The sequence below is a fragment of the Anomaloglossus baeobatrachus genome, chromosome 2 (genome assembly GCF_048569485.1).
Source record: "Anomaloglossus baeobatrachus isolate aAnoBae1 chromosome 2, aAnoBae1.hap1, whole genome shotgun sequence".
Classification (NCBI taxonomy): Eukaryota; Metazoa; Chordata; class Amphibia; order Anura; family Aromobatidae; genus Anomaloglossus; species Anomaloglossus baeobatrachus.
Window position 1 is genome coordinate 576,592,144 of NC_134354.1, and position 72,089 is coordinate 576,664,232.

A 72,089-nucleotide genomic window follows, 5' to 3' on the forward strand; every position below is an offset into this window, starting at 1 on the left:
TTGAGCACTGCTTTTACTCACCCCACCTCCAGACATATCAAAAACAAAGAGGAAGTGAGCAATATTGTAAATTGTGAAGCTAAGTTTCTCAAGTTAAATCACATGTATATTTAAAAAATGCATCAAAAGAAATGCAAAATGTATGTAATGTAATGCTTTATGTATGTAATCATATTGGTTATCATCTGTGGGTGTTGCTACTTAATTTGTTCTAGAGTTAAATGCACGCCATCAGACAGAGGATGGCCGGAAGAAAGAGGAAACCTATATGCGCTTGCACATGCATTCTAACATGGATCACATGACAGGATGCACATTCCTGGGAAAACAGAGGAGAAGATGAGACAGACATGCGTGTGTGTGTGTGTGTGTGTGTGTGCGCGCGCCAGGCTGGAACACAGGACTAATCAGACTTGTTCCCCAACCCGGGACACATAGCTGGACACAACCACAACACAAAAAGATGTCAGATGGAGGGACAGAGGATCAAAAACAATGATAGTAACCAGTGGCCAAAATAAACGATGTGTGAAGGTGTGAATGTGCTCCAGTGTGGAATTCATTACACAGTGCACACAACCAAAACCATTGTATGCTGCAGATAGGCGAGACAGAAACAAAATAATACATACATGCATGCTGGGTGTGCATTCTAGGGGGCAATTCAGTATGAATTACACCTCTACTGCATCTGGGGACACACCTCTTAGCAAGTCTGCATCATACAATTTGACTAAAGGCCGCTTTACACGCTGTGATATCATGACTGATATCGCTAGTGTGCGTACCCGCCCCCATCGGTTGTGCGACATGGGCAAATCGCTGCCCGTGGCGCACAACATCGCGCGGACCCCTCACACTACTTACCTGCCTAGCAACGTCGCTGTGACCGGCGAACCACCTCCTTTCTAAAAGGGCAATTCGCTCAGCATCACAGCGACGTCACAGCAGCGTCACTGAACCGCCGCCCAATAGAAGCGGAGGGGCAAAGATGAGATCCCGCCCACTTTCTTCCTTCCTCATTGCGGGCGGACGCAGGTAAGGTGAGGTTCCTTGTTCCTGCGGTGTCACACATAGCGATGCGTGTTGCCGCAGCAACAAGGAACTACATTGCTAGCTGCAGCAGCAATGATAATCAAGAATAGGGGGGAATGTCACCAATTAGCAATTTTGAACATTTTTTGCGACGATTCAAAATCGCTCATAGGTGTCACACGCAACGACATCGCTAAAGCGACCGTATGTGCGTCACAAATTCCGTGACCCCAACGAGATCGCTTGAGCAATGTCGCAGCGTGTAAAGCGGCCTGAAGAGTATATCAAAAGTTATATTATTTCCAGAAATATTTGTGATTTGGGATCTGCATGCCACTATTTTTTATTTAAAATGAAGTAAGTGAGATGAAGTTAAAGTGTAGACTTTCAGGTTTAATTAAAGAGATTAAACAAAAGAATTCTGTGAAATATTTATGTAAATTTGCAACTATTTTTCTATAAAACCTCCTCACTTTATGGGATCAAAAGTAATTGAACAAATTTACTTTACCATAAATAAAATGTTAATTTTTCAATACTTTGTGTAGAATCCTTTGTAGGCAATGACTGCAAGGAGACTGGAAGCCATACCAAACACTGGGTTTTCTCCTTTGTGATGCTTTGCCAAGCCTTAAATGTTGGTAGTTTGTGCCTTAAATTTTGTCTTAAATATGTGAAATGCATGATCGATGGAGTTGAGATTTGGTGACTGATGTGAAAATTGTAGTATATCCAACTTCTTTGCTTAAAAAAATACTAGGTTGCTTTCACAGTATATAGGGCCATAATCCATTTTAACTGTGAAACGCCATCTAATCAACCATGCTGTATTTGATTGAATTTGAGAACATATCTGTAAACCTCAGAATTCATCTGGTTGCATCTTTCTTCAGTCACATCATCACTAAACACTTGTGATCCAGTGCCATTGGAAACCATGCATGCCCATGCCATCACCATTGACACCTTCACATTTAACAGAAGATGTGGTGTGCTTTGGATCATGAGCCATTCCAAGCCTTCTCCATATTTTCCTCTTCCCATTATTCTGGTACAGGTTGATCTTAATTTCATCTGTCCAAAGAATACTTTTCCAGAACTGGGCTCACTTCTTTATATTTTTTTTTTGTCAAGTCTATTATCGCCTTTTTGTTTTTAAGGCTGATTAATGTTTTGCACCCTGTGGTTAACCTTCAGTTTTTGTTTTCATGAAGGCTTTGCTCTATGGATTTGATTAGATTAGATTATACGTGAACAAAAGAAAAAGTCCAGCTCACCACAATATGGAGACAATCCTGGAATGGTGCACAGATGGAGGGAAAATCCACAGCAAGGTAAGGAGAAAAAATCCAGCATCCAAATCCAAATAATAAAAACTTCGCTTTTATTTAATTCATGTTAAAAACGCGGTAGTAAAAAGTCCATCAAACAAGCATGTATCACGCCCCAGGGGTGCCGATCCTGTTCAGGGATGCCACAGGGCTTGTTCAATATGGTGAAAAGGTAATGTCAGTTTTTATATGTCGTGACGCCACTCACGGCTTGCGGTCAGGGATGTGAATGACTGCCGCTGGAGATTTTAAAAGCCTCTGGGGCTGATGGGGTCTGCAGCCAGATGATGTAGCCTCCAGTGAGTGAGGCAGGCCCCAGGGGCTCGGGTGAGCAGGATAGCGGGTCCCGGAATAACACAGGCTGAGTCCAAAAGTCTTTTAACTGGTTTTTACTCACTTTGGATGTTGCGGTGAACTGACCCGGGCGCGTTGCTGTGATGAACCAGGTAGGACCAGGGCTCCTTTGAGCCAGTCTGAGGGTAGCCTGTTAGCTCACCTTCCTAGCACTCTGTGTTCGGATAACCCCCTGACGTGGAGTACCATGGGGGTCTATCCAGGGAGTCTCTGCTGCCTTTTTTCTCCCCTGTGTTTGGCCCATTTGCCGGCAGCTTGGACCAAGTGAGATAGCTCAAGGCTCTGTCCCCTTATGGGTCCCTGCAATGCTGCTGAGGCTCGGACTCTGTGAGGTTGGTGAGGTATGTGTAGTTCCCCTCACCGGCAGGTTTAGCAGGTAGTTAAACTGGAATCTGCTCTAGGGACCTGTACCCCATACGTGCCTAGTCACCAAGAACACCCCACTGTTTCTCCAGGTGACCGTTCTTCCCGATAACGGTTACTACCCCGTGCAGGGTCTGACTAGTGGCAGCACGCCTATCTGCCTCACGACCGCCACTCACCACCAGCAGACTGGCTCTCTTGCTCCTCAGAACTACACTCTCCTACCTTCCTGACAACCTCTACACTCTAGCTCCTAGCCCCTCCGCTACACCCCTTGACAAGATTTGAAGGCCAGCCCCCTCCGGAAGCTGCCCAAGGGTCCCATCTACTGGTGTGGGAGAACTAATTGCTATGTGTCTGTGCATACACACCTCGTTCTGGCCCTTAGGATTACCTGGAAGTACTGTCCCTGCATGGGTGCTGTACTCAGTGCTGCCTGACCGGGTCAGGGGCGCCACACATGATCATGAAAGGAAGACGCGTTTCAGACGCATAGCGTCCTTAGTCAAAGACTATGCATCTGAAACGCTTCTTCCTTTCATGATTATACTTGTTTGATGGACTTTTTTCTACTGTGTTTTTAACATGAATTAAATAAAAGCGAAGTTTTTATTATTTGGACCTGGATGCTGGATTTTGTCTCCTAGACTTAGATTATAGTATATTGTTATTTCCTGGAAAGTATTCTGCACTTGGGTGGATGTTTGAAGGATTTTTGTCATCCAGGCCTTTTTCAGTTCCCCAGCTCAACAGTGCCTTTTTTTTTTACAAAATGCATAAACTGTTGACTCGGCCCCTCCTAACATTTCTGCTCTCTCTGTTAGATTTCTTTTTTTTCAACCTAATGATGGTCTGTTTGTCTTCCATTGAGAGCTCCTTTTACCATATGCTATTGTTTAACAGCAACAACTGCTTAATTGTTGATGGATTAATGAGGAAATAGCCCATGCAGCCTATTAAACAGCTTTTGAGAATTGTCCAATTACTTTTGATTACTTGAAAAAGAGGCAGCTACATATTGAATATGTGCAATTCTTAAACCCTTACTCCAATTTGGATGTAAATACCCTAAAATTAAAGCTTACAGTCTGCACCTTAAGCTATATTGATTATATAACATCTTAATAATGTTTTGGCAAACAGCTAAAATGTCAAAACTTGTGTTACTGTGCAAATATTTTTGGATGCAATTGCATATACCTACTTAGCAATGTACCTTCTAAGGCCGGTTTCACACATCCGGCTTTTTGACGTTTTGCCGGATCCGGCGCTCTCCCGTACAGTTAATACAGTACAATGACAGCGCAACAAGCGCCGGTCACATGCTGTCATGTGACTAGCGCATGTGACCCGGAAGTTACAGCGCTGTCATTGCACTGTATTATCTGTACGGGAGCACGCCGGATCCAGCAAAACGGCAAAAAGCCGGATGTGTGAAACCGGCTTTAGTTTTACTTTTTTTTATCAAAGGAGATTTAAATTAAATATTATATACAAAATTTAAAGTTATTGTTTTGCATAACTGTTTTATTTGTGCAAATTTTCAGTGGTACTCCAACAACAATACAATGGACTGTCGCTTGATTAGGAAGCCAAGTACTTTTCTTTCAAGAATTTCATGCTACAACATCCTTTTTTTGGACCAGGGAAATTAATCAGTTTAATAAAATAATCTGAAAATAAATTATTGGGCTAATTTTCTAAGTTCCCATGATGAGTGTTTGGGGAGGTTTTGTTGTTCCAGTTTTTCTGCAGCATTTCTGCACTTAGTTAAATTAGATTAGTTGTGTTTCTCATAACATGTTTGAGTGTGTTTTCATGTGTATTTATCATGTTTTTGAAACTGCAGTGACTATGAAAGGGAATCTGTTAGCAGATTTTTGCTATTTAATCTGAGGGCAACATAGGGTAGGGGCTGAGACAGATTTTATTGATGTGTCACTTATTAGACTGTGTGCTGTTGTTTCCATGCAGTGAGTGTTTTATAAGCAGGAGATAATCATTGCCTGTACTTCAGTTTGAGCTATCATCTGACCACACTCACAGCGTGATGTGGGTGGAGTTAGATTTCTGAGCCCTGTTACATCTTAAAAATTTTGATTGTGTCACAATAATGTTGCATATATTGCAATTTTAATTCTGTCAATAACACTTGCATCTGTTCTGTCAGTAAGGGACTAAAGAAGACACTTCTTCAGAACAACTTGTTTGAGATGTTATATTAGAAAAGATGAACAGTCACCCCTTGCAGTCAGATGACATGAGTCCAGGGGAGATAGAAGAAACTTTCAAATTCCTGTGTCACAAGCCTTGTGAACCTTTGCTATTTGGGCATAGATAATTATAGTACCTCTCTGAAAGTGGGCAAGTCTCAAGGGGAGAACCAAGTACGGAGAGCAGGGATCACAATTATGATTCTGTTGCCATTATCCCTTTCACAACCTTTTATGTATTGGTACATCATAGCTTGTGTCCCCTGCTTTGAATTGGGCTCACATGCCAAGCCCACATCTTTTCCTGCACATGTCGGCTTATCTGATCAGCCGACATGTGCTTCTAATAGTGGCAGGTGGATCAGAGTTTTTGCCAATGCTGTTAAATAGGTAAATCCTGCTGTCAATCTTAGGGGTACTTTGCACACTACAACATTGCAGGTGCGATGTCGGTGGGGTTAAATTGAAAGTGACGCACATCCGGCATCGCAGGCGACATCGTAGTGTGTAAAGCCTAGATGATACGATTAACGAGCAAAAAAGCGCAATAATCGTATCATCGGTGTAGCGTCAGCGTAATCCATAGTTACGCTGACGCGATGGTCCGATGTTGTTCCTCGCTCCTGCGGCAGCACACATCGCTGTGTGTGAAGCCGCAGGAGCGAGGAACATCTCCTACCGGCGTCACCGCGGCTTCCGTAGGATATGCGGAAGGGAGAATGTGGGCGGGATGTTTACATCCCGCTCATCTCCGCCCCTCCTCTCCTATTGGCCGCCTGCTGTGTGACGTCGCAGTGACGCCGTACGACCCGCCCCCTTAATAAGGAGGCGGGTCGCCGGCCAGAGCAACGTCCCAGGACAGGTGAGTCCATGTGAAGCTGCCGTAGCGATAATGTTCGCTACGGCAGCTATCACAAGGATATTGCAGCTGCGATGGGGGCGGGGACTATTGCGCTCGGCATCGCAGCATCGGCTTGCGATGTCGCAGCGTGCAAAGTACCCCTTAGAGCACAGATTTTGGTAGAGTAGTTTGCGGATGACATTTGCAGAGCACTTGAGGTGCCAAAACTGCAGAAAAAAAATCAAAACTGATCCCATTGTAGAAATTGCACCTTTCAAAAAAATGTATCTACAGCTGCAGTGGTTATTTTATAGCATCCATGCCATTCCTATTTTTTGGAGCATTACAAATATACCAGGGTAGTGCCCATATATAAGGCCCCGAAATATTATAGTACCCCCATTCAATGTGCCCAGCTTGTGCATCTGGAGACATGCACCAAGAAAATTGTTAAGGTTACTCTCCCTACTACAAGGGGCCACTACTATGGGTTAGCACAACGTGAAAGGTTTTACTCACTGTGTGTGCTCAGCCTCAAAGAACCATTTCTTGACCTAACTTTACCTTTTATAATCCCTCTGATAGCCCACCTGTATTGATTGTACTAGACTATGCAATGTAATACCTAAAAGAGATTATTGGGAAGCCAGTGTGGTGTCATCTTCAATGGTGAAATGTCACAGGGCATCATTTTTCTATCTTTTGCACAAAGGCTCAAAAATTGTTCAAATTCATGGGTGCATGCGAATTTCATAAAATTTTGCTATATGTCAATTCACAGCAGATGAATCTGCTTATCTTTACTAGTCACTGTAAAGACAACTTTTTCCTTTTTTTGCAATACTTTGCCTGCATTTAACCCCTTCAGCCCCAGGACACTTTCCGTTTTTGCGTTTTTGTTTTTTGCTCCCCTTCTTCCGAGAGCCGTAACTTTTTTATTTTTCCGTCATTCTTGCCATATGAGGGCTTGTTTTTTGCGGGACAAGTTGTACTTTTAAATGAAATCATAATTTTACCATATGGTGTACTGGAAGCAGCAAAAAAATTCCAAGTGTGGAAAAATTGCAAAAAAAGTGTGATGGCACATAAGTTTTTGGGATGTTTTATTCACGGTGTTCACTATATGGTAAAACTGATGTGTGGGTATGATGCCTGAGGTTGGTGCGAGTTTGCAGACACCAAACATGTATAGGTCTACTTGTATCTAAGGGGTTAAAAAAATTCCCAATCTTGTCCAATAAAAGTGGCGTACGTTTTGCGCCATTTTCCGAAACCCGTAGAGTTCTCATTTTTTGGGATCTATGGCTCAGTGACAGCTTATTTTTTGCGTCTCGAGCTGATGTTTCTAATGGTAGCATTTTTGCGCAGATGCTATGTTTTGATCGCCTGTTATTCCATTTTGCGTAAAACTTGTGGCGACCAAAAAACGTAATTTTGGCGTTTGGAATTTTTTTGCCACTACGCCGTTTACCAATTAGATTAATTGATTTTATATTTTGATAAATCGGGCATTTCTGAACGTTGTGATACCAAATATGTGTATTTTTTTTTTTTTAACCCTTTAATTTTCAGTGGGGGGAAAGGGGGGTGATTTGAACTTTTAGGTTTTTTTTGTTTTTTTTTTAATTTTTTAAAACTTTTTTTTACTTTTTTTTATTTTATTTTACTAGTCCCCCTAGGGGGCTATAGCGATCAGCAATCTGATTGCTGATCGCTATCTGATGATCACAGCTATACCGCTGTAAACAGCAGAAATAGTCACTTTCTTTTTTCCTCTGCTCCGTGCCGAGGAAAAAGGAAAGTGAAACTTAGTAGCAGCAGGCGTCATCACATGACCCTGTGCTACGATGGCAACCACCGAACGTGACGTGACGTGACGTCCGGAGGGGGCGGCGGTATGTAAAAAACATGGCCGCGCGCATATAGATCTCGCTGCCAGACTTTGGCAGCGAGATCTAAGGGGTTAATGTTCCGGGTGGAATGCGATTCCACTCGGAAGGCCAGAATCACACTTGCTAGTGCCTCGCGTGTAACTCGCGCGAGTCTCTCATGGTAGAACCCGGCATGGCCGCACACTCTCCTGACAGGAGCGGGTCAGTTGCATGTATCTCTATGCAGCTCAGACGCTCCTGTATGCATAGTGTGCGGCCATGCCGGGTTCTACCATGAGAGACTCACGCGAGTTACACGCGATGCACTAGCAAGTGTGATTCTGGCCGAACATGTAGGCACACATGTCAGCTGTTGAAAACAGCTGATATGTGTGCCGATCCACGCCGCCTGCCCGCGGAAGGGGGCGGGGCTTACCGGGACACGATCCATGACGGAAAGATCCGTCCATGGTCGTGAAGGGGTTAAGATGAGAATAGGAAGTTCTCAGAGATAATCAGAAATAACATTTTATTTCTTTGCAAATCTAAAATGTTCAATTAAATATGCCTGAGAATCACAATACAAAATGATGCTGCTATTTTTTTATGCATGCCAAAATTGTTTGGCAGAATACATCTTCTGCAAGGCATAATAGGGAAAAGTAAATATGTAATATTGTCCAGTAATATGTGCCAATAATATTAACATAGTAGAAAAATATCAGAGACATTTTATTAGGAAACATTTAACAAGGAAGTACCTAATATTTTATTTAGCAATTACTGTAAATAAAATATCAGTCTAAATACAATTTGAGTCATCCACAATTTTTTAACTGCAGAAATAAGAAGAAAAATCTAGCGTTAATCAGTGTTACAAATTTAGTTGCAGTTTGAATATCATCAGCAAAATGTGTCCACCATTGACATCAGTAGCAGTGCAGAAGAACAGCGTGGCAGGCTGCAAAGGCAGCAGGACTGGCGACCTGTGATTTGAGGTTTTTTACTTTGTTTGTTCTATATGTTTGCGTGGCTTTCATTTTGCTAAATTTGCAAGAAGTAAATTAAAAAAAATCTTTATTCTAAAGTATATTGATTTTTTCTAAAACCAAGAATTCAATTCCACTTAAATAAATTTACTCATCCCTATAGATGAATTAAATAAAATTGTTTGTCTTTCTCAATGAGATTTTTTAAGCGGTAGATATGTTAAGAAGCTTAAAAAGTTTAAGGATCACAGCAACTTTTTTCAGGGCACAACTTACAGTGCCTTGAAAACATATTCATACCCCATGCACTTGTACACATTTTTTCTTGTTGCACTCAAAAATTAAAATTTATTTTAGTGGGCTTTTACGTGATATAATAACACTTAGTAGCAAGTATTCGGGAAGTGTAAATGAAATTATATCTATTTTCTAAATATTTCAAAAATATAAATCTGTAAATTGTAATATGCATTATTATTCAGGCCCCCTGAGTAAATATTTTGTAAGAACACCTTTGGCTGCAATTACTGCTCATAGTATTTTAGGGTCTGCCTTTAACAGCTTTGCACATCAGGATGGGGACATTTGTTCTCATTGTTCCTTGCAAAATAGCTCTAGTTTAGTGAGATTGAATGGAGAAGTTCTGTGAAAAGCTATTTTCACGTTAGTTGAGTAAGTATTGAAATATTCATATTCACGATACTCATAATGAGTACTCTGTAATACTCACGTATTCATTCTAAATAGCAAGTAAAATGCAAGTCAATGGGATATGTGAGTAATTTTCTGCTGGACTCAAGCAGAAAATTACTTGCATTTCCCAATCAGCAGAAAATTGCTTGCATATCCCATTAACTTCCGTTGTACTCGCTTTTCAGAACGAATACATGAGTATTACAAAGTACTTGTTACGCGTACAGAATACGAATATTTGGTATTTGCACCAAATCCGCATATTTTGGCAAAAAAATGTGGATTTTTGCCAGGATATGCAGGTCTGTTTGAACTCAGTTCATCTGAGGTGAGGTCACCAACTACAATCTGTTTACCTAAAGCCCACTTTACACGCTGCAATGTATCTTACAATATGTCGGCGGGGTCACGTTGTAAGTGACACACATACGACATTGTAAGTACATTGCAGTGTGTGACAGGTACATGCGATTGCGATTGAACGTTAAAACGTTCATCGCATACACATCGTACCTGTCTCTAGAATTGCACGTTAGATTGTTCATCGTACCCGGGGTAGCACACATTGCAGTGTGTGACACCCCGGGAACGATGAACAGATCTTACCTACGTCCTGCGGCTCCTGGCCCACAATGCAAGAAGGAGGTGGGCGGGATGTTTACATCCCGCTTAGCTCTGCCCCTCCATTTCTATTGGCCGGCTGCCATGGGACGTCGCTGTGACGCCGAACGTCCCTCCCACTCCAGGAAGTGGACGTTTGCCGCCCACAGCGAGGTTGTATGGACGGTTAAGTACGTGTGATGGGAGTTACTCGTATGTGCGGCACGTTCAACAAATTGAACGTGCCACACATATGGTGGGGGAGTTGCAAATTGCATACGAAATCGTATGCGAAATTGCAACGTGTAAAACAGGCTTAAGGTGAGTTTACTTGTGGTCAGGGTGGGGTAACATGGTAACCTCCAGCTGTGACTGCACATAAACTCAGTGACGTCACCACTTACAGCTGCAGCTTGGTCAGTCTCGCAGTGGGTGGACATGTTCTTTGTCTGGATACTGCAAATTCAGGAAGTAGCAGAGCAAGGATAGTTATGGGACATCACATGAGCTACGTTCGACCTGGGTGTGTTGTGGTTAATAAAGGGATAAAAGAGGTTGCTTTTGTATTTTATTTCAAATAAATTATTTTTTATTGTATTTGTGTTTTCTTTTCACTTACAGGATTCATAATTGGGAAGGTCTCATAGACCCATATCCATTATAATCTAGGGCTTAGTGGCAGCTAATAAATATATATTACCTCGATTGTCATCACACCAGTGCAATTGTAATGAGCTGGGTAAGCCTGGAATTGTTGCATTTAATGCTGCCAGCTTTATCTTGGCTTGGTATCAAAATTGGGGAGGACTGCAAGCCAGTTTTTAAATAATTTATTTAAATAACTTAAAAAACCTCATGGGGTCCCTTATATTGTGATACATAGCCAAGATAAGCTTTATCTTTACTTGGTATCCCAATGTGAAAGGACTTTACGCCAATTTATTTATTTATTTTTTATTTGTACACCACCATAGGGATGCAGACAACATGTGTGATTCCAACCAATCCCAGATGCTGTCATATAGGAAGGGGTGCCATGTGACTGCAACCAATCAGAGACTCCTGGACTGCCCGCTGGAGAGGAAAGCAGTGAATATGTATGTAGGTTAGTGAGTGGACCTAGAAACAGTATTACTGCTGCGGGGAAGGTCAGTAATATAACTTTCCTGCTTTATTCCATATTTTCTTTCTGTTGCAGCCCCTCTTGCCCTTACTGACACCAACCTCCTTAGGTCTTACTAACTCATAAGTAGAGATGAGCGATGTTCGTTTCGAACCGTTTGCCATTTTCAAATTTAAGTGATTTGGGGTGGTGTTCGAGTCGTTCAATGAACTCAAATGATTTGCTTCAAGTTTGTCAGTTCGAGTGACCGTTCGATAACGATTCGATCACCAAAAGCGTGGCTTTTCACAGTAAGGCTATGTGCGCACGTTGCCTATCTGCATGTGTCCTCCGTCCCCAGCACAATCCCTCTCTCTTTCCTACTTACCGATCATGGGCGCGGCGCTGCACGACTGTCACAGAGCTCCGGCGGCTTTTCCTCTTTTGAAAATGGCTGCCGCTCATTATTCAATCTGGTGTTCCCTGCTTTCCCCATCCACCGGCGCCCATGATTGGTTGCAGTCAGACACGCCCCCATGATGAGTGACAGCTGTCTCACTGCAACCAATCCCAGCCACTAGCGGGCGGGTCTATATCATTCAGTAAAATAAATAAATAATAAAAATAAAAATAAAAAAAACTGCGGTTCCCCCCAATTTTGACACCAGCCAGGATAAAGCCACACGGCTGGAGGCTGATATTGTCAGGATGGGGAGAGCCACGTTATGGGGAGCCCACCACCCTAAAAATATCAGCCAGCAGACACCCGAAATTGTCGCATCCATTAGATGCGACAGTCCTAGGACTCTAAGCGGCTCATCCCGAATTGCCCTGGTGCGGTGGCAAACGAATTAATAAGGAGTTAATCATGGCAGGCGTCTCCCTGAGATACCATCCATGATTTTTCTGTAAGTGAAAGTAAATAAACACACACAACGAAAAATCCTTTATTTGGAATAAAAGACAAAAAAACACCCTCTTTCACTATTTTATTAAAATCCCCAAATACCCCTCCAGGTCCGATGTAATCCAAAGAGCTCCCACGATGCTATCAGCTTTGCTACATGAAGCTGACAGGAGCGGCAGTAGAACACGAGCGCTCTGTGTCAGATGCACGCAGCAACTGAAGTGAGCCGCGCTGTCAGTGGGGACGTCACTGAGGTAATGCCTGCCTGTGCGGTGATGATTGGGCTGATAATGCCGAGTTTGTGTGGTGATGATGCGTGCGGTAGTGCCTGCGTGTGTGCGGTAGGGATGAGCGAACCGGCCGTGGTTCGGCTCGAGTTCAGTTCGCCGAACGGAGGTCTCGTTCGAGTTCGGTTCGGTGAACCACTCAAACCGCATAGGAAACAATGGGACGCAATCACAAACACATAAAAACACATTTTAAATGTACATATACAGTTAATAAACATTGCTATAACACTTACCGATCCCCGCAATCCCTCCTGCACTCTATCTCCTGCCGCTATTCCATCCGATGATCGCTGAATCCTCCCGGTAACCGGCACTGCCAGTCACGTGTCTGTTATCTCATTGGCTACAGACTGGTCACATGACTATGACGCGTCATGTAGGACTTGTCATCGCATCTCTTTGTTACACGGTGAACGTTTGTGTATCGCTGTGTACCGGCGACATGCTCTAGCACACGGTCGACTCCCCGTTCTGCTTCCCCGTTCCCTTAAGGTACTGTCACACTAAGCGACGCTCCAGCGATCCCACCAGCAACCTGACCTGGCAGGGATCGCTGGAGCATCGCTACACGGGTTGCTAGTGAGATGTCACACAGGCAGATCTCACCAGCAACCAGTGACCACAGCCCCCAGCCAGCAGCACGCGTGGAAGCGATGCTGCGCTTGGTAACTAAGGTAAATATCGAGTAACCAACCTGATATTTACCTTGGTTACCAGCGCACACCGCTTAGCGCTGGCTCCCTGCACTCCTAGCCAGAGTACACATCGGGTTAATTTAACCCGATGTGTAGTCTGACTATGTGTGGAGGGAGCCGGCACTGACAGCATGATAGGCGGACACTGGTAAAGAACGTAAATATCATGTAACCAAGGAAAGGGCTTCTGGGTTACCCGATGTTTACCGTAGTTACCTGCGTCCGCAGAATCAGCTAGTAAAACAAAGCCAGTATTAACTCATGATTACCCAACAAGCCACCCGGCTCCAGGGCTGTTGGAAGAGTTGGATACAGTGCCAGATGATGGCGCTTATATGAGAGCGCCATTTTCTGGGGCGGCTGCGGACTGCAATTCACAGCAGAGGGGCCCATAAACCTCGGGCTAACCTGTGCTGTGGATTCCAATGCCCAGCCTCCTAGTTGTACCCGGCTGGACACAAAAATGGGGCGAAGCCTACGTCGTTTTTTTTTTTTTAATTATTTCATAAAATTCATGAATTAAGTAAAAAAAAGGCTTCCCTATATTTTGAGTTTCCAGTCGGGTACAAATAGGCAGCTGGGGGTTGGGTGCTGCCGTACCTGCTTGCAGTACCTGGCTAGCATACAAAAATATGGCGAAGTAGTTTTTTGGCAAAAAAAATAAAAAATGCTTGCCTGGATTTTCCATTGCCAGTGAAGGTAACATCAAGCAGTGGGGGTTAGCAGCCAGTAGCTGCTTGGATTACCCTTTGCTAGCAATACAAAAAATGCAGCGGGAGCCCATATATATTTTTTTTAAATTATTTATTTAAATAACTAAAAACAGAAAGGGCTTCCCTGTATTTTGATTGCCTGACATGACAGTGCTGTAAAAATAAATCTTTAAAAAAAATGACGTAGCGCTCCGCGGTATTTTTGATTCTCAGTGCAGATAAAGCAGACAGCTATGGATTGCCACCCCCATCTGCCTGGCGTTACCTTGGCTGGCAATCAAAATACAGGGAAGCCCATTTATTTTTATTTCTATTTTAAAAAATAGTTAAAAAAAATGATGTTGGGTCCCCCCATTTTTGATAGCCAGCTAGGGTAAAGCAGACAGCTGTAGCCTGAAAACCACAGCTGGCAGCCTTATTCGGGTTGGGGATCCAATGTGGAGGTCACCCCAGGCTCTTTTTTTATAATTATTTTATAAATATTAATAATTACAAAAACAAGTAGGGTCCCCCCAAATTGGATCACCAGCCAAGGTAAAGCGGACAGCTGTGGTCTGGTATTCTCAGAGTGGGAAGGTCCATAGTTATTGGGCCTTCACAGCCTAAAAATAGCAGGCCGCAGGCACCCCAGACGTGGCGCATCCACTAGATGCGCCAATCTTGGCGCTTCACCACAGCTCATCCCGTGCCCGGTGCAGTGGTAAACGGGGTAATAAATGGGGTTGATACTAGCTGTAAAATCACCTGACATCAAGCCCAGCAGTTTGTGATGTCATGGTGTCTATCAGATACCCGACATCTTAAACTGTCAGTACTAACTAACGGGACCACAGCAGCAGAGTCATTGTTGTAACGGTTGCTACCAAAGCTGCAATGCCCTGCTCATGAGGTAAGGGCATGCCTAATCAGGACAACTATTCTACATTTCTAAATATTGGTATTTGCTGATATTATTGCTATTCCACCTACTATATATTGGGGATAGGATCTTGGAGATGGAATACCCCTTTAAGTCCAGTTATCCAGCTGAATGATTACTAAACAACAGAGCTCGCTATTAAGATGTGTTTTCTTGTGGCGTATAACGGACTCTCACATTCAGCAGGGCAACTATAAAATCAAATACCTCCATTTGGAAATGTAGTATATAGCTCTCCTGATCAACTACGTTCCTTACCTCATGAGCAGGCCATTGCAGTAATTATAATAATTTATTCATTTATTTAGTGCTATTAATTCCATAGCGCTTTGCATACATTGGGGCTCAAAATCTAAATTCCCTATCTGTATGTCTTTGGAGTGTGGGAGGAAACCAGAGTACCCGGAGGAAACCCACGCAAACACGGAGAGAACATACAATTTCCTTGCAGATAGTGTCCTTGGTGGGAATTGAACCCAGGACTTCAGCGCTGCAAGACTGCAGTGCTAACCACTGAGCCACCGTGCCACCCATTTAGCTTACAGATGCATAGCCACCACTCACTGTGTCTGAACACAGGAAGCTAAACTGACAGCCGCTCTCTGCATGCGGCAGCGTCTATCGTGAAGGAGAGGGCCGCGGGGGATAAACGCTGCACAGGTACCGTGGGACACCGGGGAACACCGGTGGGTGTATAGTGGGTGACCTGGCAGGGCCTAAGGAGGAGTTTTCTGTCGCATGTGTCATGGCAAATGCGACAGAAATCAGAGGAGTAGGGTGAATGCGGCTGGCGCGCTGCTGTCCGCGCAGCCATCTTGGATTTCCGGGAGGAGGTCAGGGGTCCATTAGATACGCCAAACCTGGTGCTTCGCCCCAGCTCATCCCGTGCCCTTGTGCGGTGGCAAACGGGGTAATATATGGGGTTAACCCCAGATGTGTAATGTCACCTGGAATCAAGCCCTGGGGTTAGTGATGTCACGCGTCTATCAGATACCCGACATCCCCAACCCAGTCAGTAATAAAAAAAAATAGACGACAAACACATTTTTATTTGAAAAAACACTGCCCAATACATTCCCTCTTTAACCAATTTGTTAGAAAAAAAAACAAAACTAGGTCTGCTGTAATCCAAGAGGTTCCCGTGACGATCCACACTGTCCCAGTCAATGAAGAGCAGGATGTTCCCCATTGGCTGGGAGAGCAATGCAGTGACCTGAGCTAACATCAAGAGGTCAGCCCAGGTCACTGCAGGGGATGACAAGTGCTGCTGTCAGCGAGGTACATTACCTGCGCTGATCTCCGGCACTGCTGACAGCACCTGTCACTGAGTTCAATGACCTTCACAGCCAAGTATCGCGAGTGGCCCGTGACTTCACCGCTAGCCACAGTCTCGGGTCGGAAGCGAGAGAACGTGATGTGACAAGCGGCGGCCATGGAGGACAGTGACAGCACTGAGGTCGGGAGGGTGGGACTTCATCACCGCAAGTAAGCCGAGCGGGGCCATGTGTGCCGAGTGTGAGGTGGGCGGAGCCTAGCGGAGTTATGTGTGCAGAGTGCCAGGTGTGCGGAGCCTAGCGGGATAATGTGTGCAGAGTGCCAGGTGGGCGGAGCCTAGCGGGGAAATGTGTGCAGTGACAAGTTAGCGGAGCCTAGCAGGGTAATGTGTGCAGAGTGCCAGGTGGGCGGAGCCTAGCGGACCATGTGTGCAGGGTGCCAGGTGGGTGGAGCCTGGTGGGGTAATGTGTGCAGAGCGACAGGTGGGCGGAGCCTAGCGGGACCATGTGTGTAGAGTGCCAGGTGGGCGGAGTCTAGCGTGGTAATGTGTGCAGAGTGCCAGGTGGTCGGAGCCTAGCAGGGTAATGTGTGCAGAGTTCCAGGTGGGCAGAGCCTAGCGGGGTAATGTGTGCAGAGTGCCAGGTGGGTGGAGCCTAGTGGGCTGTGTGTGCAGAGTGCCAGGTGGGCGGAGTCTAGCGGGGCCATGTGTGCACAGTGCCAGGTAGGCGGAGCCTAGTGGGGTAATGTGTGTAGAGTGCCAGGTGGGCGAAGCCTAGCGGGGTAATGTGTGCAGAGTGCCAGGTGGGCGGAGCTCAGGGGGGCCATGTTTGCCCTCCCATCCATCCATACATCCATCTCTCCATCCATTCATCCCGCCCTCCATCCCTCCATCTCTCCATCCATTCATCCCTCCTTCCATCACTCCATCCATCCCTCGATCCATCCATCCCTCCATCCATTCCTTAATCCATTCATCCATCCCTCCAACCATTCATCCCTCCCTCCATCCCTTCCTCATCTTTCCATTGATTAATCCCTCCCTTCATCCCTCCCTCCATCCCTCTATCCCTCCATCCATCCATTCATCCCCCCTTTATTCCTCCCTCCAGCCATTCATGCATCCCTCCATCCCTCCCATCCATCCATCCATGCATCCCTCCCTCCATCCCTCCATCCGTCCCTATATACCTCCATCCATCCCTCTATCCAGTCATCCATACCTCCATCCATCCCTCCCTCCATCTCTCCATCCCTTCATCCCTCCCTCCATCCATCCCTTTATCCATTCATCCATCCCTTCATCCCTCCTTCCATGCCTCCATCCATCCCTCTATCCCTCCATCCATTCCTCCATCCATTCATCCATCCCTCCATCCCTCCATCCATCCATCCGTCTCTCCATTCATCCATCCATACAGCCCTCCATCCATCCTTGTAGCTGAATAATCTCTCAATGGGGAGAGCTACTGCCTAAGAAGAATTAGTTCAAGGCTCAGCATACTCCATCCAGGACTGTATGCAGGAATTTTTTGCCCACCAAAAAAATGACGTGAGCTTTGCCATATTTTTGTATGCTAGCCAGGTACAGCAGGCAGGTACTGTTATCCCCAATCCCCAGCTGCCTATTTGTACCCGGTTGGGAACTAAAAATATAGGGAAGCCCTTTTTTTAATTATTTCATGAATTTCATGAAATAATTAAAAAAAAAAAACGACATGGGCTTTGCCCCATTTTTGTGTCTGGCCAGGTACAACGAGGCAGCTGGGAATTGGAATCCGCAGCACAGGTTGGCCCGGGGTTTCTGAGCCCCTCTGCTGCAAATTGCAGTCCGCAGCCACCCCAGAAAATGGCGCTTTCATAGAAGCGCCATCATCTGGCGCTGTATCCAACTCTTCCAGCTGCCCTGGTGACAGCTGGCTCACTGGGTAATAATGGGTTACTACTAGCTTTGTTTTACTAGCTAGTATTAAGCCAGAGATTCTTAATGTCAGGCAAGTTTGACCCGGCCATTAAGAATCTCCAATAAAGGGTTAAAAAAGAAACCACACAGACAAAAATACTTTAATAGAAATAAATACACAGACACACTTAGAGACTCCATGTTTACTACTCCCTCTCACCCCTCCACGATCCTGGTCTTCTGTCTTCTTTCTCCTTCAACCCATGCAGCTCTGCAACATCAGACAGCACTGCATGGGAGGAAGACGCTGCTGCTCCCGTGCAGTCTAATCACTCACTGAGTGAGCAGAGGCTGTGGGTTGTAAGCGGTGATGTAACCGCTGCCATCGTTAAATAGTAATCTTACAGGCGGGTTACTATAGCAACGGTAATCTCCGATCACGTGATTACCGGTGCCGCTATTCATCGGCTGTGGCATCAAGTCCTTGCATGTGGGCTGACTCTGTAAAAAGTGCCAACATGCAGGGACGGGGAGTCGACCATGTGCCCAAGCATCTTGCCGGTACATGGAGGTGCTCAAACAAGCACCGCGTACCGGAGAGATGCACTTACAGGACCTAGCATGATGTCAAGCCATGTGACCAGTCTGTAGCCAATGAGATAATAGACACGTGACTGGTCACATACTATGACAACATCATGGAAGGTCCTATCATCAGTGCTGGTTACCAGGAGGGCACACCGATGATCGGAAGGAAAAGCGGCAGGAGACAGAGTGTAGGACGTGTTGCGGGGACCTGTAAGTGTAATGGCAATGTTTTTTAACTGTATGTGTACATTTATAATGTGTTTGTACGTGTTTGTTTGCCTTCCATTGTTTTCAATGGGGCTCAAAGGTGTTCGTCGAACGTTTGCGGAACTGAGCCGCCATTCGATGAACCGAGCCAAACTCGAACATTAGAAGGGTGGCTCAACACTACTCATAAGTTTTGCCTCCCTTGAATTTAATATGTTCGTTGAACTGTTTGGTGAACAACAGGAAAGTTGGTAAACCTGAACCAAACATTGAAAGGTTCGCTCATCTCTAGTCCTATGCAGACACTATTAAAGTAACCCCTACAAAACAAGTGAGAAATTCCCTCACGCTTTTCATGGAGTTATGTAAGAGGGAAATGAACTGCATTATTCAATTATTTATCACTAAAACAGTTCAATATATATCATTAGATACATTTTTCTAAGAAAACAATTTTAACTTATATGCTCCATATAGATTTTGCTTGCTTACAATTCTCGTTATGATATTGTTTAGATGCATTTTGATGTAAATTAAATGTAGTGTTTGATGGTAACGATGCATCATTTCTAAGAGATGACATATCCAGGAAGTAGTGTTATTGTGATTGTTAGAGTATAATCATAAAGGTATAATTAGTAGGAAGTGTATAGCTGCTGCAACCTGATAAAGAGTAAAGCCAAAATATACAAAATGTTAATTTAATCTTTTAAAATAGTCAGCCATATTTATTTTTTAAACAACTTGTTCTGGTAAGAACAGCACTGTATCAGGTTTTTTTTTCAATTATGATTATTGAGGTTCAAGAAATTTGGGAGAAAAGACATACCTGGATAAGAGGGACTGAGAATTGACTATTAGAATATGCTTTATGCATTGTGTTCCCTACCTTAGCATAGACTTTCGTTTCACTCTGCCGGTGCTCCCTGCTTTGTCTTTTTTGTTCACATTATTGGAAAACAATGAAAAGTTTTGATACCCTTTAAGGCAATCATGAAAATACTCTTGACATTGATTAAATAATTGTGTTTTTCTTAACTCCTTAATGATCGCCGATATGCCTTTAAATGACAGTCGTCCAAGAGCCTTATTCCTCAGTTCATCATTTTAATGGTGCTAAGGAGTAACAGAATAGCACTGCTACATGGGTGAAAATCCCACAGGTAACAACTGTACATGAAAGATAACACTTGTGAACATCAACTCTAACCAGTTTTTGAACAAATTGGTTTCGATTAACCCCTTAAATACTGCTGTTAATCATGACAGTATTATTTAATAGATTAATTCGGGGTTAAAGACCACCATGGCAGGATGGGCCCAAAGCAATTTCAATCGCAGGTGCCAATCATTGCCATGGTAGCCTGGGGTCATCTGATGTCTCCAGGGTATGGTGGTCTGTAGGATCCCACTATGGGGCTAAGTGGGAAAAAAAATAAAATGTGTGAAAAAACATAAGAAATAACACACAATAAATGACAGTAACAAATGACAATGTTAATGACAATGTCATTGATCACAATGGCAATGAGACAATCAATCACAAATGACACAATGACACAATGATTTAAAAATAACAATGACAAATCCCCCATTCCAGATGGCATTCATAAATGGATATTGAGGGAATTGAGCTCAGTAATTGATAGACCTCTGTATCTTATCTTCTTAAACTGTCTTGAAACAGAGTTAAGCGGGCTTTACAGGGGGGTGATATCGGTGATGATATCGCTATCATGCGTACCCGCCCCCTCTTTTGTCCGACACGGGCATATTGCTGTCCATCGAGCACAAAATCGCACTCCCCCGTCACACTACTTACCTGCCCTGCGACATCGCTGTGACCGGCGATCTGACCTCCGTTCTAAGGGGGCGGTTCGTTCAGCGTCACAGCGACGTCACAGCAGCGTCACTGAACCGCCGCCCAATAGAAAAGGAGGGGAAGAGATGAGCGGCCGCAACCTCCCGCCCACCTCCTTCCTTCCTCCTTTTCCGGTGGAGGCAGGTAAGGAGATGTTTGTACTTCCAGCGGCATCACACACAGCGATGTGTGATGCCGCTGGAGCGACAAACATCGTACCATCGCTGCAGAGATATTATGGAAATGAGCACATATTTGCGCTCGTTGATCGTCGCTCATTTGCGTCACACGCTGCGATGTCGCTACCGGCGCCGGATGTGCGTCACTACCGACGTGACCCCGACGATATATCGGTAGCGATGTTGCAGCGTGTAAAGACCACTTTAGTACCAGGATTAGAGAAGGGATGACATGGAACCGATATTTAGGAAAGGTAAGAAGATGGATCCAGGCAACTACTGTTCGGTGAGTCTGACATCAGTGCTGTGCAAGGTTTTTGAGGGCCTTTTAAGAGATGACATGCAACAATATATTAGAGAGAATACTATATTAACTGATAACCAACAAGGATTTATGACAGATAAGGTGTGTCTAATCAATATGGGATTCTATGAGGAGGTAAGTGCAATTCCGGATATTGGTAATGCAGCTGATATGGTGTATTTGGACTTTGCAAAGGCATTTGATACTGTACCACAATACATCTTGTAATTAAACTCCAGAAGCAAGGACTAGGGGAAACTATAAGCAGGTGGGTAAGGAATTGGCCAAAATATATAAAATAATGAGTAATCATAAATGGTAAATTCACTAATTGGGCTACAGTTAGCAGTGAGATACTGCAGGGATCTGTGCTACAACCAATTATTTTTAATCTCTTTACTAAAGACCTTGTGAATGGGATAGATAGTAAATTGTCAGTCTTTGCTGATGGCACCAAACTATGTAGGATTTTAAAAACTGACCTTGACAGTACAATATTACAAAAAGATCTGGATAAGATGTCGGAATGGGCAGACACTTGGTAACTGAGATTTAATGTTGATAAATGTAAAATAATGCACCTAGGACAGAGTAATCCTATAGCTGCATATACAGTACATTAAATTGAAGTAAACTCGAGACTACAGAACAGGAGAAAGACTTGAGTATTCTAGTTACAAATAAGCTGAGCAGCAGTACTCAATGTCAGACAGAAGCTGCTAAAGCAAACAAGATTTGACGGTGTATAAAATGAGAGATTAGATCCCGTGATTCAAACGTATTGTTACCGTCTATAAATCAATAATAAATGCCATATCTAGAATATAGGATCCAGTTTTGGGTTCCATATTTTAAAAAGGATATGCAGAATTTAGTCAGTTCAAAGGCGATCAACTAGATTTTAGAAAGGAATGGAAGGCCTCCCATATGACGAGTGGTTAAAAAGTTGGATTTGTTTAGCTTAAACAATAGACATCTCAGAGGAGATTTAATTTATATGCATAAATACATGTGTGGTCAATATAAAGGACTGGCACATGACTTATTCCTTCCAAAAAGAATACTAAGAACCAGGGGCACTCACTGTGACTGGAAGAAAAGCGATTCCAGCAGCTAAATAGGAAAAGGTTCTTCACAGTTAGTCAGATTTTAAAATGCCTTACCACAAGAGGAAGTAATAGCAAAAACTATAACAACTTTAAAAAAAAGGACTGGATGATTTTCTCAGTACACACACATTCTTACTTATAAATGATTTAGTGACAAAATGTATAATTGGTGGAGGAAGATTGAACTAGATGGACCTAGGTCTTTTATCAACCTAAGTTACAATTTGCACACAAGTCACACAAACCCATTTCACCTCTAAAAATGCAGCTTTTTTGTTAAAAAAAATAAACAAAGAAACATACACGTAATTAGTATTGCCATGTCTGGAACTACCCAAACTATAAAAAGTTTATAATATATACTGTATTGTACAAAACCCCACCAAAAAGGGCATTTTTTCATCATAGTGACACACAAAAAAGTGAATAAAAAGCAATCATAAAGTTAAATCCAACAGAAAATGATAGAAATTAAAACACTAAACCGTTCTGCAAAAACAATGCCCCAAATGACACATTCATAAAAAAAATAAAAAAAGCTACAGCTTTCAGAACATGGCGATGTCAAAACATTTTTTTTAAAACTATAGATTTTAGTGTGTAATAGTAGCTAAGCATAAAAAGTGATTGATTTAAAATGATAAATGATTATGTACATGTCCCCTCTGAATTGTGAAGAGCTGTGGAATATGATGATGCTATATAAATAAAAATTATATATATATATATATATATATATATACAGTGCCTACAAGTAGTATTCAACCCCATGCAGATTTAGCAGGTTTGATAAGATGCAAATAAGTTAGAGCCTGCAAACTTCAAACAAGAGCAGGATTTATTAACAGATGCATAAATCTTACAAACCAACAAGTTATGTTGCTCAGTTAAATTTTAATAAATTTTCAACATAAAAGTGTGGGTCAATTATTATTCAACCCTTAGGTTTAATATTTTGTGGAATAACCCTTGTTTGCAATTACAGCTAATAATCGTCTTTTATAAGACCTGATCAGGCCGGCACAGGTCTCTGGAGTTATCTTAGCCCACTCCTCCATGCAGATCTTCTCCAAGTTATCTAGGTTCTTTGGGTGTCTCATGTGGACTTTAATCTTGAGCTCCTTCCACAAGTTTTCAATTGGGTTTAGGTCAGGAGTAGAGATGAGCGAACCGGTCCCGGTTCGGCTCGAGGTCGGCTCGCCGAACGGAGGTCCCGTTCGAGTTCGGCTCGTCGAACATTCGACGAACCGAACTCGAACTGCATAGGAAACAATGGCAGGCAATCACAAACACATAAAAACACCTAGAAAACACCCTCAAAGGTGTCCAAAAGGTGACAAACAACTCACAACACAACACAAACAAATGGGAAAGAGACAAGGACAAATTCTCATGTGAAAACAAAACAGCGTTACGAGGAAAAAGAGGACGAGACACAGATATAGGCATGGCATGCCCTTCTAAAATTATGTAAAACACTGCAAGGTGACTCCAAGCGTAGTCTCCCTTTTTTTCCAAAAATTGGGCCCCACACACACCCACCCATTCAGTGGCAGCACTTGTGCCCTAGTTGTGCACTTCACAGCTAGATTTGCATCAAGCACATTCAAAAATACGGCCTAATTAACCGTCCCCAGGATGACACCAGGGTAGGTAGCAAAGTCTTTCCTGATCCCAGCTCTGTTCATCTTGGCTTCTTTTAAAAACACAGCAAGCAAGGGTTACTCCAAGCGGAGTCTCCCTTTTTTTCCAAAAATTGGGCCCCACACACACCCACCCATTCAGTGGCAGCACTTGTGCCCTAGTTGTGCACTTCACAGCTAGATTTGCATCAAGCACATTAAAAAATACGGCCTAATTAACCGTCCCCAGGATGACACTAGGGTAGGTAGCAAAGTCTTTCCTGATCCCAGCTCTGTTCATCTTGGCTTCTTTTAAAAACACAGCAAGCAAGGGTTACTCCAAGCGGAGTCTCCCTTTTTTCCAAAAATTGGGCCCCACACACACCCACCCCTTCAGTGGCAGCAGTTGTGCCCCAGTTGTACAATTCACAGCTAGATTTGCATCAAGCACATTCAAAAATACGCCATTCTTATCCGTCCCCAGGATGACACCGGGGTAGGTAGCAAAGTCTTTCCTGATCCCAGCTCTGTTCATCTTGGCTTCTTTTAAAAACACAGCAAGCAAGGGTTACTCCAAGCGGAGTCTCCCTTTTTTCCAAAAATTGGGCCCCACACACACCCACCCCTTCAGTGGCAGCAGTTGTGCCCCAGTTGTACAATTCACAGCTAGATTTGCATCAAGCACATTCAAAAATACGCCATTCTTATCCGTCCCCAGGATGACACCGGGGTAGGTAGCAAAGTCTTTCCTGATCCCAGCTCTGTTCATCTTGGCTTCTTTTAAAAACACAGCAAGCAAGGGTTACTCCAAGCGGAGTCTCCCTTTTTTTCCAAAAATATGGCCCCACACACACCCACCCATTCAGTGGCAGCACTTGTGCCCTAGTTGTGCACTTCACAGCTAGATTTGCATCAAGCACATTCAAAAATACGGCCTAATTAACCGTCCCCAGGATGACACCAGGGTAGGTAGCAAAGTCTTTCCTGATCCCAGCTCTGTTCATCTTGGCTTCTTTTAAAAACACAGCAAGCAAGGGTGACTCCAAGCGGAGTCTCCCTTTTTTTCCAAAAATTGGGCCCCACACACACCCACCCCTTCAGTGGCAGCAGTTGTGCCCCAGTTGTACAATTCACAGATAGATTTGCATCAAGCACATTCAAAAATACGCCATTTTTATCCGTCCCCAGGATGACACCGGGGTAGGTAGCAAAGTCTTTCCTGATCCCAGCTCTGTTCATCTTGGCTTCTTTTAAAAACACAGCAAGCAAGGTGTAATACTTATTCTATATTCTGAGGATTTCGTTAGCGTAGGGCAATGACAATCAGAGACGAGTTCCGGGTACAAGATGTTTTATATTATGTCACCACGGTAGAAACAGAACAAACACAACAATACAATAACACATACAATACTTTCCGGAATAGACACGCAGGGGATTCCCGGGACCACGCACCGGACTCCCCCAGGGAGACCACCGGAGCGAACCCCTATACAGGGACTGTCCGGCAATCTACCCCGGAAGGCCTAAATGCGCAGCGGCCGGGATAAGGAGCAAGCGGTAAAGTCAATGAGTGTCCGTACGGAAATGTTTATCCAGGATGGTTACGAACCAAAAGAGAACCAGGCGGAGTGCTGACCGAAGATGGTAAACGGAATCCGGGCACAGCCTTAAGAGCCGGGTACAGTCCTGAGACAATCGGTAGGTAGTCCTTTAGGGGAATCCCGAGGCAATCCGGAATAAGCAGCAAACACAGCAGGAGCACACAGCAGGCAGTATACTCAGGCACTGGACTGGGCTGGGAGGCGGCCTTTTAAGCTGCTGGACAGGAAGTAGGGCAACAGAACGGTAACCTCCATGTTAACCGAGGGCAAGGGCAGTCAAAAGAGAACTGGAAAACCTGGAAACCTGACACAAGGGTTACTCCAAGCGGAGTCTCCCTTTTTTTCCAAAAATTGGGCCCCACACACACCCACCCCTTCAGTGGCAGCAGTTGTGCCCCAGTTGTACAATTCACAGCTAGATTTGCATCAAGCACATTCAAAAATACGCCATTCTTATCCGTCCCCAGGATGACACCGGGGTAGGTAGCAAAGTCTTTCCTGATCCCAGCTCTGTTCATCTTGGCTTCTTTTAAAAACACAGCAAGCAAAGGTTACTCCAAGCGGAGTCTCCCTTTTTTTCCAAAAATTGGGCACCACACACACCCACCCATTCAGTGGCAGCACTTGTGCCCTAGTTGTGCACTTCACAGCTAGATTTGCATCAAGCACATTCAAAAATACGGCCTAATTAACCGTCCCCAGGATGACACCAGGGTAGGTAGCAAAGTCTTTCCTGATCCCAGCTCTGTTCATCTTGGCTTCTTTTAAAAACACAGCAAGCAAGGGTGACTCCAAGCGGAGTCTCCCTTTTGTTCCAAAAATTGTGCCACACAGAAACCCCATCAGTGGCAGCACTTGTGCCCTAGTTGCAAACAGGATGTTTTGATTTGCATCAAGCACATTCCAAATCCACAAGCATTTACTCTCCCCAGGATGACACAGGGGTAGTAAATTCCTTCTGGATCCATGACTTGTTCATTTTGATGAACGTCAGTCTGTCCACATTGTCACTGGACAGACGCGTGCGCTTATCTGTCAGCACACACCCAGCAGCACTGAAGACACGTTCAGAGACAACGCTGGCAGCTGGACACGACAAAATCTCCAAGGCGTAACTGGAGAGCTCTGGCCATTTTTCTAGATTTGAAGCCCAAAATGAGCAAGGCTCCATTTGCAAAGTCATGGCATCGATGTTCATTTGGAGATACTCCTGTATCATCCTCTCCAGCCGTTGACTATGTGTCAGACTTGTTGTCTCTGGTGGCCTTGCAAAAGACGGTCTAATAAAATTATGAAAAGATTCCATAAAATTGCTGTTACCAGCACCAGATACGGTCCTACTGGTACGGGTAGACTGTTGAAGATGACGAGACCGTCCCATGTTTGTCAAGTTACAACTGGGAGATTCACTCCCTGCACCTGCACGGTTGTTTGGTGGAAAAGCCGAGCTAAGATCGAGTAACAGCTTCTGCTGATACTCCTGCATACGTGCGTCCCTTTCTATGGCTGGAATTATGTCACAAAATTTTGACTTGTACCGGGGATCTAATAGTGTGGCAATCCAGTAGTCATCATCACTTCTAATTTTGACAATACGACTGTCATGTTGGAGGTAGTGCAACAAAAAGGCACTCATGTGTCTTGCGCAGCCATGCGGACCAAGTCCACGCTGTGTTTGTGGCATAGAGGTGTTACCCGTTCTTTCTTCCTCTGACATCTCCCCCCAACCTCTTTCAACTGAAATTTGACCAAGGTCTCCCTCATCCGCTGAGTCTTCCATGTCCATGGACAGTTCGTCCCCCATTTCTTCATGTTCTCCTGCACCTTCCTCAACATTTCGCCTGCTACTATGCGCCCTTGTTGATCCTTGTCCCCCATGGTCCCATGCCTGCTGCGTTGGTGATGATGAATGTCTGGACCTTGGTGATGTTGTTGTCCCTTGCGCATATGAATCCTCCTGTAGTTCCTCCCCTTCCTGTTGTCCCACACCCTGACTCCGAATAGTGTTTAGCGTGTGCTCCAGCATGTAAATGACTGGAATTGTCATGCTGATAATGGCATTGTCAGCGCTAAACATATTCGTCGCCATGTCGAAACTGTGCAGAAGGGTGCATAGGTCCTTGATCTGAGACCACTCCATCAGGGTGATCTGCCCCACCTCTGCATCTTGTTGGCCCAGGCTATACGTCATGACGTATTGCACCAGGGCCCAGCGGTGCTGCCACAGTCGCTGTAACATGTGGAGAGTTGAATTCCAGCGTGTCGCCACATCGCATTTCAGGCGATGAACCGGCAGGCCATAAGACTTCTGGAGCGATGCAAGTCGCTCAGCTGCGGCGCTTGAACGGCGGAAGTGAGCAGACAGTTTTCGTGCCCTGTTCAGAAGGCCATCTAGGCCGGGATAGTGTGTTAAAAATTGCTGGACGACAAGGTTCAACACGTGAGCCATACAAGGTACGTGTGTCACCTTGCCCAGGCGAAGGGCCGCACCCAGGTTTGCAGCATTGTCGCACACGGCCTTACCAGGCTGCAGGTTGAGTGGAGACAACCATTTATTAAACTCGGACCGCAGAGCTGACCACAACTCCTCAGCTGTGTGACTCTTATTCCCAAGACATGTCAAGCTAAAGACCACCTGATGCCGTTGCGCTCTGCTGCCAGCATAGTAATGAGGGGTGCGTGATTCCTTCTGCGCAGTGAGAACGCTGGTGGCCTGACCAGGCAGGCTTGGGGCGGAGGTGGAGGACCCAGATGAGGTGGAGGAGGCAGAAGCAGTGGCGGAACTTGGACAGACAGAGGATTGACACACAAGTCGTGGGGACGGCAAGACTTGTGCAGCAGACCCTTCACCATCTATCACCATAGTTACCCAGTGCCCAGTCAGCGACATGTAACGTCCCTGTCCATGCTTACTGGTCCAAGTATCGGTGGTGAAATGCACCCGTTCACACACAGAGTTTCTCAAGGAAGCGGTGATGTTGTGTGTGACATGCTGGTGTAGCGCGGGCACACCTTTCTTAGAGAAGTAGTGGCGACTAGGCATCTGGTACTGGGGCACAGCGACAGACATAAGGTCTCTAAAATCCTGTGTGTCCACTAGGCGGAAAGGCAGCATTTCGGTAGCCAAGAGCTTACAGAGGGATAAAGTCAACCTCTTAGCTTTGTCATGGGTCGCAGGAAGTGGCCTTTTATTTGACCACATCTGAGGGACAGAGATCTGGCTGCTGTGTGTAGACGCTGTTGAGTAGGGTGTCCCTGGAAAAATGCAGGTTTGTGAGGAAAGTGCAGGCGGAGACATGATGTTGCCTTCATCCAACGTTGGTGCTATCGATGTCTGAGAGAGCTGTACACACTCACTTGTTTCCCCTTCCAAACCAACTGACGACCTACCAAGCAAACTGCCTGTTGCGGTTACAGTGGTGGAAGTTGTGCGTGGAAAAACAGGTGTGACAGCTGTCCCCACAGTCCTAGAAGATGAAGAGCGCGTGGATGCACTGGAAGGGGCAGGCCGTGGATGGTTCGCTCCGCTAGGCCGCATTGCAGCACAGTGAGCTTCCCACCGGGACCTATGATATTTATTCATGTGACGATTCATGGAAGAAGTTGTCAAACTGCTGAGGTTTTGACCTCTACTAAGAGAACCATGACAAAGTTTACAGATCACATAATTTTGGCGATCTTTTTCTATGTCAAAAAAGGACCAGGCTAGGCAAGGCTTAGAGGCCATGCAACCTGTTGATCCACCCCGAATAATGCTCATAGGCAGAGTGGTGGCTGAGGATGCAGTTGTAGATGTGCTACCAGTGCTCCGACTCTGTCCAGGAAGGCGCAAGGTAACTTCGTCGTCGGTTGCATCCTCCTCCACCGCCTCTGTTGACCTCCTCGAGTGCCTGACTGGGGATTGACAGTAGGTGGGATCTAGAACTTCATCATCAATTGTTGTGTTTGCACTCCCCTCCCCCTCAGACCGAGCCTCTTCTTGCCCTGACAGAATATTTAAGTTGTCATCCCAATCGGGTATCTGCGTCTCATCTTCATCAGTATGTTCCTCATTGTCTATAAACACAGGTGTTACAGTTTGTGACAAAGGGTCAACATTATGCTCAGAAACTTGGTCCTCACGGCCTGAATCAGAGTCACAAAGGTTCTGGGCATCACTGCAGACCATTTCCTGTTCTGTACTCACTGTAGCTTGGGAGCAGACCTCTGATTCACAGGCTATAGTGTGACTGAACAGCTCTGCAGACTCAGCCATCTCTGTTCCACCATACTGTGCAGGGCTGATGGAGACTTCAGAGCTGGGAGAAAGCAAGTTTGATTGGGATGACAACTCAGAGGACTGGTGTTTTTTGGATGCGGTACTTGAAGTGGCTGAGAGGGCACTTGTTGGACCACTTGAGATCCATTCAAGCATTTTTCTTTTTTGGCCATCATCTACCTTTGTTCCTGTTGTTCGTGTCCGTAAAAAAGGGAGCACATCGGATTGTCCACGGTAAGTAGTAGACATCTTACTTTTGCTGGTAGATGGTCTATCTTCAGCAGATGATAATGGAGCTTTGCCACCTTCCCCACGGACAAAATCTTTTTTTTTTTTCCACCACGCCTCTTCCCCTTTCCACCAGCATCTGTTATTTTGCCACTCATGTTGATTGCGACAAGATTGTGCACTTAAAATGTGGTAGTAAAAATTGAGAGGTGGTGTAGATTGCAGCGGTGGTCTAGCTTTATTAACAGCAGAATAATAAAGAATAATTAACCCTAACAATGCAACTACGGCCCTTAAACTGGCAGCAGTGTTTGCTAGTATAATGGCTTAGTTATAATGAGTTGGAGTGTGCAATGCAGGTAGAGGTGCTGCAAATGTCTTTGCACTAGTGGGACTATAGCAAAGTCCAATAGCCACGTTTAGGATGCCACTAGGTACACTGAGTGTTTGCTAGTATAATGGCTTAGTTATAATGAGTTGGAGTGTGCAATGCAGGCAGAGGTGCTGCAAATGTCTTTGCACTAGTGGGACTATAGCAAAGTCCAATAGCCACGTTTAGGATGCCACTAGGTACACTGAGTGTTTGCTAGTATAATGGCTTAGTTATAATGAGTTGGAGTGTGCAATGCAGGCAGAGGTGCTGCAAATGTCCTTGCAATAGTGTGACTAGACAACAGTCCAATAGCCACGTTTAGGATGCCACTAGGTACACTGAGTGTTTGCTAGTATAATGGCTTAGTTATAATGAGTTGGAGTGTGCAATGCAGGTAGAGTTGCTGCAAATGTCTTTGCACTAGTGTGACTAGACAACAGTCCAATAGCCACGTTTAGGATGCCACTAGGTACACTGAGTGTTTGCTAGTATAATGGCTTAGTTATAATGAGTTGGAGTGTGCAATGCAGGTAGAGGTGCTGCAAATGTCTTTGCACTAGTGGGACTATAGCAAAGTCAAATAGCCACGTTTAGGATGCCACTAGGTACACTGAGTGTTTGATAGTATAATGGCTTAGTTATAATGAGTTGGAGTGTGCAATGCAGGCATAGGTGCTGCAAATGTCTTGGCACTAGTGGGACTATAGCAAAGTCCAATAGTCACGTTTAGGATGCCACTAGGTACACTGAGTGTTTGCTAGTATAATGGCTTAGTTATAATGAGTTGGAGTGTGCAATGCAGGCAGAGGTGCTGCAAATGTCTTTGCACTAGTGGGACTATAGCAAAGTCCAATAGCCACGTTTAGGATGCCACTAGGTACACTGAGTGTTTGCTAGTATGATGGCTTAGTTATAATGAGTTGGAGTGTGCAATGCAGACAGAGGTGCTGCAAATGTCCTTGCACTAGTGTGACTAGACAACAGTCCAATAGCCACGTTTAGGATGCCACTAGGTACACTGAGTGTTTGCTAGTATAATGGATTAGTTATAATGAGTTGGAGTGTGCAATGCAGGTAGAGGTGCTGCAAATGTCTTTGCACTAGTGTGACTAGACAACAGTCTAATAGCCACGTTTAGGATGCCACTAGGTACACTGAGTGTTTGCTAGTATAATGGCTTAGTTATAATGAGTTGGAGTGTGCAATGCAGGTAGAGGTGCTGCAAATGTCTTTGCACTAGTGTGACTAGACAACAGTCCAATAGCCACGTTTAGGATGCCACTAGGTACACTGAGTGTTTGCTAGTATACTGGCTTAGTTATAATGAGTTGGAGTGTGCAATGAAGGTAGAGGTGCTGCAAATGTCTTTGCACTAGTGGGACTATAGCAAAGTCCAATAGCCACGTTTAGGATGCCACTAGGTACACTGAGTGTTTGCTAGTATAATGGCTTAGTTATAATGAGTTGGAGTGTGCAATGCAGGCAGAGGTGCTGCAAATGTCTTTGCACTAGTGGGACTATAGCAAAGTCCAATAGCCACGTTTAGGATGCCACTAGGTACACTGAGTGTTTGCTAGTATAATGGCTTAGTTATAATGAGTTGGAGTGTGCAATGCAGGCAGAGGTGCTGCAAATGTCTTTGCACTAGTGTGACTAGACAACAGTCCAATAGCCACGTTTAGGATGCCACTAGGTACACTGAGTGTTTGCTAGTATAATGGCTTAGTTATAATGAGTTGGAGTGTGCAATGCAGGCAGAGGTGCTGCAAATGTCTTTGCACTAGTGGGACTATAGCAAAGTCCAATAGCCACGTTTAGGATGCCACTAGGTACACTGAGTGTTTGCTAGTATAGTGGCTTAGTTATAATGAGTTGGAGTGTGCAATGCATGTAGAGGTGCTGCACATGTCTTTGCACTAGTGTGACTACACAATAGTCCAATAGCCACGTTTAGGATGCCACTAGGTACACTGAGTGTTTGCTAGTATAATGGCTTAGTTATAATGAGTTGGAGTGTGCAATGCAGACAGAGGTGCTGCAAATGTCCTTGCACTAGTGTGACTAGACAACAGTCCAATAGCCACGTTTAGGATGCCACTAGGTACACTGAGTGTTTGCTAGTATAATGGATTAGTTATAATGAGTTGGAGTGTGCAATGCAGGTAGAAGTGCTGCAAATGTCTTTGCACTAGTGTGACTAGACAACAGTCTAATAGCCACGTTTAGGATGCCACTAGGTACGCTGAGTGTTTGCTAGTATAATGGCTTAGTTATAATGAGTTGGAGTGTGCAATGCAGGTAGAGGTGCTGCAAATGTCTTTGCACTAGTGTGACTAGACAACAGTCCAATAGCCACGTTTAGGATGCCACTAGGTACACTGAGTGTTTGCTAGTATACTGGCTTAGTTATAATGAGTTGGAGTGTGCAATGAAGGTAGAGGTGCTGCAAATGTCTTTGCACTAGTGGGACTATAGCAAAGTCCAATAGCCACGTTTAGGATGCCACTAGGTACACTGAGTGTTTGCTAGTATAATGGCTTAGTTATAATGAGTTGGAGTGTGCAATGCAGGCAGAGGTGCTGCAAATGTCTTTGCACTAGTGGGACTATAGCAAAGTCCAATAGCCACGTTTAGGATGCCACTAGGTACACTGAGTGTTTGCTAGTATAATGGCTTAGTTATAATGAGTTGGAGTGTGCAATGCAGGCAGAGGTGCTGCAAATGTCTTTGCACTAGTGTGACTAGACAACAGTCCAATAGCCACGTTTAGGATGCCACTAGGTACACTGAGTGTTTGCTAGTATAATGGCTTAGTTATAATGAGTTGGAGTGTGCAATGCAGGCAGAGGTGCTGCAAATGTCTTTGCACTAGTGGGACTATAGCAAAGTCCAATAGCCACGTTTAGGATGCCACTAGGTACACTGAGTGTTTGCTAGTATAGTGGCTTAGTTATAATGAGTTGGAGTGTGCAATGAAGGTAGAGGTGCTGCAAATGTCTTTGCACTAGTGGGACTATAGCAAAGTCCAATAGCCACGTTTAGGATGCCACTAGGTACACTGAGTGTTTGCTAGTATAATGGCTTAGTTATAATGAGTTGGAGTGTGCAATGCAGGCAGAGGTGCTGCAAATGTCTTTGCACTAGTGGGACTATAGCAAAGTCCAATAGCCACGTTTAGGATGCCACTAGGTACACTGAGTGTTTGCTAGTATAATGGCTTAGTTATAATGAGTTGGAGTGTGCAATGCAGGCAGAGGTGCTGCAAATGTCTTTGCACTAGTGTGACTAGACAACAGTCCAATAGCCACGTTTAGGATGCCACTAGGTACACTGAGTGTTTGCTAGTATACTGGCTTAGTTATAATGAGTTGGAGTGTGCAATGAAGGTAGAGGTGCTGCAAATGTCTTTGCACTAGTGGGACTATAGCAAAGTCCAATAGCCACGTTTAGGATGCCACTAGGTACACTGAGTGTTTGCTAGTATAATGGCTTAGTTATAATGAGTTGGAGTGTGCAATGCAGGCAGAGGTGCTGCAAATGTCTTTGCACTAGTGGGACTATAGCAAAGTCCAATAGCCACGTTTAGGATGCCACTAGGTACACTGAGTGTTTGCTAGTATAATGGCTTAGTTATAATGAGTTGGAGTGTGCAATGCAGGCAGAGGTGCTGCAAATGTCTTTGCACTAGTGTGACTAGACAACAGTCCAATAGCCACGTTTAGGATGCCACTAGGTACACTGAGTGTTTGCTAGTATAATGGCTTAGTTATAATGAGTTGGAGTGTGCAATGCAGGCAGAGGTGCTGCAAATGTCTTTGCACTAGTGGGACTATAGCAAAGTCCAATAGCCACGTTTAGGATGCCACTAGGTACACTGAGTGTTTGCTAGTATAGTGGCTTAGTTATAATGAGTTGGAGTGTGCAATGCATGTAGAGGTGCTGCAAATGTTTTTGCACTAGTGTGACTAGACAATAGTCCAATAGCCACGTTTAGGATGCCACTAGGTACACTGAGTGTTTGCTAGTATAATGGCTTAGTTATAATGAGTTGGAGTGTGCAATGCAGGCAGAGGTGCTGCAAATGTCTTTGCACTAGTGTTACTAGACAACAGTCCAATAGCCACGTTTAGGATGCCACTAGGTACACTGAGTGTTTGCTAGTATAATGGCTTAGTTATAATGAGTTGGAGTGTGCAATGCAGGCAGAGGTGCTGCAAATGTCTTTGCACTAGTGGGACTATAGCAAAGTCCAATAGCCACGTTTAGGATGCCACTAGGTACACTGAGTGTTTGCTAGTATAATGGCTTAGTTATAATGAGTTGGAGTGTGCAATGCAGGTAGAGGTGCTGCAAATGTCTTTGCACTAGTGTGACTAGACAACAGTCCAATAGCCACGTTTAGGATGCCACTAGGTACACTGAGTGTTTGCTAGTATAATGGCTTAGTTATAATGAGTTGGAGTGTGCAATGCAGGTAGAGGTGCTGTAAATGTCTTTGCACTAGTGGGACTATAGCAAAGTCCAATAGCCACGTTTAGGATGCCACTAGGTACACTGAGTGTTTGCTAGTATAATGGCTTAGTTATAATGAGTTGGAGTGTGCAATGCAGGCAGAGGTGCTGCAAATGTCTTTGCACTAGTGGGACTATAGCAAAGTCCAATAGCCACGTTTAGGATGCCACTAGGTACACTGAGTGTTTGCTAGTATAATGGCTTAGTTATAATGAGTTGGAGTGTGCAATGCAGGCAGAGGTGCTGCAAATGTCTTTGCACTAGTGGGACTATAGCAAAGTCCAACAGCCACGTTTAGGATGCCACTAGGTACACTGAGTGTTTGCTAGTATAATGGCTTAGTTATAATGAGTTGGAGTGTGCAGAGGACAGGAGGCTACAGTGCCAGGATTGTGGGGCTCTGGGTAGAGGAAAGGAAGCCTGCCTTTCTATTCCCTCCTAATAGGGAAATGCAGGGAGGAAATCCCTGACCTTTGCTACACAGACGCTGTCGCTGTTTTCAGGACCTGTCACCTATGGCTCTGACCCTGCCGGTACGAGCCCTTAAAAGGACTGATGGAAAGTGCTATCCCTATGCTGTCCAGCGCTGTGTATGGAGCGCATACAGCTGTATCAGCGATAGGACTCAGGACGGAGCTGCGCCAGTGATGTCTGACACCAAGGACGCAGAAGAGATAATGGCGTCCTGGAGGAAAATGTCTGGTTTTATAATGCAGGGACATGTGACATGGACATCCTATCACACATGCCGTTGCTTCTCTGGCTAAAAGTCCACTTAGCTGTGTGTGTGTCTGGGATTGGCTGACATGCTGGCCCGCCCCACAAGACGCGCGCGCTTAGGGAAGGAAGACAAGGAAAAAAAAAAAAAATGGCGATCGCCATTATACAAACAGGAGTGATCTGAAGGCGCTGTTCACGCACACTATACACTGAAATGTCATAATAGTGTGAGTCACAGAGTGACTTACACTATTACAGCGGAAAGCCAGCTAGGAATTAGCTATTTTTTTGCTGCTAGACCCGTTCTCGAACGTTTCTAGAACTATCGAGCTTTTGCAAAAAGCTCGAGTTCTAGTTCGATCTAGAACAGGCCCCAAAATCACTCGAGCCTAGAACTGGAGAACCACGAACCACGAACCGCGCTCAACTCTAGTCAGGAGACTGACTAGGCCACTGCAACACCTTGATTTTTTCCCTCTTGAACCAGGCCTTGGTTTTCTTGGCTGTGTGCTTTGGGTCGTTGTCTTGTTAGAAGATGAAATGACGACCCATCTTAAGATCCTTGATGGAGGAGCGGAGGTTCTTGGCCAAAATCTCCAGGTAGGCCGTGCTATCCATCTTCCCATGGATGCGGACCAGATAGCCAGGCCCCTTGGCTGAGAAACAGCCCCACAGCATGATGCTGCCACCACCATGCTTGACTGTAGGGATGGTATTCTTGGGGTCGTATGCAGTGCCATCCAGTCTCCAAACGTCACGTGTGTGGTTTGCACCAAAGATCTCGATCTTGGTCTCATCAGGAACCTTGAACCAGTCTGTCTCAGAGTCCTCCAAGTGATCATGAGCAAACTGTAGACGAGCCTTGACATGACGCTTTGAAAGTAAAGGTACCTTACGGGCTCGTCTGGAACGGAGACCATTGCGGTGGAGTACGTTACTTATGGTATTGACTGAAACCAATGTCCCCACTGCCATGAGATCTTTTCGGAGCTCCTTCCTTGTTGTCCTTAGGTTAGCCTTGACTCTTCGGAAAAGCCTGGCCTCGGCACGGGTGGAAACGTTCAAAGGCTGTCCAGACCGTGGAAGGCTAACAGTAGCTCCATAAGCCTTCCACTTCCGGATGATGCTCCCAACAGTGGAGACAGGTAGGCCCAACTCCTTGGAAAGGCTTTTGTACCCCTTGCCAGCCTTGTGACCCTCCACGACCTTGTCTCTGATGGCCTTGGAATGCTCCTTTGTCTTTCCTATGTTGACCAAGTATGAGTGCTGTTCACAAGTTTGGGGAGGGTCTTAATTAGTCAGAAAAGGCTGGAAAAAGAGATAATTAATCCAAACATGTGAAGCTCATTGTTCTTTGTGCCTGAAATACTTCTTAATACTTTAGGGGAACCAAACAGAATTCTTGTGGTTTGAGGGGTTGAATAATAAATGACCCTCTGAATAAACTTTTCACAATTTAAAAAAAAAAATAAAAAAGAAATAACATTCTTTTTTGCTGCAGTGCATTTCACACTTCCAGGCTGATCTACAGTCCAAATGTCACAATGCCAAGTTAATTCCGAATGTGTAAACCTGCTAAATCTGCAGGGGGTTGAATATTACTTGTAGGCACTGTATATATATATATATACAGTTAGGTCCAGAAATATTTGGACAGTGACACAATTTTCGCGAGTTGGGCTCTGCATGCCACCACATTGGATTTGAAATGAAATCTCTACAACAGAATTCAAGTGCAGATTGTAACATTTAATTTGAAGGTTTGAACAAAAATATCTGATAGAAATTGTAGGAATTGTACACATTTCTTTACAAACACTCCACATTTTGGGAGGTCAAAAGTAATTGGACAAATAAACCAAACCCAAACAAAATATTTTTATTTTCAATATTTTGTTGCGAATCCTTTGGAGGCAATCACTGCCTTAAGTCTGGAACCCATGGACATCACCAAACGCTGGGTTTCCTCCTTCTTAATGCTTTGCCAGGCCTTTACAGCCGCAGCCTTCAGGTCTTGCTTGTTTGTGGGTCTTTCCGTCTTAAGTCTGGATTTGAGCAAATGAAATGCATGCTCAATTGGGTTAAGATCTGGTGATTGACTTGGCCATTGCAGAATGTTCCACTTTTTTGCACTCATGAACTCCTGGGTAGCTTTGGCTGTATGCTTGGGGTCATTGTCCATCTGTACTATGAAGCGCCGTCCGATCAACTTTGCGGCATTTGGCTGAATCTGGGCTGAAAGTATATCCCGGTACACTTCAGAATTCATCCGGCTACTCTTGTCTGCTGTTATGTCATCAATAAACACAAGTGACCCAGTGCCATTGAAAGCCATGCATGCCCATGCCATCACGTTGCCTCCACCATGTTTTACAGAGGATGTGGTGTGCCTTGGATCATGTGCCGTTCCCTTTCTTCTCCAAACTTTTTTCTTCCCATCATTCTGGTACAGGTTGATCTTTGTCTCATCTGTCCATAGAATACTTTTCCAGAACTGAGCTGGCTTCATGAGGTGTTTTTCAGCAAATTTAACTCTGGCCTGTCTATTTTTGGAATTGATGAATGGTGTGCATCTAGATGTGAACCCTTTGTATTTACATTCATGGAGTCTTCTTTTTACTGTTGACTTAGAGACAGATACACCTACTTCACTGAGAGTGTTCTGGACTTCAGTTGATGTTGTGAACGGGTTCATCTTCACCAAAGAAAGTATGCGGCGATCATCCACCACTGTTGTCATTCGTGGACGCCCAGGCCTTTTTGAGTTCCCAAGCTCACCAGTCAATTCCTTTTTTCTCAGAATGTACCCGACTGTTGATTTTGCTACTCCAAGCATGTCTGCTATCTCTCTGATGGATTTTTTCTTTTTTTTTCAGCCTCAGGATGTTCTGCTTCACCTCAATTGAGAGTTCCTTAGACCGCATGTTGTCTGGTCACAGCAACAGCTTCCAAATGCAAAACCACACACCTGTAATCAACCCCAGACCTTTTAACTACTTCATTGATTACAGGTTAACCAGGGAGACGCCTTCAGAGTTAATTGCAGCCCTTAGAGTCCCTTGTCCAATTACTTTTGGTCCCTTGAAAAAGAGGAGGCTATGCATTACAGAGCTATGATTCCTAAACCCTTTCTCCGATTTGGATGTGAAAACTCTCACATTGCAGCTGGGAGTGTGCACTTTCAGCCCATATTATATATATAATTGTATTTCTGAACATGTTTTTGTAAACAGCTAAAATAACAAAACTTGTGTCACTGTCCAAATATTTCTGGACCTAACTGTATACTTATTTCTAATACAAAACATGAGTTGGTAAAGAAATAACAACAAAATAAAGTTTCTTTAACATTTATAAAATATTCTGTTAAACAGCAGATAAAAATAGAGACCATGATGCAGATATAATAAAAATGCAGTACTAGTAATAGCCATTTTAATAAATTGCATTTTTAAGCACTTTTCACTGAATATTTAACAACACTATTTATTAGCTGTAAAACATGGAAGATGAATACACTCAGCAGATGTTACATGCACATATCTTTTCTAGAGCAATCCAATTTAGATACATAAAGTGTCATGATTGTTCATACATAATCATTTATTTCCAGTCCTGTTCTTTTCACAAATATGTTGATAGTAGAGATGAGCGAACCGGTCCCGGTTCGGCTCGAGGCGGTTCGCCGAACGGGGGGTCTGGCTCGAGTTCGGCTCGTCGAACGTTCGACGAACCGAACTCGAGCCCATAGGAAACAATGGCAGGCAATCACAAACACAGTAAAACACCTAGAAAACACCCTCAAAGGTGTCCAAAAGGTGACAAACAACTCACAACACAACACAAACACATGGGAAAGTGACAAGGACATGTACTCATGCGAAAACAAAACAGCTGGACAAGGAAAAAGAGGAGGACACACAGATATAGGCATGGCACGCCCTTCTAAAGTCATGTAAAACACCGCAAGGTGACTCCAAGCGGAGTCTCCCTTTTTTCCAAAAATTGGGCCCCACACACCCACCCCTTCAGTGGCAGCAGTTGTGCCCCAGTTGTACACTTCACAGCTAGATTTGCATCAAGCACATTCAAAAATACGCCATTCTTATCCGTCCCCAGGATGACACCGGGGTAGGTAGCAAAGTCTTTCCTGATCCCAGCTCTGTTCATCTTGGCTTCTTTTAAAAACACAGCAAGCAAGGGTTACTCCAAGCGGAGTCTCCCTTTTTTCCAAAAATTGGGCCCCACACACACCCACCCCTTCAGTGGCAGCACTTGGGCCCCAGTTGTACACTTCACAGCTAGATTTGCATCAAGCACATTCAAAAATACGCTATTCTTAACCGTCCCCAGGATGACACCGGGGTAGGTAGCAAAGTCTTTCCTGATCCCAGCTCTGTTCATCTTGGCTTCTTTTAAAAACACAGCAAGCAAGGGTTACTCCAAGCGGAGTCTCCCTTTTTTCCAAAAATTGGGCCACACAGACACCCACCCCATCAGTGGCAGCACTTGGGCCCTAGTTGCAAACAGGATGTTTTGATTTGCATCAAGCACATTCAAAAATACGCTATTCTTAGCCGTCCACAGGATGACACCGGGGTAGGTAGCAAAGTCTTTCCTGATCCCAGCTCTGTTCATCTTGGCTTCTTTTAAAAACACAGCAAGCAAGGGTTACTCCAAGCGGAGTCTCCCTTTTTTCCAAAAATTGGGCCACACAGACACCCACCCCATCAGTGGCAGCACTTGGGCCCTAGTTGCAAACAGGATGTTTTGATTTGCATCAAGCACATTCAAAAATACGCTATTCTTAGCCGTCCACAGGATGACACCGGGGTAGGTAGCAAAGTCTTTCCTGATCCCAGCTCTGTTCATCTTGGCTTCTTTTAAAAACACAGCAAGCAAGGGTTACTCCAAGCGGAGTCTCCCTTTTTTCCAAAAATTGGGCCACACAGACACCCACCCCATCAGTGGCAGCACTTGGGCCCTAGTTGCAAACAGGATGTTTTGATTTGCATCAAGCACATTCAAAAATACGCTATTCTTAGCCGTCCCCAGGATGACACTGGGGTAGGTAGCAAAGTCTTTGCTGACCCATGACTTGTTCATCTTGGCTTCTTTTAAAAACAATGTAAGCAAGGGTTACTCCAAGCGGAGTCTCCCTTTTTTCCAAAAATTGGGCCACACAGACACCCACCCCATCAGTGGCAGCACTTGGGCCCTAGTTGCAAACAGGATGTTTTGATTTGCATCAAGCACATTCAAAAATACGCTATTCTTAGCCGTCCCCAGGATGACACCGGGGTAGGTAGCAAAGTCTTTGCTGACCCATGACTTGTTCATCTTGGCTTCTTTTAAAAACAATGTAAGCAAGGGTTACTCCAAGCGGAGTCTCCCTTTTTTCCAAAAATTGGGCCACACAGACACCCACCCCATCAGTGGCAGCACTTGGGCCCTAGTTGCAAACAGGATGTTTTGATTTGCATCAAGCACATTCAAAAATACGCTATTCTTAGCCGTCCACAGGATGACACCGGGGTAGGTAGCAAAGTCTTTCCTGATCCCAGCTCTGTTCATCTTGGCTTCTTTTAAAAACACAGCAAGCAAGGGTTACTCCAAGCGGAGTCTCCCTTTTTTCCAAAAATTGGGCCACACAGACACCCACCCCATCAGTGGCAGCACTTGGGCCCTAGTTGCAAACAGGATGTTTTGATTTGCATCAAGCACATTCAAAAATACGCTATTCTTAGCCGTCCACAGGATGACACCGGGGTAGGTAGCAAAGTCTTTCCTGATCCCAGCTCTGTTCATCTTGGCTTCTTTTAAAAACACAGCAAGCAAGGGTTACTCCAAGCGGAGTCTCCCTTTTTTCCAAAAATTGGGCCACACAGACACCCACCCCATCAGTGGCAGCACTTGGGCCCTAGTTGCAAACAGGATGTTTTGATTTGCATCAAGCACATTCAAAAATACGCTATTCTTAGCCGTCCACAGGATGACACCGGGGTAGGTAGCAAAGTCTTTCCTGATCCCAGCTCTGTTCATCTTGGCTTCTTTTAAAAACACAGCAAGCAAGGGTTACTCCAAGCGGAGTCTCCCTTTTTTCCAAAAATTGGGCCACACAGACACCCACCCCATCAGTGGCAGCACTTGGGCCCTAGTTGCAAACAGGATGTTTTGATTTGCATCAAGCACATTCAAAAATACGCTATTCTTAGCCGTCCCCAGGATGACACTGGGGTAGGTAGCAAAGTCTTTGCTGACCCATGACTTGTTCATCTTGGCTTCTTTTAAAAACAATGTAAGCAAGGGTTACTCCAAGCGGAGTCTCCCTTTTTTCCAAAAATTGGGCCACACAGACACCCACCCCATCAGTGGCAGCACTTGGGCCCTAGTTGCAAACAGGATGTTTTGATTTGCATCAAGCACATTCAAAAATACGCTATTCTTAGCCGTCCCCAGGATGACACCGGGGTAGGTAGCAAAGTCTTTGCTGACCCATGACTTGTTCATCTTGGCTTCTTTTAAAAACAATGTAAGCAAGGGTTACTCCAAGCGGAGTCTCCCTTTTTTCCAAAAATTGGGCCACACAGACACCCACCCCATCAGTGGCAGCACTTGGGCCCTAGTTGCAAACAGGATGTTTTGATTTGCATCAAGCACATTCAAAAATACGCTATTCTTAGCCGTCCACAGGATGACACCGGGGTAGGTAGCAAAGTCTTTCCTGATCCCAGCTCTGTTCATCTTGGCTTCTTTTAAAAACACAGCAAGCAAGGGTTACTCCAAGCGGAGTCTCCCTTTTTTCCAAAAATTGGGCCACACAGACACCCACCCCATCAGTGGCAGCACTTGGGCCCTAGTTGCAAACAGGATGTTTTGATTTGCATCAAGCACATTCAAAAATACGCTATTCTTAGCCGTCCACAGGATGACACCGGGGTAGGTAGCAAAGTCTTTCCTGATCCCAGCTCTGTTCATCTTGGCTTCTTTTAAAAACACAGCAAGCAAGGGTTACTCCAAGCGGAGTCTCCCTTTTTTCCAAAAATTGGGCCACACAGACACCCACCCCATCAGTGGCAGCACTTGGGCCCTAGTTGCAAACAGGATGTTTTGATTTGCATCAAGCACATTCAAAAATACGCTATTCTTAGCCGTCCACAGGATGACACCGGGGTAGGTAGCAAAGTCTTTCCTGATCCCAGCTCTGTTCATCTTGGCTTCTTTTAAAAACACAGCAAGCAAGGGTTACTCCAAGCGGAGTCTCCCTTTTTTCCAAAAATTGGGCCACACAGACACCCACCCCATCAGTGGCAGCACTTGGGCCCTAGTTGCAAACAGGATGTTTTGATTTGCATCAAGCACATTCAAAAATACGCTATTCTTAGCCGTCCCCAGGATGACACTGGGGTAGGTAGCAAAGTCTTTGCTGACCCATGACTTGTTCATCTTGGCTTCTTTTAAAAACAATGTAAGCAAGGGTTACTCCAAGCGGAGTCTCCCTTTTTTCCAAAAATTGGGCCACACAGACACCCACCCCATCAGTGGCAGCACTTGGGCCCTAGTTGCAAACAGGATGTTTTGATTTGCATCAAGCACATTCCAAATCCACAAGCATTTACTCTCCCCAGGATGACACAGGGGTAGTAAATTCCTTCTGGATCCATGACTTGTTCATTTTGATGAACGTCAGTCTGTCCACATTGTCACTGGACAGACGCGTGCGCTTATCTGTCAGCACACACCCAGCAGCACTGAATACACGTTCAGAGACAACGCTGGCAGCTGGACACGACAAAATCTCCAAGGCGTAAGTTGCGAGCTCTGGCCATTTTTGTAGGTTTGAAGCCCAAAAGGAGCAAGGCTCCAGTTGCACAGTCATGGCATCGATGTTCATTTGGAGATACTCCTGTATCATCCTCTCCAGCCGTTGACTATGTGTCAGACTTGTTGTCTCTGGTGGCCTTGCAAAAGAGGGTCTAAAAAAATTATGAAAAGATTCCATAAAATTGCTGTTACCGGCACCAGAAAAGGTCCTACTGGTACGGGTAGACTGTTGAAGATGACGAGACCGTCCCATGTTTGTCAAGTTACAACTGGGAGATTCACTCCCTGCACCTGCACGGTTGTTTGGTGGAAAAGCCGAGCTAAGATCTAGTAACAGCTTCTGCTGATACTCCTGCATACGTGCGTCCCTTTCTATGGCTGGAATTATGTCACAAAATTTGGACTTGTACCGGGGATCTAATAGTGTGGCAATCCAGTAGTCATCATCACTTCTAATTTTGACAATACGACTGTCATGTTGGAGGTAGTGCAACAAAAAGGCACTCATGTGTCTTGCGCAGCCATGCGGACCAAGTCCATGCTGTGTTTGTGGCATAGAGGTGCTACCCGTTCTTTCTTCCTCTGACATCTGACCCCAACCTCTTTCAACTGAAATTTGACCAAGGTCTCCCTCATCCGCTGAGTCTTCCATGTCCATGGACAGTTCGTCCTCCATTTCTTCATGTTCTCCTGCACCTTGCTCAACATTTCGCCTGCTACTATGCGCCCTTGTCGATCCCTGTCCCCCATGGTCCCATGCCTGCTGCGTTGGTGATGATGAACGTCTGGACCTTGGTGATGTTGTTGTCCCTTGCGCATATGAATCCTCCTGTAGTTCCTCCCCTTCATGTTGTCCCACCCCCTGACTCCGAATAGTGTTTAGCGTGTGCTCCAGCATGTAAATGACTGGAATCGTCATGCTGATAATGGCATTGTCAGCGCTAAACATATTCGTCGCCATGTCGAAACTGTGCAGAAGGGTGCATAGGTCCTTGATCTGAGACCACTCCATCAGGGTGATCTGCCCCACCTCTGCATCTCGTTGGCCCAGGCTATACGTCATGACGTATTGCACCAGGGCTCTGCGGTGCTGCCACAGTCGCTGTAACATGTGGAGAGTTGAATTCCAGCGTGTCGCCACATCGCATTTCAGGCGATGAACCGGCAGGCCGAAAGACTTCTGGAGCGATGCAAGTCGCTCTGCTGCGGCGCTTGAACGGCGGAAGTGAGCTGACAGTTTTCGTGCCCTGTTCAGAAGGCCATCTAGGCCGGGATAGTGTGTTAAAAATTGCTGCACGACAAGGTTCAACACGTGAGCCATACAAGGTACGTGTGTCACCTTGCCCAGGCGAAGTGCCGCACCCAGGTTTGCAGCATTGTCGCACACGGCCTTACCAGGCTGCAGTTTGAGTGGAGACAACCATTTATTAAACTCGGACCGCAAAGCTGACCACAACTCCTCAGCTGTGTGACTCTTATTACCAAGACATGTCAAGCTAAAGACCGCCTGATGCCGTTGCGCTCTGCTGCCAGCATAGTAATGAGGGGTGCGTGATTCCTTCTGCGCAGTGAGAACGCTGGTGGCCTGACCAGGCAGGCTTGGGGCGGAGGTGGAGGACCCAGATGAGGTGGAGGATGCAGAAGCAGTGGCGGAACTTGGACAGACAGAGGATTGACACACAAGTCGTGGGGACGGCAAGACTTGTGCAGCAGACCCTTCACCATCTATCACCATAGTTACCCAGTGCCCAGTCAGCGACATGTAACGTCCCTGTCCATGCTTACTGGTCCAAGTATCGGTGGTGAAATGCACCCGTTCACACACAGAGTTTCTCAAGGAAGCGGTGATGTTGTGTGCGACATGCTGGTGTAGCGCGGGCACACCTTTCTTAGAGAAGTAGTGGCGACTAGGCATCTGGTACTGGGGCACAGCGACAGACATAAGGTCTCTAAAATCCTGTGTGTCCACTAGGCGGAAAGGCAGCATTTCGGTAGCCAACAGCTTACAGAGGGATAGAGTCAACCTCTTAGCTTTGTCATGGGTCGGAGGAAGTGGCCTTTTATTTGACCACATCTGAGGGACAGAGATCTGGCTGCTGTGTGTAGACGGTGTTGAGTAGGGTGTCCCTGGAAAAATGCAGGTTTGTGAGGAAAGTGCAGGCGGAGACATGATGTTGCCTTCATCCAACGTTGGTGCTATCGATGTCTGAGAGAGCTGTACACACTCACTTGTTTCCCCTTCCAAACCAACTGACGACCTTACAAGCAAACTGCCTGTTGCGGTTACAGTGGTGGAAGTTTTGCGTGGAAAAACAGGTGTGGCAGCTGTCCCCACAGTCCTAGAAGATGAAGAGCGCGCGGATGCAGTGGAAGGGGCGGGCGGTGGATGGTTCGCTCCGCTAGGCCGCATTGCAGCACGGTGAGCTTCCCACCGGGACTTATGATATTTATTCATGTGACGATTCATGGAAGAAGTTGTCAAACTGCTGAGCTTTTGACCTCTACTAAGAGAATCATGACAAATGTTACATATCACATGAGTTGGGCGATCTTTTTCGATGTGAAAAAAGGACCAGGCTAGGCAAGGCTTAGAGGCCATGCGACCTGTTGATCCACCCCGAATAATGCTCATAGGCAGAGTGGTGGCTGAGGATGCAGTTGTAGACGTGCTACCAGTGCTCCGACTCTGTCCAGGAAGGCGCAAGGTAACTTCGTCGTCGGTTGCATCCTCCTCCACCGCCTCTGTTGACCTCCTCGAGTGCCTGACTGGGGGTTGACAGTAGGTGGGATCTAGAACGTCATCATCAATTGTTGTGTTTGCACTCCCCTCCCCCTCAGACCGAGCCTCTTCTTGCCCTGACGGAATATTTAAGTTGTCATCCCAATCGGGTATCTGCGTCTCATCTTCATCAGTATGTTCCTCATTGTCTATAACCACAGGTGTTACAGTTTGTGACAAAGGGTCAACATTATGCTCAGAAACTTGGTCCTCACGGCCTGAATCTGAGTCACAAAGGTTCTGGGCATCACTGCAGACCATTTCCTGTTCTGTACTCACTGTAGCTTGGGAGCAGACCTCTGATTCCCAGGCTATAGTGTGACTGAACAGCTCTGCAGACTCAGCCATCTCAGTTCCACCATACTGTGCAGGGCTGATGGAGACTTCAGAGCTGGGAGAAATCAAGTGTGATTGGGATGACAACTCAGAGGACTGGTGTTTTTTGGATGCGGTACTTGAAGTGGCTGAGAGGGCACTTGTTGGACCACTTGAGATCCATTCAAGCATTTTCCTTTTTTGCCCATCATCTACCTTTCTTCCTGTTGTTCGTGTCCGTAAAAAAGGGAGCACATCGGATTGTCCACGGTAAGTAGTAGACATCTTACTTTTGCTGGTAGATGGTCTATCTTCAGCAGATGATAATGGAGCTTTGCCACCTTCCCCACGGACAAAACCTTTTTTGCCTTTTCCACCACGCCTCTTCCCCTTTCCACCAGCATCTGTCATTTTGCCACTCATGTTGATTGCGACAAGATTGTGGACTGAAAATGTGGTAGTAAAAATTGAGAGGTGGTGAAGATTGCAGTGGTGGTCTAGCTTTATTAACAGCAGAATAATAAAGAATAAATATCCCTGACAATGCAACTTAGTTATAATTAGTTGGAGTGTGCAACGCAGGCAGACGTGCTGCAAATGTCTTTGCACTAGTGGGACTATAGCAAAGTCCAATAGCCACGTATAGGATGCCACTAGGTACACTGAGTGTTTGCTAGTATAATGGCTTGGTTAGAATGAGTTGTAGTGTGCAACGCAGGCAGACGCGCTCTGCAAATGTCTTTGCACTAGTGGGACTATAGCAAAGTCCAATAGCCACGTATAGGATGCCACTAGGTACACTGAGTGTTTGCTACTATAATGGCTTGGTTAGAATGAGTTGTAGTGTGCAACGCAGGCAGACGCGCTCTGCAAATGTCTTTGCACTAGTGGGACTATAGCAAAGTCCAATAGCCACGTATAGGATGCCACTAGGTACACTGAGTGTTTGCTAGTATAATGGCTTGGTTAGAATGAGTTGTAGTGTGCAACGCAGGCAGACGCGCTCTGCAAATGTCTTTGCACTAGTGGGACTATAGCAAAGTCCAATAGCCACGTATAGGATGCCACTAGGTACACTGAGTGTTTGCTAGTATAATGGCTTGGTTAGAATGAGTTGTAGTGTGCAACGCAGGCAGACGCGCTCTGCAAATGTCTTTGCACTAGTGGGACTATAGCAAAGTCCAATAGCCACGTATAGGATGCCACTAGGTACACTGAGTGTTTGCTACTATAATGGCTTGGTTAGAATGAGTTGTAGTGTGCAACGCAGGCAGACGCGCTCTGCAAATGTCTTTGCACTAGTGGGACTATAGCAAAGTCCAATAGCCACGTATAGGATGCCACTAGGTACACTGAGTGTTTGCTAGTATAATGGCTTGGTTAGAATGAGTTGTAGTGTGCAACGCAGGCAGACGCGCTCTGCAAATGTCTTTGCACTAGTGGGACTATAGCAAAGTCCAATAGCCACGTATAGGATGCCACTAGGTACACTGAGTGTTTGCTAGTATAATGGCTTGGTTAGAATGAGTTGTAGTGTGCAACGCAGGCAGACGCGCTCTGCAAATGTCTTTGCACTAGTGGGACTATAGCAAAGTCCAATAGCCACGTATAGGATGCCACTAGGTACACTGAGTGTTTGCTAGTATAATGGCTTGGTTAGAATGAGTTGTAGTGTGCAACGCAGGCAGACGCGCTCTGCAAATGTCTTTGCACTAGTGGGACTATAGCAAAGTCCAATAGCCACGTATAGGATGCCACTAGGTACACTGAGTGTTTGCTAGTATAATGGCTTGGTTAGAATGAGTTGTAGTGTGCAACGCAGGCAGACGCGCTCTGCAAATGTCTTTGCACTAGTGGGACTATAGCAAAGTCCAATAGCCACGTATAGGATGCCACTAGGTACACTGAGTGTTTGCTAGTATAATGGCTTGGTTAGAATGAGTTGTAGTGTGCAACGCAGGCAGACGCGCTCTGCAAATGTCTTTGCACTAGTGGGACTATAGCAAAGTCCAATAGCCACGTATAGGATGCCACTAGGTACACTGAGTGTTTGCTAGTATAATGGCTTGGTTAGAATGAGTTGTAGTGTGCAACGCAGGCAGACGCGCTCTGCAAATGTCTTTGCACTAGTGGGACTATAGCAAAGTCCAATAGCCACGTATAGGATGCCACTAGGTACACTGAGTGTTTGCTAGTATAATGGCTTGGTTAGAATGAGTTGTAGTGTGCAACGCAGGCAGACGCGCTCTGCAAATGTCTTTGCACTAGTGGGACTATAGCAAAGTCCAATAGCCACGTATAGGATGCCACTAGGTACACTGAGTGTTTGCTAGTATAATGGCTTGGTTAGAATGAGTTGTAGTGTGCAACGCAGGCAGACGCGCTCTGCAAATGTCTTTGCACTAGTGGGACTATAGCAAAGTCCAATAGCCACGTATAGGATGCCACTAGGTACACTGAGTGTTTGCTAGTATAATGGCTTGGTTAGAATGAGTTGTAGTGTGCAACGCAGGCAGACGCGCTCTGCAAATGTCTTTGCACTAGTGGGACTATAGCAAAGTCCAATAGCCACGTATAGGATGCCACTAGGTACACTGAGTGTTTGCTAGTATAATGGCTTGGTTAGAATGAGTTGTAGTGTGCAACGCAGGCAGACGCGCTCTGCAAATGTCTTTGCACTAGTGGGACTATAGCAAAGTCCAATAGCCACGTATAGGATGCCACTAGGTACACTGAGTGTTTGCTAGTATAATGGCTTGGTTAGAATGAGTTGTAGTGTGCAACGCAGGCAGACGCGCTCTGCAAATGTCTTTGCACTAGTGGGACTATAGCAAAGTCCAATAGCCACGTATAGGATGCCACTAGGTACACTGAGTGTTTGCTAGTATAATGGCTTGGTTAGAATGAGTTGTAGTGTGCAACGCAGGCAGACGCGCTCTGCAAATGTCTTTGCACTAGTGGGACTATAGCAAAGTCCAATAGCCACGTATAGGATGCCACTAGGTACACTGAGTGTTTGCTAGTATAATGGCTTGGTTAGAATGAGTTGTAGTGTGCAACGCAGGCAGACGCGCTCTGCAAATGTCTTTGCACTAGTGGGACTATAGCAAAGTCCAATAGCCACGTATAGGATGCCACTAGGTACACTGAGTGTTTGCTAGTATAATGGCTTGGTTAGAATGAGTTGTAGTGTGCAACGCAGGCAGACGCGCTCTGCAAATGTCTTTGCACTAGTGGGACTATAGCAAAGTCCAATAGCCACGTATAGGATGCCACTAGGTACACTGAGTGTTTGCTAGTATAATGGCTTGGTTAGAATGAGTTGTAGTGTGCAACGCAGGCAGACGCGCTCTGCAAATGTCTTTGCACTAGTGGGACTATAGCAAAGTCCAATAGCCACGTATAGGATGCCACTAGGTACACTGAGTGTTTGCTAGTATAATGGCTTGGTTAGAATGAGTTGTAGTGTGCAACGCAGGCAGACGCGCTCTGCAAATGTCTTTGCACTAGTGGGACTATAGCAAAGTCCAATAGCCACGTATAGGATGCCACTAGGTACACTGAGTGTTTGCTAGTATAATGGCTTGGTTAGAATGAGTTGTAGTGTGCAACGCAGGCAGACGCGCTCTGCAAATGTCTTTGCACTAGTGGGACTATAGCAAAGTCCAATAGCCACGTATAGGATGCCACTAGGTACACTGAGTGTTTGCTAGTATAATGGCTTGGTTAGAATGAGTTGTAGTGTGCAACGCAGGCAGACGCGCTCTGCAAATGTCTTTGCACTAGTGGGACTATAGCAAAGTCCAATAGCCACGTATAGGATGCCACTAGGTACACTGAGTGTTTGCTAGTATAATGGCTTGGTTAGAATGAGTTGTAGTGTGCAACGCAGGCAGACGCGCTCTGCAAATGTCTTTGCACTAGTGGGACTATAGCAAAGTCCAATAGCCACGTATAGGATGCCACTAGGTACACTGAGTGTTTGCTAGTATAATGGCTTGGTTAGAATGAGTTGTAGTGTGCAACGCAGGCAGACGCGCTCTGCAAATGTCTTTGCACTAGTGGGACTATAGCAAAGTCCAATAGCCACGTATAGGATGCCACTAGGTACACTGAGTGTTTGCTAGTATAATGGCTTGGTTAGAATGAGTTGTAGTGTGCAATGCAGGCAGACGCGCTCTGCAAATGTCTTTGCACTAGTGGGACTATAGCAAAGTCCAATAGCCACGTATAGGATGCCACTAGGTACACTGAGTGTTTGCTAGTATAATGGCTTAGTTATCAGTTGGAGTGTGCAGAGGACAAGAGGGTACAGTGGCAGGATTGTGGTGCTCTGGGTAGAGGAATGGAAGACTGCCTTTCTATTCCCTCCTAATGGTGAAATGCAGGTAGGAAATCCCTGACCTGGGCTACACAGACGCTGTTGCTGTTTGCAGGACCTGTCACCTATGGCTCTCTGACCCTGCCGGTTGGAGCCCTTAAAAGGACTGCTATAAAGTGCTCTCCCTAAGCTGTCTAACGCTGTGTATGCAGCGCATACAGCTGTATCGGCTATAGGACTCAGGAAGACGGAGCTGCGACAGTGATGTCTGACACCAAAGACGCAGAAGGCAGATAATGGCGTCCGTGAAGAAAATGTCCGGTTTTATAATGCAGGGACATGTGACATGCAGATCCTATCACACATGCCGTTGCTTCTCTGGCTCAAAGTCCACTTAGCTGTGTGTGTGTCTGGGATTGGCTGACATGCTGGCCCGCCCCACAAGACGCGCGCGCTTAGGGAAGGAAGACAAGAAAAAAAAAAAAAAAAATGGCGATCGCCATTATAGAAACAGCAGTGATCTGAAGGCGCTGTTCACGCACACTATACACTGAAATGTGATAATAGTTTGATTCACAGAGTGACTTACACTATTACAGCAGAAACCAAGCTATGATTTAGCTGTTTTTTGGCTGCTAGAACCGTTCTCGAACGTTTCTAGAACTACCGAGCTTTTGCAAAAAGCTCGAGTTCTAGTTCGATCTAGAACATGCCCCAAAATCACTCGAGCCGCGAACTGGAGAACCACGAACCACGAACCGCGCTCAACTCTAGTTGATAGGGAAATACAAAAAAGAAGGATAAGCAAAAGATAATGTATGGGATTAAAAAGACTAGAATTTATTGTGAACAAAGAGAAGAAAAAACATAAAAAGAAAATGTTGTTTGAGGATAACATTAAACAACACAGCGGTATGCATTGTGAATGATCTCAATCCCCAAGGGCATCATCTTCTATTAAGGTATACAAAGAAGCAAAGTGTGCAAACTGGTACCCTGCAGATCTAGCTCATTGTAACAAGAGCCTATAATTATAACTAGCTGCTGAGATGGACAAATGTACAGATATCTAATTCATAAGTATAGAAATTAAGTTTGGAGAATTTCAGTCTGTTTAATAAAAAAAAGCTATTGGCACAGTTATAAATATTTTTTTCTTCCAGTGACGCTTCCATAAATTTCATTTCAAAAGTTTAAAATTAAGGTTTGAAGGAAAATAATTGTTCTGGTTTGTTTATTAAAAGAAACATTCAGTAGTATTGGATTATTCTGCAGTATAACACAAAAACTAAATTACATCATGTATAATTAAATAGTTTATTTTCCAGACTCAACAGGATATATGTTCATTAGAGCTGCCTAAATGTTAACAGATTTCCTCAATACAAAAAAGATTTCCAAATTTTTTATTTGATAAATTGCTGTTGGCAGATAAAGTCATTTAAATGCAATAGAAAATATAACTTATGAAAATGTGCTTACAACGTGACTTCTATAATAATTTTTATTAAATTAATTGTCCAGCATTATACTTCGCAAACTTTAAGGGGGCATCCTTTTTTAATAAAACCCTGCCATGATAATTTTTTTTCATATAATCAGTGTATATGTGTATGTAGTGCACTGTGTGTCTGTTAATATACTCAGATACTACCATTTTCGACGGACTTTTGTTCCACTCCTCTTCTCAGTGATATCATGGCTTTTCAGACTATTTGGCACACTTTATGCCATATGCGTGAGACAAAAGTATTTTACAATAAAAGTCTATGGCGCCTCATTTTGATGCTCCACAGACATAGATTGTAAAAGCCACTTCCAGGTTACACAATATGACATGGAGAGTCTGAGGATGTTGGATGGTCAATTGTCTTCTTGTACAGGGATGTCTCAACTTTTTGGACACCATCATTAAACTACGGAACAATAAAATAGAGACATCCCTGTACAAGAAGCCAATTGACCGTCCAACATACTTGAAATGAGACAGTTGTCATTCAAAACACATAAAAAACTCTATAGTGTACAGTCAGACTATCAGGTACAATCGGATATGTTCCAACACTACAGAAAGAGACAATCACCTTGAGGGCCTCAGAAAGACCTTTTAAATCAAGGCTACCATCCAAGAACAATTGAAAACCAGATTACAAGAGCCATCAGAATATCAAGAAATCATCTCCTACATTATAAAACTAAAGAAGAAAATAATCGGGTACCTCTTGTAGTCACCTACAATCCACATCTGGAGATGTTAAGAGGAGATGCACGGAAACTACAACCAGTACTGCAAAAAGATGCTCGATTAAAATCTATTTTTCCAGACCCCCCATTTTTGTGTTTTAAGCAGCCCCCAAATCTAAGAAGCATCATTGTCAGAAGCTCCCTGTTCTCTTCAACAACAACAGGAGCATTTCCCTGCAACCAGAAAAAAATGTAAGACCTGTTTATTTGTACTGACAACAGACAAGATAAAGATTCCCAGATCCCATCAGGACTACAAGATCTCAGGTACCTTCAGCTGCACCACAACTAATGTGGTGTACTTAATTATATGTACCAAATGTCCAACTGGGGGTCTGTATGTAGGGGAGACCAGACAACAGCTCAGGACAAGGATGAATTCTCACCGCCACACAATTAGAGAAAAAAGGATGGATCTTCCTGTGGCCAAACATTTTTGTAACCCCGACCATAGCCTCAAGGACATGAAATTGCTTTACTGGCTAACACTGTACAAAGATTTATTTTACTGGTATTGAAAGGAAATTTCAAGTCCCAGAGAGACAGGAGACTATGGGAATACATACTTATGATGACCTTTGACACATTGAGAGCAGGATTGAATGTGTCACATGAATTTATGTCTTTTTACATCAATTAAAGGTGCTCCTCATGCCATCTGGGGGCATCACAGCTATGGACCAGACCTCAATCAGAGGATAATAAAACTTTCACACTGCTTATCTATGAAATGCTGCAATATTTATAGCCACAACAGTTTGTCCTCTTGCATTGTGTTAGTTCTACATCACATAACTTGTCTTTTTTACTGCTCTATTCTATGTCCTGTTGTGTATAAATATGTGACTCTTCAGATTTTGTATTATACTGAGCCTGATGAAGAGACCTGCATAGTCTCGAAAGCTTGCTATTATTACCATCTTTTCAGTTAGCCATTAAAAGGTATCAACAACTGAGGACTCTCAGTTCTTTTAAACAATTTTTTTATCTCTACTGGCTAACATAATACAAAGATATATTTTAGACTAGTATGGTAACTGTCTACTGATAAGATCAGATAAAACCCCAACCTTTAGCATAAGAAAGGCCACAGTAAAACAAACACATTTGTCAGACAGAATTTATTAGTGTTCTTTTCAGGTCAGCATTACACATTAAAGCTATATGCGACCGTTGCATTTTTTTCCGCGGAAACGCATTTTGAACAGCAGCGTTTTCAGTGCCAAATTGCATGCATTCAGCTTCCCCAGGAAAGTCTATGAGAAAGCTGAAAAATCATTGCACATGTTGCGTTTGTAAACGCAGCGTTTTCGATGCTCAAAATTGCTGTGAAAAAAAAGCAGCATGTCACTTCTTTTGTGCATTGTAGCTGCGTTCGCCACCCATTGAAATCAATGATGTGGGTCAAAACGCAACCAAAATACACTTGGACTGCATTTTTGTTGCGTTTCGCATGCTTTTTTGACAAGTAAAACGCAGGTCTTTTCAGTGTCTCTCTTTCAATGTCGGTGAATTCTGTCTGTGGATGTCGGTGAATCTCCCTCTGTCTGGCGGTCGGTCTCTTTCTCTGTCAGTTGTTCGCTCTGTCTGTCTCTCTCTCTCTCTCTCTGTCGGTCGGTCTCTCTCTCTGTCTGTCCCTCTCTCTGTTCATCTGTCAGTCTCTCCCCCTCTCTCATACTCACGATCCCTGATCACCGCCGCAGCGCTGCACGGCTGTCAGACTGCTTTGGCGGCTTTTCCTCTTTTAAAAATGCAGGCCACTCATTAATCAATCTAGTATTCCCTGCTTTCCCCGCCCACTGGCACCTGTGATTGGTTGCAGTCAGACACGCCCCCACACTGAGTGACAGCTGTTTCACTGCAACCAATCACAGCCGCAGGTGGGCGGGTCTATATTGTGCATTAAAATAAATAAATAAATAATTAAAAAAAATGACGTGCGGTCCTTCCCAATTTTGATACCAGCCAGGGTAAAGCCACACGGCTGAAGGCTGGTATTCTCAGGATGGGGATCCCCATGTTATGGGGAGCCCCCCAGCCTAATAATGTCAGCCAGCAGCCGCCCGAAATTGCTGCATCGTTTAGATGCCACAGTCCCGGGACTCTACCCGGCTCATCCCAAATTGCCCTGGTGCGGTGGCAATCGAGGTAATAAGGCGTTAATGGCAGCAGCCCATAGCTGCCACTAAGTCCTAGGTTAATCATGGCAAGCATCTATGAGACACATTCCATGATTAAGCTGTAAGTGAAAGTAAATAAACACACCCAAAAAAATCCTTTATTTCGAATAAAAGACAAAAAAACCCACCCTCTTTCACCACTTTATTAAAATCCCCAAATACCCCTACAGGTCCAGCATAATCCACAGAGGTCACGCGACACATGCAGCTCTACTACATGAAGCTGACAGGAGTGGCAGTAGAACACCGCCGCTCCTGTGAGCTCTACACAGCAACTGAAGTGAATCGCGCTGTCAGCGGGGACGTCACTGAGGTAATGTCGGTGTGTGTGTGTGTGCGGGGATGATGGCTGCGGTAGTGTCGGTGTGTGTGCGGTGATGATGAGGGCTGTAGTGTCAGGATGTGTGCAGTGAAGATGAGGGCTGTAGTGTCGGGGTGTGTGCGGTAATGATGAGGGCTGTAGTGTCGGGGTGTGTGCGGTGAAGATGAGGGCTGTAGTGTCGGGATGTGTGCGGTGAAGATGAGGGCTGTAGTGTCGGGATGTGTGCGGAGATGATGAGGGCTGTAGTGTCGGGATGTGTGTGGTGATGTAGGCGGTAATTTCAGGATGTGTGCGGTGACGTAGGCGGTAATGTCAGGATGTGTGCGGTGAAGATGAGGGCTCTCTCGGCTAAAGAAAACTTAATGCAATGCGTTATTTGACTGGAATCTGTGGCCTTTATTTCACACTATTTGCAAGGCATCTGTCACATGCGTTACACAACAGATTGTGACGGATGCCGTTCAACGCAAGTGTGAAAGTAGCCTTAACCTGAGTGACTGTAGTGATAAATAGTAGTAGATGCAATATATAGCCCAAAATGAGATTATAACTCTTTTGTTTTACTCTTTAAAATGGCTAGAGTTGAGTATAAAAGGTTATCGGTCATTTTTAACTGAACAGTACAAGTATAAAAAAACAGAGCAAAAAGTAAACAAAAAAAACTACCCACAGAAGGAACCCCTCAAATCCTCAAATGAGTAGAGATGAGCGATGTTCGAGGTTCGCCAATTTCATGTTCGAGTGATTTTGGGGGGTGTTAGAGTTGTTTGTCGAACTCGAACGATTTGGTAAAAGTTCGACAGTTCGAGTTACGTTCAAGAACGGTTCGATCACCAAAAGCGTGGCTTTTTACAGCTATGTATGCAGGGAGCCATCGCTGGCAGCCTGCGGTAAGCTGGTAACCAGGGTAAATATCGGGGATCCAAGCAAAGTCCTTTGCTTAGTAACCCGATGTTTACCCTGGCTACGTGTGCAAAAATCCCCGAAAGCCACACAGAAGCACTTCCGTGTGACTTTCGTCGGATGCCGCTGCAGTCTGTGTCCCACTCCAGATTCAGCCCCGCGGCTGCCCACACAGCAGTGTCCGCAGCTGACCGCATTGTACGGTGTCTGCAGCTGCCCACGCTGCAGTGTCAGCATATGCCCCCACTGTACGGTGTCCGCAGCTGCCCACACTGCAGTGTCTGCAGCTGCCCGCACTGTACGGTGTGCGCAGCTGCCCACACTGCAGTGACAGCAGCCGTGGGGATGACAAGTGCTGCCGTCAGGAGGTTAGTGAAGTTCCTTACCTGCGGTGATGACATCCTGCCCTCCCGACGTCAGTGCTGTCACTGTCCTCCATGGCCGCCGCTTGTCACATCTCCTCTCGCTGCCGACCCGAGACTTTGACTAGCGGTGATGTCACAGGCACCCGGGATACTTGGTTGTGAAAACGGCGGTCATTGAACACAGTCACAGCTCTGCTATCAGGAGTGCAGGGATCACCGCAGGTAATGTACGTTGCTATCCTCCTGACAGCATCACTTCTCATGCCCTGCAGTGACAGCTCTGCTGTGAGGAGTGCAGCGATCACCACAGGTAATGTACCTCGCTATCCTCCTGACAGCATCACTTGTCATGCCCTGCAGTGACCTGGGCAGACCTATTGATGTTAGCTCAGGTAACTGCATTGCTCTCCCAACCAATATGGAACATTCTGTTCTTCATTGACTGGGACATTGACTATGGTATGGATCGTCGTGGAACACCCTTGGATTACACCAGACCTGGATTTGTTTTTCTTTCTAATAAATTGGTGAAAGAGATGTTTTGGGGAGTATATTTTCAAATAAAAATGTTTTTGTCGTCTATTTTTTTTTTATTACTGACTGGGTTGATGATGTCGGGTATCTGATAGACGCCTGACATCACGAACCCCAGGGCTTGATGCTAGGTGACATTACACATCTGGTATTAACTCCATATATTACCCCGTTTGCCATCGCACCAGGGCAACGGGATGAGCTGGAGCGAAGCACCAGGATTGGTGCATCTAATGGATGCGCCACTTCTGGGACGGCTGCGGCCTGCTATTTTTAGGCTGGGGAGAGTCCAATAACTATTGACCTCCCTAGTCTGAGAATATCAGACCCCAGCTGTCTGCTTTATCTTGGCTGGTGATCCAATTTTGGGGGGACCCCCACGTGTTTTTTTTTAAATGATTTATTTAATTTAAAATAACAGCATGGGGTGCCCTCAGTTTTGCATTACCAGCCAAGGTGAAGCTGCCAACTGTGGTCTGCAGGCTGCAGCCGTCTGCTTTACCCTAGCTGGCTATCAAAAATAGGGGGAAGCCCACATCATTTTTTTTTTAAATTTATTTATTTTTTGGCTAAATACAAGGCTAAGCACCCTTTAGTGTGACATGAAAGGCACAAAAGGGTGCAAAATTACAAAATGCAGGAGAGTGGGACATGATGTGTCTTTCTGCCATTATAATGACAGAAAAGACTGATATGAAGTGTACAAGCACAAGAAAATCACCAGAGCGCTCTTCGCTGTGACAAGCAGTAGAAAATGGCACTGGAGTGAACATGTGACCATCTCATGTAGGTTGACGCTATGGATCCTGGGTAAATTTATGTATTTTCCCTCCTTCAGTTTTTTTGCAGTACACAAAAAAATGGAAAGCACACGGATGACAAACGGATGACATACGGATCGTATACGGAACGGAAACGGATATCACCCGGATGCAGCTGTGAAAAAAACGTACCATTTTTTGCAAACCGCAAAAACAGATCGATCATGTGAATGTAGCCTTATTCTGATCTGCCATTTATAAACAGCAGGTAGAAATAAGTGATGAGCGCCCTGCAGCGTCAGAAAATCTCCGGGGTTTCAGGGGGTAGTTGAGACCCTGGAGATCATGATTCAGGCCGGTTTTTCCAGTCCCCGCTCACGTGATCACGGGTATACACCGGTGACAGCTACGGGTTGTCACCCCCATCTGCCTGGTGTTACCTTGGCTTTCAATCAAAGTACAGGGAAGCCCATTAATTTCTTTTATTTAAAAAAATAGGTAAAAAAAAAAACCCCAATGGAGTCCCTGCATTTTTGATAGCCAGCTAGGGTAAAGTAGACGGCTGTAGCTGGAAAACCACAGCTGGCAGCTTTACCGTGGTTGGTGATCCAATGTGAAGGTCACCCCAGGCTCTTTTTTTATAATTATTTAATAAATAATAATAATTACACAAAGAAAGTAGGTTCCCCCCAAATTTTATCACCAGCCAAGGTAAAGCAGACAGCTGTTGTCTGGTATTCTCAGGGTGGGAAGGTCCATAGTTACACACTCACTTACTGTTCACTACTTTTATTTCTAAAAGTGGGGAGAGGAAAGACAGTGGTGATTTGTTGCAGGGCTCGCGTGAAGGTAGCCTTACGTGAGTGAGCCCGGGGAGAACAAGTTCTGGCACCGCTAGAACAGCACCAGCACAATGGTGAATATAAGTTTTATACTTTTCATCAGGGCAAACACAGGGAAGGAGAACAAGTCGTTCTTGTAGTGGACAAACCTCTTTAAGGATTTGGGGTACAGCTATTGTTCTGCTTGGGTCGCACATTTACCCAGGAGTGCAATATTGTATAGATTTTTATACTTTTTTTAAATATATATATGGTGTGATGACATGGGTTAAAGTTTCTTAAAATTCAGCATGGGTTAAAGTTTCTTAAAATTCAGCCAGACGTCTTGTTCTTCTGTATGTTAACTCATGTTTGCTAAACTATTGTTTGGGACCAGACCCTCTGAGCATTCATTGTAATGTAGTTGTGTATTGCTAATCTAATGTAAATTACCTCAGTGACCATTGTTTAGTCTGTGCATTCCAGACCACAGGTAGATATCCTCAGTCTTTCTATCCACACCATTTAAATGAACATTATCCATGCAGCTTGAAATTCATCCAATAAGAGAAGCAATCTTGTAAAACCAATCCGATAAGGGCACAGTAAATACTAAGGGAAGGGAAGGCTATGGCTATAAAAGGTGACTTCTTGGGGTCACCAGGTGGTTGATGGATGAGCATGATCCAGTCTAAGCTCTTAGGAGCTGGCTAGGGGATCAGAACCATGATGCCTTATGGACTCGGTCTAGGGACTTTGGCTCTGACTAGAGGATCACTTGGCTACAGGGCTTCAATCTAGGGACTTCGATTCCGATTGGAGACTATATTCACAGTCTAGGGATTTCGACTCCGGCTGCCAGGATTATATCATCATACCAGAGACTACTTAAGGAGGAAATCCAGGTTGGGACAATCCAGTCACCTGGCTACAGACTTTGCAGACCTCAGCCAGCTTCCTAAATCTGGTGTTATTGCATTCTAGGTGGGTGCCCGCCAAAAGCGAGGTGCTGCTGGATTGGAGTAAGTAGCCCTGGAAGCTCTGAAGCATGGACATTCTAATTCCCTGGTGAGCCAGCGGAAGGGTGAGACTCTGTTGCCTGTTACATTTGTGTGTTTTGCTGGTTATGTGTTATGTGCCGTTAATATTTTGGGGATCCAATAAAGTCTTAATATTGTGATTCCCTCACCCTGTGTTGTCTGAGTAGTGTTCCGCCCATGGTTAAGGAGGTTGTGCATTCAGTTGGGATGAACCCTGAGCCACGCTGTCTTTCTAAAGGCGGCTGGTTCAGCGGACGAGAGCACCCACTGAGCCTCGTGTCTCCACGTATGGGCATTACTATCCATTTTTATTTAGTCATTTGGCTTTTATTTCTACACTTCAAAAGCATAAAAATTATCTTAGCTACCAGAGGTAAAAAAAACAAAAAGAAGAAAACCTGGTAGTGAAAGGGTTGTACAAAAAAAAGCAAAACAATTTGCTGTGTTCCTAAAGCCCACAACATCCAAGTCTTTAAGAAACTATATATGTTGGAACAATTTGTCACATGAAAAATTGCTCTCAATTAAAAAATTTTTTAATACATAACATACATCTACACAAACCATAACTCTCAAGACAAAAAGCTGTCACCTTCTACAAAATGGTGTCCTTTCAGCCCTCTCAGTATTGTCATCTGACGTTCAGAAATGTGATTTGCAAATCTGTCTACTTATGCTGAAATATAGACATGAGGGATTTATTTGTAGCTGTAAAGAGTTTAAATATTTGAAAAGTGTAGTCAGATGACAACCCCTGTTGGGAGCTATTATTGACACATTTTTACTTGTCACCTAGCTTTCTAGGATACATAAGTAACTAAGTTTGACAGTTTGTAGATAATATAATTGTGGGTCTTTTTTTAACAAAAGGCTAGCTCATACTGGATTAAAAGCACTTTGCCAATGTAGGTAGATGTCACCCTTTGTTTACTATCCCTGCTTGTGTTTTTATAAAAAGATGGTGGATTAAAGCGTTTGTCTCATGAAGACAATGCATGTGTAGAACCCTACTACAAAGTCATATTGGTGGTTGTGCGCTCAGAATTCCTTATGTAAGTCAAACCAATATTATGCAACTTGCGCCGATTCTGGTGGATTTGATCCATACAGTATCTTGCTTGCTACAGAGGTCATTCATCAGTTTGCCATGGATATCAGAAATGTGCCATTAATTTTAAGAGGGGTTGTTACCAAGTATAAAATCTTTTAAAGCAAATAATTTCCATAAGAATGTAATTACATTTATGAAATAAATTATTTGTTTTGAGTTATCAGTTATACATTATTTTAGGCTTCATGTTTTGTCATAGACAAGAAAATATCTGATGTAATTAGCAAATTTATGACATAGAGACACATGTAAAAAAATCAGTTAAATTTTTGTTCTTATCCCTAACTATATTAGAAACTACATCTGAATATAGGCTATGAACCATACATCTAAATAAAGGCTATGAACCATACATCGAGGAATATTTCACGGTAATGAAGACACGGCTCATACATAGTCTGGTCTTCCCTGTCGAAACATACGTACGAGAAACCTGAACAACAAAGAAACAAAACAGAAGAAAAATCAATCTCAATCAATCAACTCCTTATTACGCAAAAACATAGAACAAGGAACCCCTTCAGCCTGCTGCTGTAGTGGGGCTTCCTTTGTGCCATTCCGGCTCTTACACAAGCAACTGAACACTCCCCCCTGCTCCCGCAAGCCCTCAAAAAATTCAAAGTTCTGGCCTATTATAATGAGATGTGGTAAGTCCAAAACTACACCAACATTAACAGACCCAAACAAATTAACTGTCTCAATGACCACAGTAGACACTGGATATTATTTAATGTCCCTTTGACTCTAGCTGACTTCCATCTTCCTCCTGGATATCAGATAGACATCAAGCGTGGCTCTTACCACTGTGATCGAGCTTTCTGAGTCTAATAGGACTGTCATAGGTTCTCATTCACCTCCATAGAATACACACATGGCTCCCTGATGGAATAGAAGTCCATATTGCAGGTCGCCACCCTTTTAGATTTTGGATGCTCCATTTCCTTTTGAAGCAGGGGCATTAGTGGAGTAGGGCAATGTTGTGGGCAGTGCAGTGGATGTTCAAGCTATGTTTGCTGCAGGCATTGTGAGGCTAGAGCCATCCAGAAAATGTCAGTGCTGCGGGCTTAAAAGAAATGGCGCTCGTAATCAGCACATGCACAGATTGAGCTTTCGGCTCAATAAAGAGTTGAGATCTCATCTGTGCATGCACCACCTCTGGGTGCCATTTTCCTTATGTCTTCTGCTGGGAGATCAAAGGGGCCACAGTCCAGAGTAACCGCCTCCTCCACTGATTTTACACATCCCACATCAGACAGGACTATAATCCTATACAAAAACTGAAAATGCAATTAAAAAGCATTTTTGGAAATACAGCCAGCGTTTGGGAGCGCAAAATAAACAAAAACGAACATTACCGACTTTTGGAGGAGTGCTCGGTTTTGCCGAGCCCGTACGAACAAGCTCAGGTTTGTGCTGGATTTGTAGGTTTTGGTATATTGTCAGTTTCTGTGATTTGTCTATGTCATTCTTCCAGGTGCTAAGATATTCCTCCTAGCCTTTGTGTACCATCTTCTGGATTTTGCCTTTTGTCATGACATGTAGGTTGATCGCTTGGTCAGGCTAGCTTTTGGCGCTTTTTATTGGAGAGCTTATTTTTCCTGAGTCTTCCTGATGTAGCCAGACATTGTGATGGTAGAATCTGGGACTATTACATTCTAGATGAGTATTGAATGACAGCACCTTCTTCTGGATTGCAAGGTGTAGTGGGAATTTGACCAGCTCTGCTCGGCAGGCGATGTTTGATGTGCTCAAATGGACTTGGAGGAGATGCTTGCAGAACTCTAGGATGAATATTTCTGGTTGCCCATCGTCCCACTTTGACCAGTTAGCGTATGAGACTGGGCCCCAAACTTCAATGGGATACAGAAGGATTGGGGCACTGATGATATCAAAGATTTTTAGCTAGATGGTTATGAGTGCCTTGAGATGGTACTGACATCTTCTGATGGCATAAAAGGCTTTGCACATCTTGCCTTTTAGCAGCACAGCAGCACTATGGCTTGCTTAAAACTCCCTGATTGGTGGAGTTCTAGGCCTATGTAGGTGTACTTGTTGATTTCTGTAGGAGTATAGTTGTCTATCAAAATAGAGGATGGCCCGCAGATTTCTGCTTTCTTTTCTGGAACACCATGATATTAGTTTCCTTCCAGTTAATTGGATGTGCCTATGTTTTGTTGACGGTCTCTAGGATTTTCAGATAATCTCTGAGGCCTTTCTCAATTGATGATAACCATACAAGGTCATCAGCATACAGCAGAAATTTCCCCTCAATGACATAAAGGGTGAGTCCAGGTGCTGAGGAGAACTGAAGAGCCACTGCAAGATTGTTCATGTAAATGTTAAAGAGCTTTGGACTGAGGCTGTAGCCCTATGTCACTCCTCGGCTCTGTTGGAAATAGGCCATCCTCTTTTAATTTACCTTCATGCTGCAGCTGTTCTCAGTGTAGGAGCTTTGGATGATGTCATAGGTTTTGCCTCTTATTCTGCTTCCCAGCAGTTTTAGGAATAGCCCTGGGTGCTACACTCAAAGGTCTTCTGATGTCCACAAAGCAGGTATAAATCTTCACATGCTTTTTGTGTGAGGCTGTGCAGGATGTAAGTATGGTCAGTTGTGCAGTTGTTTAGCATGAAACCTGCTAGGCTTTTGCTTAATACATTGTGCTAGGTTAGGAAGGTGAGGATCCTCTTGTTCAGGATGCAGTTGATGAGTTTCCCCAGGTTGCTCCCATTTTTGTATATTGAGGTTATGAGGCATTGGTTCCAGTTTATGCTGCAATAGCCAGCTTTCAGTATGATAATGAATAGTTTTGCTATCACAGCTTAGAAGTTTAGGTGGCTATATTTTACCATTATTACCATCTTAGCTGCTTTTTTCTTTTTAACTTTTAGCCGTGTGATCTTTTCTGTTATTTCTGGCAATGTGATTATTGTACCTAGGGGTTTTTGAAAATCTTTGAATTTTTCCTCCATATCCTTCTGTTTGATTACAAGCTCTTTCTTTGCCGGGTTAAGGTCTTCACTTGCGATATCTTTATCAAGGTCCTTAAACTACTACAGATGTTGCTGCTCTGGATGTGGAGGTTGTTGCTTTTACGGTTGGATCCTAGATGATTACATAATTTCAAAAAGCTGTTATCTTCAAGGGCATCTTGGAGTTGGAGGAGTTTGGTGGAGATGTGATTTTGCTTTTTCTTTATGAGGATGGATTTGTTCCTTGCCATACTGCTACTTTACAGCCAAAAGTCTATCAGAATCTCCCAGCTGCAGAGCATGCCATGTCATATCACAGGAAACATAACAACTAGGGATGAACGAATACCTCACATATTCGGCTTCGCGAATATTTGCCGAATAAATAGCTGCTATTTGACTATTCGTGGATATTTGATCCAATGTAAGTCTATGGGAAACCCCGAATGACAACTATTCAGAACTATTGTGCATCGAATATTCGCAAAGCGGCAACCTATTCGGAAAATATTCGCGAAGCCGAATATTTGAGGTATTCCATAATCCGTAATAACAACATCACACTGCCATAACATCACAGGTACTGCCTAACTTCACTGCAGCTGTATGCCTTTAAAATGTTTGCGGCTGTAGAGTAATCACAGTGCAGGGAGCCAGTGGCTTTTTAATATGCACTATTTTTAACAGGATGCACCTCCATTTGAAAATAGTTCTAGCTCCGATGGGCCCATTTGCGGTCGCATACTCTATGACTGAAATCGCTAGAAAAATAAATCAATAAAAAAGGTTCAGTAGCATAGCCTATATATAGCTATATAAAATAGTAATCCATGATTCAGAATCTCTCCTTTTAAACACTTTTGATATATCCTCTGAATGCAGATGCAATTTTTTTTTCTTTAATATTGCGCAGAATAAAAAAATATATATTTAGACTGCCTTGAAAAAATCTATTAAAATTAATGAACTGGAAAATAACAAAACAAATTTGGTTACTGCTTCTAATACGTCTAGTTTTTAAAATGAATGAATAATTTGTTAATATGTATTCCTATGTAATATTTAATGAGACACAGTCAGTCATACTTCCATACAGAACTGACCTACATAAGATATGGAAGAAATAATCAGATTATTGTTTTGGACAACATGCCATTCTTGCACCTTTTTGTCCGAAGCCAAGCAAGAAATATGCTGGCATACCGTGATCCTAGTAAGAGTACATTAAATATGCAGGAGACCTAATAATTAATTTATATTGCCAACAGGAAACATATAAAAAATATCAAGCAGAATAAAAAGCTTTTAAAGTGCTACATTCATAATATGTCTACATTAGCTAAAGTGCTATGAAGCTTAGAAAGTGAAATTGGGCAAATAAATCTTGCATTTTTCAATTCCTGCACAATCACATCAAAATCTTTTCCGAAATGTGTCAAAAATTGGCCTTCAAAGTGTAGAACATTTTTTAATAAGCAGAGCCAAAAGGAATTGCCCAAATCAGCAGACATTTTTTTTTTTTTTTTTTTTTTTTTTTTAAATTAAGCATCTAGTTTAGAGTTTAGCACATGTGAACTGTGGAATTCAGTATTTTAGATTATTGCTACAAGTATACAGAAAATATATTTTTTTTTTCAATACTTCACTCATTGTTAGAATTCTTAATCTACAGTATCTATGATCTCTAAGTGTACCTACAAATGCATTAGTATATTCAAAATATATATTTTTTTTCAATACTTCACTCATTGTTAGAATTCTTAATCTACAGTATCTATGATCTATAAGTGTACCTACAAATGCATTAGTATATTCAAAATATATTTTTTTTTCAATACTTCACTCATTGTTAGAATTCTTAATCTACAGTATCTATGATCTATAAGTGTACCTACAAATGCATTAGTATATTCAAATTTAATTTTTATTTTTCATTTTGTATAGAATTAATTTAAAATAAATTGTTCAGTATGATTATGGAAGTATACAGTTTGCTCCAACAATACCTGAGTATCTTTGTGCCCTGATTTCCTTAACTGTAAGTTGTTCAACTACAGTATATTTAACTATTTAAAGGTAACCTGTCACATCATTTTGCTCTAATAAACTGCCCTCAATGCTGTAGAGGTCATACATACTCACCCGAGTACTGCAGGAATTAACGTGTGTTTCGGACTATAAAACACACTCTTCCTTCCAAAATTTGGGAGGAAAATGAGAGTGCATCTTAAAGTCCGAATATAGCTTACCGTAAGTTGGAGAATTGGCGTGGAGGGGCTGTCTATGCAGGCGGTCGGCTTCCTCTCTGTGCGAGTGGTTCTCTGAGTGGCCGGCTATCTGTGTCTGTGCGGGCGGTCGGGTGCCTCTCTGTTTGGGTAGCCAGCTGCCTCTCTGTGTGGGCGGGCGGCTGGCTGTCTCTCTGTGCGGGCGGGTGGCCGGCTGCCTCTCTGTGTGGGCGGGTGGCCGGCTGCCTCTCTGTGCGGGCGGCCGGACGGCTGGCTGCCTCGCTGTGTGAGCGACTGGCTGATTGTGCGGGCTGCAGTGGCTGTGTTGGTTGTGCTGGCAGTAGAAAATGCGGTGGCTGTGTGGTGGGTGTCCCAGATGCTCTGGCTTCAAATGATGGTGCCCGGAGTCAGCGCATGCGTACATGGAGGTCTCGGCTGAGAGCTCATTCTTCGTACACACCGCTCGTGGCACCATTTCTTTGAAGCCCGGACCACCAACAAAGCATCTGGGACACCCACCGCAACGGCCTGATCCATACAGCCACTGCAGCTTCTGCTGCCAGCACAGACCCCACTAGCATCGCCCCTGCCTTCTATGACTTTACTCCACCACCGCTTCCGCCCACCCTCCAGTAAGACAACACCAGAGTATCTGACGGACCCCATTTTTTTACCTATTTTTATCTCTAAATTTGGGGTGTGTCTTATAATCCGCTGCATCTTATAAAACAAAAAATGCAGTAAGTATAGTAATAGACATAAAATTATTTTAAATATTCAATAATTCCATAGTAACAGGAATGGTACCACAGAACTGGCGCATAGCAAATGTGATGCCAATATTCAAAAAAAGGAAAAAATCTGAGCCTGGAAACTATTGGCCAGTGAACTTATCCTCTTCCGTAATTAAAATAATTGATCATTTCTTAAGAGATATTATCTTGGAGTATCTCATGAAGAATAACCTCATGCCTAAGTATAAACATGGGCTTATGAAGGATCATTTGTGTCAAAATAATCTGATTAGCTTCTATGCGGAGGTAAGTTCCAGTCTGGACATGGAAAATGCAGTGAATATTGTCTATATGGATTTTTCCAAGGCATTTTATACAGTGCCACACAAAAGGTTGGTTCATAAAAAGAGAAGAATGGGAATATTGGAAAATATGTATAACTGGGTTAAAAACTAGCTCAGTAATAGGAATCAATGGGTTGTTATTAATGAAACACATTTGGACTGGGTCACAGTTAACAGTGGGGTAACACCTAGGGTCAGTATTGGGCCTCTTCTTTTTACCACATTTATTAATGACTTTGTAGGAGACATAGAGAGTAGAAGTTCAATTTTTTGCAGATGATACTAAACTCAGCAAGTAAATCAATTAAGAGGATAATTTAATATTACAGAAGTATTTATGCAAGCTGGAGGCTTTAATGGAGGAAATAAAAACTATAATTATGTGCTTATTTGTAAAACACTGGTTAAAATTATCAATAAAAAAGAGTGTATGGGTGAACGGCAAACTCAACTTTACTGACCAGTGTCGGGCAGCTGCTGTCAAGGCTAAAAAAATAATGGGATGCATTAAAAGAGGCATAGCTGCTCATGAGAACATAGTTTTACCCTTATACAAGGCATTTGTGAGACCACACTTAGGGGTACTTTGCACATTGCGACATCGCTACTGTGATATCTAAGGGGTCAAATCGAAAGTGACGCACATCCTGCGCCAGTAACGACGTTGCAACATGTATTGCCTAGATGCGCTGATAAACGATTGCAAAAGCGTCGAAAATCGGTGATTTGTGTACCGTCAGTAATTTTCATAATGTCGCACCAATAGGAGATATGATGTTGTTCCTCGTTCCTGTGGCAGCATACATCGCTGTGTGTGACACCGCAATAGCGAGGAACATCTCCTTACCTGCCTCCACCGGCAATGCAGAAGGAAGGAGGTGGGCGGGATGTTTACGTCCCGCTCATCTCCGCCCCTCCGCTTCTATTGGCCGCCTGCCGTGTGACATCGCTGTGACGCCGCATGACCCGCCCCCTTAGGAAGGAGGCGGGTCGCCGGCCAGAGCGACGTCACAGGGCAGGTAAGTGCGTATGAAGCTGCCGTAGCGATAATGTTCGCTACGGCAGCAATCACAAGATATCGCATGTGCGACGGGGGCGGGGACTATCACGCTCGACATCGCTAGCCGATGCTAGCGATGTCACAGCTAAGAGGTACAAAGTACCCCATAGTATACTATGTGCAATTTTTCTCTCTGGTGCATAAGAAGGACATAGCTGTACTAGAGCGGGTGCAGAGAAGAGCAAATAAGGTTAAAGGAATGGATTTACTGCAATAACAAGATAGGTTGTTAAACTTAGTTTTATTCAATTTGGAAAAATGAAATCTTAGGGTTGTGCTTATTACAATGTATAAATATTTGATCTTTTTACACCTAGGACTGTGATGCAAACAATGAGGCATTCACTACGTCTAGAGGAAAGATTTAAACTTAATGTCACATTCGGATTCTTTACTGTAAGAGCCGTAAGGCTACAGAACGCTCTCTCTGCCACATAATGTTACATAGTCACATACATAGTTACATTAGTTAAAAAAGACCTAGGTCCATCTAGTTCAACCTTCCTCCACCAATTACACATTTTGTCACTAAATCACTTATAACCAACAATGTTGTGTGTACTGAGGAAATCATCCAGCCCTTTTTTATATGTTGTTATTTGGTAATAGATGATTCATTACTGAAATTTAAGAGACCTGGATGCCTTTCTTGAAAAATATATTACTGGTGCAGTAGATTCTTTGATTGGGCGTTGATCCAGGCAACTAGCCTGATTGCCATATGTGGAGTAAGGAAGGAATTTTTCCCCAATATGGAGCTTACCATCTTCCCCATGAGGTTTTTGTCTTCCTCTGGATTAACATGTTAGGCTATTAGTTGAAGTATATGGACTTAAGTCTACCTTCAACTTAAAAAAAACCTATGAAACTATAATAGGCATGCCTAAAAAGCATCTGTAAAGATAAACAATTTAGTTTACAAGTAAAAAATAATTTTTGTTTTAGTTGCTTTCTATGTACATTTCTGGCTTTTAGTCAGGCAGGTAAATCTGTATGTATACAGTACATGTACAGACATTCTCATCCAGTCAGTAATCATGCCTACCACAGTTTAATAGATGGGCTGAACTGCTTCTCCATTATGGCCCCTCCCTAATGAAATCGAGCAATTGTGTCTTGTCAGTCAGATTTAGACAGACAGTGTAAATCTGTGCATAATATGCAAGCCAATGGACTCAAAGGCCTCATGCATGCATTGACCATGTAGAGAAATGTAAGTGGTGTGCGTTCACAAATGCATGAAGCCTCGTAGTGCCATCAGCTTCTGCAGCATATGCAGATCCAACATGAAACTAAATACAAAAATAAAGCATGACACATGTTAAGGGTTTACCATTGCTTCTCAATAAATTAGAATATGAAAAAGTTAATTTAATTCAGTTATTCAGTACCAAAAGTGAAACACATATGTTATATAGAGTCATTACAAACAGAGTGATCTATTTCAAGTGATTATTTCTGTTAATGTTGATGATTATGTCTTACAGCCAATGAAAACCCAATAGTCTTTATCTCAGAAAATTAGAATATTTTATAAGATCCACTGATTATTTTTTAACTAAGAAATGTTAACCTACTGAAAAGTAGATACAGTAATTGGACTCAATACTTGGTTGGGGATCCTTTTGCATGAATTACTACATCAATGCGGCATGGCATGGAGGCAACCAGCCTGTGACACTGCTAAGGTGTTATAGAAGCCCAGGTTGCTTTCATATCAGCCTTCAGATCATCTGTATTGTTGGGTCTGGTGTCTCTCATCTTCCACTTGACGTTTAGGTCGGGCAAGTTTGCTGGCCAATCAAGCACAGTGATATTGTGGTTATTAAACCAGGTATTGGTACTTTTGGCAGCATTGACATGTTCCAAGTCCTGCTGGAAAATGAAATTTCCATCTCCAAAAAGCTCATCGGCAGAGGGAAGTGTGACGCCCTGACAAAATCAGGGTATCACAGATGACTGCACCCCTCTTCTAGGTGCAGGATTCTCTCCTCTTTGATCCTCCATCACAATCCCCATTCTGGTACACATCATCAGCCATCAAAACCCTAGTCACCCCCCATGACAATAGGGACACACCAGTGGGTGGAGGCAGGGCGGATGGCGACCTAGAGGTACTGATGTGTGATGGGAGGGGACAGTGACAGTTGAGTGGAGTTGAGTGGAGTTCAGTGGAGTGGAGTGGAGAGTTGAGCGAAAAACGGTGAACAGGGTACTCAGGAGATGGAGCTCCTGGGCTACCAGACGACTTGACAACTGACTAGGTGTCAGTCGGTAGACAGGGCCACAGGCGATTGAGATACAGTCGCAGGAAACCTTAAGTGGACTGAGGCTGAGTCATAGCCCGCCGGTACCGACAGCGGGCACAGACAGTGTACCTGGACCCTAGGACGAGGAGCAGCTTTAAGCCCCTTTCCAATTGACCAGCCGGGGACAAGATTTCAGGTCTCGTCCCACAGGAGGCCCAGATAGAGCGAGACAGAAGCCAAACGAGGGACATAGGGCTCCACAATTGCCTGCTAAGATCCCACAGGTCAGTTCTTGCGGGCCACAGCTCCCAAAAGACAGTAACACCGGGAGCAGACTTCCCTGTTTCACACGGAGTAGGTAATACAAAGGACTCAAACATAACGTGCAGGTGGAAGGGCCCCTGTTCTGCTGTACCGGGGTGCGGGATCCGAACACACACTCCGAAGGCTACTGGTCATTTGGTTTACCATCTGGACTCTGTGTTAAGTTATTTCAGAACTGTGAGTACACCAGCACCATCCGGTTGAACACTGCAGACTGCACTCCGTAGCACCATCCCACCTGCTTCGGGGTCCCGGGACAACACCTCACCTACCCGTGGAGGGGATAACATCCAGCTGCCCCACTCCATCAGTCCCGGGCATCACCTCCAGGGGCAGCGGTGGTGCCACCAAAATCACCGCATACCACGGGTGGCATCACTGACAAACCTTCCCTATGCATATAAACTTCCCCTTTTTCACTTGCGGGTGACAGACGGGTGCTCAGGCCAGGGTCCGGCTTCCCCTCGAGCAACCGCAATGACTCCGGATCGAAGCGTCTCGCGCAACCCCCCTCTCCCTGCCGCGGTCTGTCTCCCTTGCCCACAACAGAAGTATGGAGTGCTATAAAATTTCCCGGTAGATGGCTGCGCTGAGATTGGTCTTCATAAAACACAGCAGATGACATGGCTCTGCAAACCATCACTGATTATGGAAACTATACACTAGCCCTCAAGTAGCTTGGATTGTGTGCATCTTCACTTTTCCTTCAGACTCTGGGACCTTGATTTCTAAATAAAATGCAAAATTTACTTTCATCTGAAAACAACATCTTTGACCACAGAGCAACATTCCAGTTCTTTTTCTCCTTGACCAAGGTAAGACACTTTTGGCTTTGACTATTGGTCATGAGTGGCTTGACACAAGTAATGGGGCAATTGTAGCCCATGTCCTATATAAGTCTGGATACGTCTGTGTGTTACGGCTCTTGAAGCACTAACTCCAGCAGCAGTCCACTCCTTGTTAATCTTCATTAAATTTTTGAATGGCCTTTTCTTAACAATCCTATT